The following is a 72,089-nucleotide window of genomic DNA, read 5'->3' as shown; positions in this document are numbered from 1 at the left end:
ATGATTGCAATTCACATTGCAACATTTTACGTGACAAGTTTTCTTGTTGCCATTAAGCTACCACTACTTAATCCCATCAACAACATTAGTTATACATATGCATCATTTAACAAGTATTCACTTCCCAAATCATTTTAGTTTGAGGCACAATACTATCATGCATAAAAGTATATGCAAATATTCATTACTGTGTAAATGCCAATGATAGTTGAGGTAACAATCTAAACATTTCCAATTTCCCACAATGTATTGCCATCAACAAACCGATACATGAAGTAACTACCATAATCACTTGTTTACAAATTGTGATAAGTTTAAATCAAATTCAATTCACGAATATAAGTGCTATTAGTTAGTCATACAATACTAACCAATCACAATTACCAATCATCTTAATGAAGCCATGGCAAAAATTAATAAAAAATTACTTATTATGATTAAGTCTCACTACTTGACTCATTATATAGTTTCAATATCTAAAGGGGTTCTTACAATGTCTTTTTAAAACACTATATCGTCATATTCAATGACATTCCCCGCATTTTACATTCATGCATTGACTCATTAAAGTTAGTTCATTGTAACTTCAATCTTGTTCATTAAATGCATCATTGTTATTGCCATATTTTCAAATCAAAAGTTGGTAGTTGATTGTCACTTTCCTCAATGAGTGTTCAATATTGTTCGTAAGTGTGACAAAAGTTTTAATGTCTTTTATTCTCATCAAGAATCCAATGTCATGAACATAGTTTTGCAGCAAACTTTATTACTTACTACTCAAAGCAGTTATAAACATGAATCACACATATCATGTCAAAAGTAGTGTACTACATAAATCAATATGTAGATTGTTAAATCCATACCTGAGTTAATGTCCATTGATGACATACTTCAATTTTTTTTCCGCTTACCAATTCCCAAAGGCACCAGTGCTGCAACCTTTAGCTCTGATACCACTTGTAACATACCCCGGTAACCTCACATGTAAAAGCAGGAAGTTAGAATTTTTTACACAAATTATCCACAAGTAATTATCCAAATCACAACTCCACATTCCTCATTAACCATTACATATGATGTTCTTAGAACATAAAGTAAATCTCAATAGAGGATAGTAAGTAGCATAACCATTATCAACCAATGTGGTAGTACAATAACATAAATTGTCTGATGAACCTTGCATCTATTTCCTATTTTCCTTAACCATATTAATTAATCACATAATTAACATTATGATTATCACATCAAATAAGGAATCAACATCATCAAGGATTAAACATCATCAAACTAACACAATAAGAAATCACACCATTGAACAACGATATACCTTGGAAACCCTGTAGGGTGAAAACCAGCAAACATTTAATCTTATTATTAAATGCTCGTGAGGGTTTTCACCTCTCACTCAATGGCTTATAAGGGATTCCATCCCTTATCCATTGTTGTAAAATGTTACAATGAAATATCATTAAAATGTCACATAACTAGCCAAAAGCTATTACATTTTAGATGAAACCCTTTACACACATATCGCCACTTGCTACATCCTTGTGGCATGATTGTTCTATCAATGTACGATCTCGCAACTCGTACTCATCTGCATGGACCATTAATTCTTTACCTGCCACAATGTTAAATATAATCTATACTTTGCATAAGTAATCCAACTTTTCCTGCCAATGTTGTCATTAACAACATTGATATCATGATTACATTTATAAATAATCATATTAACTAATATTCCCTTCACATAAGCACATATTCTTAGAGGAAAAAACACTAAGGCATTCCTTTGAAGGGACTAACTAAAACATCAGTTATAATCTTCTTACATGAAAATTTACATAAACTTTATCAAAAGAACTAGTCCTTTAGCTATTACTTTTGATGCATGCAAATATGTAAAGCAATCTAACACAACTTGTTGTCTCTTCCCGCATGCAAATGTATATCCTTTCTAATGAAAGCTAACACAAATCTCGTGTGCATACACATCTCATTCAACAAGAAACTAAGATAATAGTTATGTTAGCATAAAAGTAATCACATATCATTTTCCTAAAGAAATATGGCTCAATAGTTCTTCTATCCATACAAAGAACATATCTCTATAACACAATGACTATTCTTTGTGCATCCAATAGCTTATCATAATAGCCCTTCTTTAATGTATGCAACACATATTCCCTTCTCTAGAATTCTACCATCATTTCATGTAAACATTTACATACTTCTTTCTTAAAAGGAAGTCATTATAACCTCATTTCTCTATCTCCCTATATGTAGGTTTCTCATGCTTCCCTTTCAAGAAATTATTATAGATACCCATATTTATGCATAAAAATCAAGAAACAATAACAAGGTTAACTTAACCTTTTATGCACCAAAATCAAGAAATCGACACAACTCCTCTAGCAAGACAATCATTTCAAGAAATTATTATTTTCAAGAAAGTTAACATAATCTCTTTCTCTACATACACACAAAATCATATTTCCAATGTCACAATGGCTACCCTTTTGTGCATGCAACATGTGTTTTTCCTACCACAATTACTTTGACTTCATTGCACACAATATTTTCATGAAAAAAGTATGGATTCTGGTTCTTGTATAAACACTATTCATATGTGTCTTTTAAGAAAAGAATCTCTATTTTTGTTTCAAGAGATCTCTCATATAGCCATTAATTTTCATACATAAAGTATGCACACTTTTTCTAAAAAGAAATTATCTTAATTACTATTATTTATGTGTATATAAAGCATACGTTTTCTCCAAGAAATTTAGTAATGATTATCTGTGTGCCTAGAAGCACCTGCTCCCTTCAAGAAACTAAAATGAAGTGAATCTAGCTCATTAGCTATTTCTATCATGTATGCAATGAATGATTATTTCACAAGAAACTTCGAAAATTAGCTATTATCACAATGCATTTAAACATATATCCCTTTTCAAGAAACTTTTATTAAATAAAAAAAATTGTATTTTATTCAAAGAAAACTTGGCCATTTTTCACATTATGTCCTCAAGAAGTTTACATGTCTCACCATCTTTTCTCAAGAAGATATTTTGGTTACTTAACAAGAATTTTCGTTAATTTATTCCAAGAAAATGACAAAGTGACACAACATTTAACTCACAAGATTCACATGTAAAACTACATATTTACTTAGCTTTTATGTCCACACATTGTTTTTCACATTCTTCATTGCATACTGCTATGTATATATTATCTATATTTGGTAAGAAATCTTTCAAAAAGATACCCAAATAAACATACATATATTTTTCCTTCGAGAAGGTGAGTAAGTTACTTATCTTATCCATGGCAGCCTCACTACCTCCATCACCTTCAACACGGAGAAAGAACTTCCTTTCAATAATAATGTGTGAAAAATTTTGATCCTTGCACTACAAACATGAGACAGAGGAGCATTTGATGGAGTTAACACATGTTGGAACCACCGCACTCATCGTGCATGGCATAGCTAATCTCTATTCTGGAAGCCGAACTCGACAGAGACACCGGAATCATTTTGGAGTAGCCAAGAGAAGAACCCAACACGGGTTTGAGTAGCAGCAGCAATTAAACATAAAAACTCCCCTCAGCGGATTCTGTTGAGTGAAATAAAAGACGAACAATGCTGAGAGGGTAAAGACAAATAAAGTAAATCGAAGTCTGTAAACGAGTAACACAATGCATAGCCCAATGAAGAAACTCAATGAAGAAAGGAGCACTGATCTCAATTCCACCCAATAGAGGATCACCGTATCTGCCTGCCATATTGAGATACCTTTTTCCCTTTGTAAGAGATATCCGGTGAATAAAGAATGTTAAGGGCAGTTATCAAGAAATCAACTCTAACTAAAATGGTTAAAGATAAACTTCATTATTTATGAATATTTTATTTTACTTAAGTTTCTACATGAGTATTTATGATAGGGATATTACAGTTAACCTAACAACCTTTACAAAATCAAATTTACGTAATAACCTGCTTAAAGATTTTCAACTTCTAAATCTAAAGAAAGTTATTATCTTCCCATGACTTGTTCAATTTCAACATCGCTAGATACATAAATATCCAACTTTTTAAATTGAACAAAATCATTTTTTTTGGGTGGACATGTATATGTATCTCGGTAGGATTTCAAATCCCATCAATATTTCAGTGGAGCAAACTGGAGCCAACATCACCAATGCTAGTGAATATACCAAAATCACCAAGTCATGTTGTCTTTAATCTGTCACATTTCTCCTTATGTTGTTTTCATGAACACATGGCATCACATGGCATCGAAGGACCATTCTAAAGTTGATGTCATTCAGTCTCTCCACTCAATAATGACTCCTACCATATCGCCTGTTTGACCCCGTGGCAAAAATGTAGGCCTGCCAAATCAATGGCAGTGTGAAGGCGCACTCGGAGGTATTCACATCTTTTAACCAAAAAATTGTATAAGAGAAAGTACTCACATAGTTCAGTCTGTACATCTTTTAATGAAAAAAATTCATAAGAGAAAGTATCCACATGGAACTTAATCTGATTTCATAAACCACAAAAGGATTTTGTGCTCTCATATCATATATATTCATGACTGGATCATGAAACATAATATGACTTACACTAAAAAAGTACAAGTAAATGTCGCACAAATATATAGGTAACTAAGATTAAGAACTAAAATAAGGACTGAACACTTCTAAAGGTTTCATCAACAAGCAAGCTATCCATATATGGTTTGTGATTATACTAAAAATGATCATTACTCTGCGTCTCACTCATTACCCACAAGTCTCGATCCAATGCTAAGCCCTCTTTAGAGAGTTTGTTTGCTTCTTGATTTCTTTCCCTATAAACATGTGAGTTGTAACCACCTCCTCCCACATTTGCCTACTTTTGTCGGTTTACTGAGGGTAAACATGAGTTGAGGGTCACTATGATAAGACTCAACATCCTATATGACCTTAAGGAAATGGAGATGACAACTTGAGACCTTACTAACTTCCTCTCAGGTGCTACAACACCTCTAGGAGCAACCCAACCCCTTCAGGGGTCTAACCCCTGAGATAACTCTCTTTTTCACTAACCTAAAACCCCAATCGCTCCCTTACCAAGGCATGCCAACGACTATGGCCCTCCAGTCACTCCCATAGGCATTCCTTTCAAAGATTGTGGAATTTTTTTCGCAGTTCTATACCAACGACCTCGAATTCTGAGCCACATTTTCAGAGCTAGGACTCAGGCTTCTGCGCATAACTCAGTGAAACTTCAGTAGATGATAGATGACATAGAAACAATGCCTTTAAACCAAAATAGAAGCCAGGACTTGATGTGACCTTCCCCACCCAGGACTGACATTCCGTCAAACACTTGGTAGACATTCAACCTACACGTCATGGATGCAAGTCTGAACATAAAGAGCTGAAAACTTAGCTAAGGTTTAACAAGAATGATAATTGTGTTCTCACATTAGCTTTCATAATATCAATTAGGTCTTTCCTTCATTATTCATTTAGTGACAAGTAAAAACATGGAAAGAGACATGACTAAGAACTGTCAAATAACCATGCTTATAACCAACATATAACGAGATAAATAACAATTGTTGGCATTATGAGACAAGTGTTGTCCTTGATGGCAAATCACACTGATGACAAATCATAGTGCAGAAGGATAGCAGCAAGGAATTGATGATCAGTCTACAAGTATGAAGAAAAATATATACACGCTAATTCGCTATATACCAAGTCGCGTGTACACGCTGGTTGGCTTCAGTAAAAGCGCATGTATGTGGAAAAATTATCTTTGGTCCACGGCGGTTATTCCTTGGAAGTTGTGCCTATGGCTTTGGAACTTGGTGTCTCGACGGACGTGTTGATCCCTAGCTTTTGAAGTTGATGGTATTGGATTTCTATGGTTTTGGCTCTTGGTATTGAACAAGGCCTAAGGCTATATAAGGAGAAGGAAATCATTAGGAAAGTGTATTATATATGTCTTGAAACATCTGAGGAAGTATTAGATCCAGTATGCAGGTTATGGGTTGATGATGCATTGCTTGATCTGAGCTAAGGAGAGATCTCACCGATTGATGAAGAACAAGATCTAAGGAGAGATCGGGATCAAATGGTTTGAAAAGCTCTATTATGATATGGTTGATTATGCGTATTTCTAGATCTACATACTGACGCAATGTTATGTTATGGGTCTAACTGATGTCTTGTACAGCTACAAGTTAAGAGAATTTCTTTTTAGATCTGTATGCAGGCTGTCTTCGGTAAAAGCGCGTGTATACGCGGGTTGCTCTCATTGAAGTAGCGTATATCTTTTGAAGCATGATTTTTGGGTTTGCAGTTGGGTCTGACTGATATTACAGAGTTCTGTAGTCTGCTCTGTGTTCTAGTGACAGGTGTTGACAGGGTTTCAGTGGTTCAGTGATTCAAAGATTGATGATTCTAGTATTGGTTGTTTTATACTTCAATGATTTGTGAATGAATCATAGTCTTCAGATTGTAATGTTGTGCTTCAGGAATATCCAGTCTGAAAATTGATGAAAAGTGGTACCTGAAGGAAAGAAGATTGTAGGCCAGCACCTACGTACTAGTATCTTAGCTAGTACAAGAGCAAAGGGGGTTGGAGCTCCCTTCCAAGGAAGTTTGGAGAACGAGAGAAGGTTGAAGCCTTCAGCAGGTTGTAGCCTGCGTAGTGGTATAAGGCTGCACCAGTACAAAAGATTGTAAACTGAAGTTCTTATTAAAGAAAGATAGAGACGACTTGCAGCAGGTGGTTTTCACCCACATTGGTTTTCCACCTTATATCATGGTGTTCATGTGTGTGGCTTTTGTGTGATGATCTGTTCTGTTATACTGCATCTGTTTACTCTTAATATGGTGAATAATGACCTGATGCACTTAACTGAAGATAAACTAAATGAATTATAAGTTTTCTGGTTATACGTTGTTTTCTTTAGACACAGTAGCGTGTACACGCTGGTTCACTTAACTGAAGTAGCGTATATGTTTCTGAGCATTGAAAAAGTTTTATTGATCTGATAATACTGATTCACCCCCCCTCTCAGTATTATTTCCAACAATTGGTATCAGAGCAGGTCCTTCAGAGGAGCTTGATCGCTTGAAGGTAGATCGTTCATCATGAGCAACTACGAGAGAGAAGCATCAATCAGGCCACCGGTTTTCGATGGGACAAACTTCAATTATTGGAAGGTAAGAGTTACTGCCTATCTTCAATCTCTTGGTACAGAAGTTTGGGACATCGTAGAAACAGGCTACGCTTTTCCTTCAGCTACTCCTACAGATGCAGCTGAGAAAAAGAAGTATGAAACAAATGCGAAAGCAGTCAGTACCCTATTAGGATGTATATCCCAAATGGAATTCATGAAGGTAATGCACTACAAATCCGCAAAAGAGATATGGGACAAAATTGTCACGAGCTATGAAGGAGATGAACAGGTAAAGCGTGCTAAACTTCAAACTCTCAGGATTCAGTATGAGACTCTCAAGATGTATAATGATGAAAGTGTGCCTAACTATTTTCTTCGGGTAGATGAGATTGTTAATTGTATGAAAAATTTGGGTGAAGAAATAAAAGAGGCTATAGTGGTTGAAAAGGTTCTAAGATCATTGTCCCCCAAGTTTGAATCTAAAGTATCAGCAATAGAAGAAAAGGAAAATCTACGAATTCTTACTATGTCTCAGCTACATGGAATTCTAACTGCTTATGAAATGAGAAAGGGAGGTCCATCAGACAGAAGAGAAGCTGCTTTCAAGGCATCAGGCAAAGAAGATTATTATGAAGCAAGCCACGTCCCAGAAGAAGAGGAAGAAGAATCAAATTTTGTCAGAAATCTTCAAAGGGGTTCTGGAAGGTTCAGAGGTAAGTTACCTTTTAAATGCTTTGCTTGTGGAAGAGTAGGTCATTATGCTGCAAAATGTCCTTATAAGGATAAAGGAAAGGAACCTGCTAGATGGAACAAGAAACAGAGTGCAAATAAGAAAAGCTACTACACTCATGAAGATAGTGATGGTCTATCGAATAGTGATGAAGATGAACGAGGTAATGAATATAAGTTGTTAATGGCATTTGAAGATGATGATTATATGGATGCTATAGATGTGGATAACCTTTATGATGAAATTACTAGACTCAAGAGATGTATAGAAGAAAAGAATATGATCATTGATACTCTACAATTTCAAATTGATGAAAAGGAAAAACATCTTGAAAAACTAGAAGGTGAAATTGTTGGTCTTAGAAAAGAGATTGAGAAAACAAAAGCTATTAATCTTAAATTTGTTAAAGGATCTGAAACCTTGGATGAGATTATCAATGTGCAGCGATCTCCTCTGATCAAGACAGGTCTTGGATATAATGGAGAAACATCTCAAGCCTCTACCTCTAAAAGTTATCTTGATGCAGCAAGGAGAAGCGAGCAAAGGCCAAATAAAAGTAATCAGGTGAATCAGGGACAGTTTACCTCAAGAACAAATAAAGACCATCAAGAAATTTGGGGACAAACTGCCTTGAGGACAAACAGAAGCTACAATCAGCAGGTAAAATCTTCCCAATTTTCTCCAAGAATAAATAGAAGCTACAATCGGTTGGATGATAGATCTGATTATCGCAGAAGTTCCTTTAATGGCCAATGCTTTCCTTGCCATAACTTCGGTCACAAAGCAGCTCAATGTGTTGCCTACAAGACAATCATGACTAGAGAAGCTCAAAAGCAAGGGAGAATGACTGAAACCATGAAAAGGACTTATAACAACTTTTCGGTTCTTGAAAATGAAGTTGAATGCTCTATTTGTAATAACTTTGGTCATGAAGACTCTGAATGCAGGAGCAGGTTCCGGAAGACAATTCAGAAGGAGAAAAACTCAAATGTCAGAACATGGAGAATAAAGGAACCACAACCAGAAAGATGTGGGATAGCCTTTTATGCAGAAGGTCAAGAAAGTCTATGGTACATTGACAGCGGATGTTCGAAGCATATGACAGGGGACAAAGAAAAGCTTGAGTCATATACCGCATTAGAAAAGGGGAAGAAAGTTTCTTTTGGAAACGATATCTCTGCAGCCATAAAAGGAAAAGTGTTGCTCCATTGAAAGAGAAGGTCAAAGCTGGAAATGTTTTGTATGTTGATGGATTGAAGCATAATCTTCTGAGTGTCAGTCAGATGTGCGATCAAGGAACAGAGGTAATATTTAGATCAAATGGATGTTGTGTTCGTGATCTTGATACAGGCAAAACAGTGATCAAAGGAAGAAGGACTCCAAATAATCTATACATATTTGAAGAAAGACCACAACAATGCTATTTGAGCAAGGATGATGAACACTGGCTATGGCATAGGAGGTTGGGGCATCTAAGTTTTTCACAAATAAGGAAAGCATGCAAATATCAGGCAGTTCGCGGTCTTCCAGATATCAAAATTCCAGACAACACTATATGAAAATCTTGTCAGTTTGGAAAGCAAACCAGAACTAACTTTCCAGAGAAGGAAGGATCAGCCAGCATACCTCTTGAGCTAGTCCATACAGATGTATGTGGTCCATTTAGGAAAAGGACACCTCGAGGAGAAGAATATTTGATATTATTCATTGACGATTTCTCCAGGTTTGTCTGGTTAGGACTTATGAAGCACAAAGATGAAGCATTTGAAAAATTCAAATCCTTCAAAGCCTTGGCAGAAAATGAATCAGGACACAAAATTAAGTGCCTCAGATCTGACAGAGGTGGGGAGTTTACTTCAAATGAATTCTTCGATTTCTGTGAAGAACATGGGATAAGAAGAGAATTCTCTACAGCTAGAACTCCTCAGCAAAATGGAGTTGTGGAAAGAATGAACAGAACAATCCAACAAATGGCTCGTGCTATGCTTGATGAGTCAGGTACTCCCGCAACTTTCTGGGGTGAAGCTGCACATGCTACGGTTATTATTCTCAACAAAACAAATGTCCGAGTAAATAGCACTCAAACTCCTCATGAGCTCTGGTGTGGTAAGACTCCTTCGGTGAACCACTTCAAAATCTTTGGGAGCAAATGTTATATTAAGAATACTGATGAGCAACTTGGCAAACTTGAACCAAGAGCAGATGAAGGCATTCTTCTTGGTTATTCTCCACATAGCAAAGCATACAAGTGCTACAATAAAAGACTTGGCAGAATTGTTGGCAACATTGATGTAGTGGTTGATGAGAAGGGATATATTCCTAGGCAAGTTCATCATGAAGACATTGAAGAAGATGAAGGCTATTCTCAAAGGCAGAATGATGAAGAAGAAGAACCTCAAGAAAGAAGAACCTCAAGAAGAACCAGAGGAGCAGACAAGAATAGAAGAAAAGACTCCATCCAGATATGTTCAAAAGAATCATCCAGAATCTCAGATTGTGGGGCAGAAAGAAGCAGGAATACAAACAAGAAGAAGAATTGCAGAAGCTTCAAGCTATTTGGCATTACTCTCTTCCACTGAACCACAAAATGTGAAAGAGGCATGCAAAGATGAATGCTGGGTCAAAGCAATGGATGAAGAACTTGAACAGATCGAAAAGAACAATACTTGGGAATTGGTTCCTAGACCAAAAGATAAAAATGTCATAGGGACTAAATGGGTCTTCAAAAATAAATTGAATGAAAATGGAGAAGTAATTAGAAACAAGGCCAGACTTGTTTGTAAATGGTATGCGCAGCAAGAAGGAATAGATTTTGAAGAGACCTTTGCTCCTGTTGCAAGACTTGAGGCCATCCGAATGTTCCTTGCTCTCTCAAGCTTTCAAAACTTCAAGGTATTCCAAATGGACGTAAAATCAGCCTTTCTGAATGGAGACTTAGAAGAAGAAGTATATATTGAGCAGCCAGATGGTTTCATTCTTGGGAATGATCCAAACCTTGTATGCAGATTGAAAAAGGCTCTCTATGGTCTCAAACAAGCTCCAAGGGCTTTGTACTATCGATTGGACAAATATCTTCACCAACAAGGTTTTTCAAAAGGATCAGCAGATAGCAATCTCTATATAAAAGTTGAAAATAACAAATTGCTAATACTTGTTGTGTATGTAGATGATATTATCTTTGGCAGCAATGAAGAGTCTATGAGTCAGAACTTTGCCTTGGTTATGTAGAAAGAATTTTAAATGTCATTGCTTGGAGAATTGACATACTTTCTTGGATTGCAAATTCAACAACATGAAGGAGGTATTTTCTTGTCTCAAACCAAGTACCTCAAGCAGATCTTGAAGAAGTATGGCATGGAAGATTCAAAGCCAGTATGTACACCCATGGTTACAGGATGCAGCCTCAGTGCAAATGATGAATCAGCAGCAGTTCATCAACCAACGTATAGATCCATGATTGGGAGTTTGCTTTATTTGACAGGTACCCGACCAGATATTATGCATGCAGTAGGAATTGTTGGAAGATTTCAAGCCAACCCAAAGGAAACTCATCTTTAGGCAGCCAAAAGAATATTCAAGTATCTTCAAGGGACCCAAAACTATGGCTTATGGTATCCTAGAGATACAGATCTCACTCTTCATGCTTACACAGATGCAGATTGGGCCGGAAGTGTGGATGATAGGAAAAGCACAAGTGGTGGTGCTTTCTTCATGGGTTCTAGATTAGTATCTTGGTTCAGCAAGAAACAGAGTTTGATTGCCTTATCTACAGCTGAAGCAGAATATGTGGCTGCGGCATCTTGTTGCACACAACTTCTTTGGATGATGCAGACCTTGCAGGATGTTCAAATCACTTGCACTCCACCAGTCTCTATCTTATGTGATAATACAAGTGCAATCAGCATTTCAAAGAATCCAGTCATGCACTCAAAGACCAAGCACATACCAATCAAGTACCATTTTCTTCGGGAACAAGTGCTTGAGCAGAAGGTCAAGCTGGAGTATGTTCCTTCTAAGGAACAAGTTGCTGATATTCTCACAAAACCACTACCCTGGGAAACTTTTGAATATCTCAGACAAAAGCTGGGAGTAGTTGATGCTTCATCCTGCTGTTGAAGCTTGTCTGTTCTACAGAAAAGTTGGTATACGCGAGTTGCATAAGGGATATCCGCGTATATACGCCGATTTATGCAGGGAAAGTCGCGTGTATGGTGCACGTGTGTTGCAGAAATTATATCCGCGTACATACGCCGTTTTATGCAGGAGAAGTCGCGTATATGGAGTTCTGAACAGCAAGGGCAGACTCTAGTTGGAGAAGGTCTGAGATGGGTATGCCAGAATTCTTCAGGCACAGTTTCAGGGGGTGTAGCAGGCACAGGTTCAGGGGGAGCAGCTTAAAGTCTCATAAAGCATTGTTGGCATTTAGATGCTTTTGGTCCTGTTTCACAACTGTTGTTAGTTTCAGGAGAAGGAGCTCAGAAGGAAATCTTAGCTGCTGATATAAAAGATGTTTATCGGATGCTACTGGTGTCTTTCATAAGTCTTGGTCTAGATTCTTTTTTTCGTCTCTATGTCATGTACCTCTTTTGTGATATCTCTTTATGGTGTCAAGGTCATGTAACGGGATGAATATTGGTTATTATATGTAAATTTCTGATGTATCCCCTCTTGGTTGGGAGTATGGATGTATGTATTGAGTCTTTTGGTGATAGGAAGGTCCTTTATGATGTACTCAGGGGGAGCACACCCCTTTGCCCTTGATGACAAAGGGGGAGAGTGATTTGATTTGGTGTTGTTGCCATCAAGTCCAAAGGGGGAGATTGTTGGCATTATGAGACAAGTGTTGTCCTTGATGGCAAATCACACTGATGACAAATCATAGTGCAGAAGGATAGCAGCAAGGAATTGATGATCAGTCTACAAGTATGAAGAAAAATATATACACGCTGGTTCGCTATATACCAAGTCGCGTGTACACACTGGTTGGCTTCAGTAAAAGCGCGTGTATGTGGAAAACTTATCTTTGGTCCACGGTGGTTATTCCTTGGAAGTTGTGCCTATGGTTCTGGACCTTGGTGTCTCGACAGACGTGTTGATCCCTAGCTTTTGAAGTTGATGGTATCGGATTTCTATGGTTTTGGCTCTTGGTATTGAACAAGGCCTAAGGCTATATAAGGAGAAGGAAATCATTAGGCAAGTGTATTATATATGTCTTGAAACATCTGAGGAAGTATTAGATCCAGTATGCAGGTTATGGGTTGATGATGCATTGCTTGATCTGAGCTAAGGAGAGATCTCACCGGTTGATGAAGAACAAGATCTAAGGAGAGATCGGGATCAAATGGTTTGAAAAGCTCTATTATGATATGGTTGATTATGCGTATTTCTAGATCTACATACTGACGCAATGTTATGTTCTGGGTCTAACTGATGTCTGGTACAGCTGCAAGTTAAGAGAATTTATTTTTAGATCTGTACGCAGGTTGTCTTCGGTAAAAGCGCGTGTATACGCGGGTTGCTCTCATTGAAGTAGCGTATATCTTTTGAAGCATGATTTTTGGGTTTGCAGTTGGGTCTGACTAATATTACAGAGTTCTGTAGTCTGCTCTGTGTTCTGGTGACAGGTGTTGACAGGGTTTCAGTGGTTCAGTGATTCAAAGATTGATGATGCTAGTATTGGTTGTTTTATACTTCAATGATTTGTGAATGAATCATAGTCTTCAGATTGTAATGTTGTGCTTCAGGAATATCCAGTCTGAAAATTGATGAAAAGTGGTACTTGAAGGAAAGAAGATTGTAGGCCAGCACCTACGTACTAGTATCTTAGCTAGTACAAGAGCAAAGGGGGTTGGAGCTCCCTTCCAAGGAAGTTTGGAGAACGAGAGAAGGTTGAAGCCTTCAGCAGGTTGTAGGCTGCGTACTGGTATAAGGCTGCACCAGTACAAAAGATTGTAAACTGAAGTTCTTATTAAAGAAAGATAGAGACGACTTGCAGCAGGTGGTTTTCACCCACATTGGGTTTTCACCTTATATCATGGTGTTCATGTGTGTGGCTTTTGTGTGATGATCTGTTCTGTTATACTGCATCTGTTTACTCTTAATATGGTGAATAATGACCTGATGCACTTAACTGAAGATAAACTAATTGAATTATAAGTTTTCTAGTTATACGATGTTTTCTTTAGACACAGTAGCGTGTACACGCTGGTTCACTTAACTGAAGTAGCGTATATGTTTCTGAGCATTGAAAAAGTTTTATTGATCTGATAATACTGATTCACCCCCCCCCTCTCAGTATTATTTCCAACAACAATGAGATAATAGCCATGAAAGTGACATATAAGGAGTAAATTTACTCATCAAAAGAAAGAGAAACTTAACTTTTACTAAACATAGGAAAAAGCCAACCAGGTTCAGGATTTTCATGTACGACCCAACCATAGATTGGATGAACCGAATAATTATTTCAGCTAATCACCCCCATTCCATATTCCAAGCATGAATGTGGGATCTCATGGGATAAACCAATCCATAAACAAGGGAATCTAGAGGTTAAACCACCTCCACCCTCACCATACCATGATCTCACCTAAACTGGTGCCAAGATAAAAAAACTAAACCGAGCTTAGACACCTCATAATTTGTTCTCCAATACCTTGAGGAATTTTCTCGTTTCCACCCTCAGGCTTTACCATATATCCCACCATTACTGGTCAAGGGATTCCTAGGCCCTTGGGAATTTTCCTGAGACAACCTCACCTAGATCCAAAATCTTCTAGAAATCCAAATCTCAAAGCGAGAATAGTCCCATCACATAATGGCTATCCGGAAATGGAGATGCAAGGCTAAAATACACAATCTAAATGCAAAAAAATCCATGCCAATGATAACAAAAGAACCGAATACCAACATGTAAATACCATGCATGTCCAAACCAACTAGAAAATAAATCATGCAACCTATTACCAATAAGTATTCCCACTAAAACTGCTTGATCGAATTTTTTCTTCCTTGATCCTTGCTTTCCTTTTCTTTCATTGTCCTTCCTTTCCTTTCCTTGTCCTTCCTTTGCTTGCTTTCTTTCATTCTCCTCTTGGTTCTCTTCTCTTCTCTGAGAATAATTCCAAAAATGAACTGAAAAAAGTTTATGAACGGATCCTCAAAATCCTTTTTATCAATGAGACCTCTATTTTCTTGAATTTCCTCTATTTTTCATTCATTTTACTCCTCACATGCAACCTGTGACCTTTGTGTAACACCCTCATCCAACATATGCCCAAGTAACCGGCCAATCGAGGTAAACATGTGACGCAAGGTCACTATGATTGCATTCAACCTCCTAGATGACCTTAACGATGTGGAATCGATGAGAACACATTATACATACGTTCCACATCAACAACAGGACTCCCATGAACCATCCCAACCTATCAGGTAACCATCCACTAGGTCCCACTAAGTTTTTTGACCAATTAACCCCCTGAATCTCCCATGCTATTGGCATGCTAGTGTCAAGAGGGCTTTGGATGCTCCCACAACATGGAATGTCAGCGTCCAAGGACTAGTTTTTCTTAGTGTCGTGCCAGCATCCCCAGAATTTGAGCCACTTTTTCGGGCCTAGAGCCCATGTCACTACCCATAAGTCAATGACACTTCTAGAATCTGTGATTTACATAATAACAAGTCTTGCAAATCAAAAAATAACTCTAGGACTAGGCCTCACCATCCCCAACCAGGACTGACATTTTGTCAAACACTTGGAATCAATGCAATCTATAGGAAAATGAATACAAGACAAAACATAAATGACTAATAACACATATGAGACTTGACAAGAAGGATCATCATCATCTTCCCCTATTTTTTTTACATCAATTACGTCTTGCATACATTATCCTTTCAGTTACATGTAAATTCTTGAAATAACCATGACAATAACCTGTGAAATAAGCATGCTTATAACCAACATTAAACCATGAAAATAACAGTGTATAACAACAATTAAATCCACATATTAATAAGTCCAAAAGTAAGAGAAATTAGCTTTTATTAAACATAGGAAAATCTGACCAGGTTCGGGACTTCCATGTACCACCGGACCGTAGACATGGCTGAAGAAAATATTTCTTTCAGCTAGTCACCCTCATGCCATATTCCAAGAATGATTGTGAGATATCATGGATAAATCAATCCAAAAAACAACCAAGGGAATCCAGAGTTTAAACCACCTCGACCCTCACCAAACTGTGACCTAACCAAAACCGACATTGAGATCAAAAAACCAAACTGAGCTAGGAATGCCTCTGGACTCCATCACTATCCTTGAGTAATTTTTTGGTCTCCTTGCCTTTCAAGCTTTACCAAAATCCACACTGGATCACTAAGCCCTAAACCAAGACACCAGTCTATTAGGCTTTACCACAATCCACACCAGATGACTAGGCCCTATACTGAGACTCGTCCTTCAAGGTTTACCGTGCATCCTGCCAAAAACCAGTCGAGGGATTCCTAGGCTTTTGGGATTTTCCTAAGACCACCTCCACCCCGGATTCCAAAACCATCCGAAAATTAGAAATCTCAACACCAAGAAAACAATCCTATGACACCATGGCTATTTCGAAAAAGGAAAGGCTAAACTGAGAACCATTGTCATAACTCGGAAAAACCATGCCACCGTAACAAGAGAACCATACACAAACATGGAAATCCATGCATATGAAAACCAACTAGGAAATCACACATGAAATATGTTACCTACAAGTATTCCTGTTGAAGTTGCTTAATCCTTCTCTTCCTTGCTTGAACCTTGCTTTCCTTCCTTTCCTTTGCTTGCTTTTCCTTCCTTGTTCCAAGGTTAGAGTGCTCCAAGAAAACTCTAAGTGTCCAAGAGGGAGAGAGAGAGACAGAGAATAATGAGAGAGCTCCAAAAATGAACTGATAAAAGGTTACAAACTCATCCTCAGAAGCCTTTTTATCAATTAGGCCTCTATTTTCTTCATTTTCCATTATTTTCCTTCAATTTCTTCCTCACATGCAACATGTGACATTTTACCTTCCTTTTATCCTATATTCCTTTATTTTCATAAATGAATGTGCCAAAATACCTTTTTTCCTTTTTAATAACTTTTCAATTGCCTTTTCTAATTTCCATAGCCAGAATAAACCAAATGAACACCCACACTAGGATTTCTTGCCTAATATTTAGCTTGGAATACATGTCCCTTAACTGTGGTTTTATTTTATGTTTATTAAATTTTACATGGAATTTTGACCTAGGCTATTACAAACCCCCCCCCCCCCTTGTGGAACATCGTCCTCAGTGTTAAACCACATAAAGACCTTAGAAAAATTTCTAAAAAGAAAACATACTACCCATGGAGATATATAACTTATCTTGTTGCAATATTTACAATGAATGACCTTCTCAAAAGAAAAAAAATCATGAAAACATGACAAACATACCATTTACTGGAGTTTTATAACACAACTCATTATGGTATTTATAATAAACACATATATACATATGCACATTCTCTAAACTAGCAAATAAAAAGATACAATGTCTGTATCAATCAACAATGGAATTTAGACGCTCATAGCTCCACCCTCAGAGTAATACCAAGATTCACCTCCTTCCGAGGAAGTCTAGAATCCAATACAAAGTCAAAGTTGCATCCAATGTCCAGTGCTATAATCCTACACCACTTGTCCTCTCAATGAATAGTTACTGACTCATTGTTTCAGGTGCACCCCTAATGTGCATCTAATTCCATATGGAAAGGCTAACGAAAAAAACAAATCCATCACCAACCTTCCCTTCTCTGGTACACAGTCCCCTGTACAATCTAATCACCCCTTTCGTGTAGTCAGTGACATGTTCTAAGTTCCCTGACATCCCCCATCTCGGGCGATCCATCCCTTGGAAAGGATTCCTCACATCGGAAGGTCAAACAACCAAGGCATATACCTGCCTCAAAAATATCATACCCGTCATAGCACGCTCATGGAAATCAATGGACACTATTGGGTACCAGTTTCCCACAATGGCTTTACACTCCTAAAGTTCTTTACCAACATACTGCTGGTTGTCTGAATTCCCTTTTCTGCTATTGGAAATCTTGCAGTCGATTTCAACTACCCAACCGAGAATTTTTGTGCTTCCTATACCAAGCATATAACTTCCATTAGATTTAAAATAAATTGAAATAAATTCACATCATATCTCATTTGTGGCCCATCCATAAGGTACACTTACAGTTTTGTTCAAGTTTCTTGTCACAAAAATTCCAAATAGCATCTTTGACCAAATCATCATGTATAAACATATCAAATCATGTTAGCTCAAAACAAAAACATCATAGATTAAAATCATAAATCGCATGTAACCATCATAAACAAGAATAATAGATCACATATGATCATCATAGACCATAATCATAAATCACATGTATAATAAAACTGAAATAAAATACTGATACATATCATTTAATCAACCCCTAGCTTCTACCTTTGTCCTTATTCTTTAGGCACGCCAGATTGGTTTCCAAACTCGAGAAACACCCAATGCCTTCTCCTCAACCATGTGCTCATACACATAGTGTGCATCGCGCACAAAACCACACACAAAATACAACACCATGCAATACATGCACGTACACCTGACATACCACACATACAACTACATCTAGTGTACAATGAAGCACAATACATACTCCTACATTCGGTGTACACCACAACACAATACATACAACTACACCTGACATACAACACAATACATATACATACACAAAGTAAAACACAACAAATACCATGTCATGATACCATGACTACATAATTCACATACATAGTACCAGATGCCCGCAACACAACATGTATGACATGCAAAAAATACTACATGTACACTAGTAGCATAGGTACAACATGTACATAGGGTGAGTTGTACCTAGCACTACCTACACAACGTGTGCACAACATCACATGTACATGGCACCACCTGCACAAGATGTACACAATTTCATATTTACATTGTACCATATGTACATCGCATCACCTGCACAATGTGTACACAGTGCCAGGCGTACACATCACCACATGCACATTTACACGACACCACATGTACACAACACCACATGCACAACATGTAAACAACACCCCCTGCACACAAGACCACATGCACACAACACCATATATGCATCGTACCACTTGTACAACATGCACACAACACCATATGTACATAACATTGCATATAAAAGATGTACATAGCATCATATGTACACAAAACTGCATATCCAACATGCTTACAGCACCATATGCACACAATGTCGCATATCCATCATGCGCATAGTGCAATACCTACACAACATTGCATATCCAACATGTAGATAACACCATCTATACTGAACACTGCATATGCAATATTCACACAACACTATATGTACTACCCTTTACATAACATTGCATAAATAATTTTTACGCACACTATATATACACAATGTCACATGCGCACAACATCATAGATGCAACATGTACAACATATACAACATATGCACAACAGCTGCACTGCCCATCCAAAACCACACTGTCTCTACCAAACAACCTTGCTTACATTATCTTATCCATTCCTGTCCCAACATGCCACAAACCACATTTCTTTCATTTCACTGATGTATCTCTCAAAGTTACCTGTTGTAACATAAACATATGCATAATACAAGCATACAACGTCAATTCATATCCACACGATACTGACCTCGTACTTTTGTAATCACTAGTGTCCCCACTTGATTCCCCATAAGACTAGGAACCTTTTCATGCCATTCAACTGCATAAGAAATCATTCGTCCTCAAGAATTACCCCTAACAACCCTGTTAGACAATGACATAGATACATACATACATGTATATAACATTAGCATAAAACAATCATGATCATGTCACACAATGACATACATACACACATATATACAGTTATACATATATAAACATTAGCATAATCATGATCATAACATAATTACCACATAGCATAAGGTTAAGGTTAAGAGAAGTTTCTTTATCTTTGCATGCCATGCACAACATTGAGAACAATTGTTCCCAACATAGCCAAGGCATATTATGCCTCTAATATATTTACTTTACCTTTCCTGATTACGTTTCTCGTGACTATCCTATCATTGTCCATTTACCCCAATGGACCCAACCAATGCAACTATTTGTCATACTCTTGCCTTCAACTACCCTTGTACATGTAATGAGCTTCATCCAGGTCTTACCTTACCTGTCGGGTACCACACAACTCTCCCCAAACTCCATTAACTTTCCTCTTTCCCAACCAATTCCCAAGACTCAAAACTTAAAACGCAATACAAGAAACAAACAAGAGAAAACCATAGAAAACCAACAACCATACAACACCACAAAAAAAGAGGCATGACCATGGATAAAACACAAAAAAAATCGCAATCAAGCACAAAAAATCACCAAAATACCAAAAGCACAAGACTGGCAATAGACACCATGACTCAGTCCTTATGGTTCCTAGTGCTTCCAAGGAAAATCTCAACCTGAGCCTTCTTTGATATTTCAAGGCAACCTCTTTTCCATGCAATCTCTTGCATCACGCTTCCATCAACACATAACTATCAATGCATAAATAAACATAACAATACATTGGTTACCTTACCTTCTTGTGCCAAGTATGTTGTCTTGCAACTGAACACATCCATGGCATCCCTCAAGGTACTCCAATTCCCTTGACAGATCTAGCTATAACTAGACACTAACTTTTATACCTATCAAATACAGTCCATGAACGTAGCACATATCCACATAATGTCAAACAAAATCAAGGTTAAGAAAAATTCATGTATGCAAAGAACTCATCCTTTTAGAATTACATTTTCCTAGCATAGCCAAAGGAATTTTCACCTAATTCCTTTCTTTTACCTTTTCCTTGCTACAGTTGAGTCTTACTATGCACTGTCAAATCACCCAAATGTTAGTCATATAAACACATCAACTATTGCCTTTTCAAGCTAGTACCAAGCATGATCCCCTCCAACTGCTCACACATGTCAGTCTCACATTACAAAGATCAATATATCATGATACTTAATTTGAAATCAACCTTCACCAATTCTAACCATGATGTCATACTCGAGCATCAAGTCACATTCATTATTCATAATACATAATGCTACAACTATCTCCTACTTACACTCAAGTACATATCTGTTTTCTCAAGATGTATGTGTTAATACGACCATCTTAAAACAAGTTCATTTCTTCATGAAATCTTACTCAAACACATACTCATATCATGCAATTAATCAAACATTCAACTAAATTATAAATGTACCATGTTAGATAAATCAACTAGATGATATAATAGACACCAAACACTGAAACACCAAATAGACGACATAAGCACCAAATATACGTCATAAGAAAACTCTTACCTTAATGCATATCAAGGGAGGCTATCTTGTGTGCACTCTCAATCCAGATTAGCATGATATAACTTTAGGACATATCAATTCAAACATAAATAAGGTCAGACAAATTGTCCCTGGATCCCACCGCCATTCTGGACCTCTGAGGCCATAGTCTCTCTCCTGCTATGGGAAAGGGAGCAATCAAAGAACTAACGTCGCTCTCATAGGCCTGCATGCCAGCGATTGTGGACCGAAATTGCCAGTTCTATGCCAGCAACTTTAGGATTTAAGCCACTTTTTTAGGTCGAGAGCATAGACCACTGCCCAAAATGGAATGAAAGCTTGAAATCAATAAAATTATAGGGAAACAATGATACAAAAGAAATAAGCTCAACAAGACCTTAACCAAATCCCTACTAGCCATGACAAGAATTTCATCAAAAATATTATCTATATGTAACCTACAAGTGTAAACAATAGAATTAACTGTAGGGATCTCATACTTATTTGAGAATCCCTATAAACCATTTTTCCCCCATGTTATTTGCTACATATTCATCTATTAGGTCATAGACACATTTTCCGTTCATATACAAGTAAAAACATGCTGAGATCCATACATAGCTACTCTCATAAAATGTGCATATAACCAGTATAATAGGACAAAAATACAATAAACATATCAACCATCAAAATCCATATATACACAGGTAAATTCACACATGAAAATCAATGGAATGAATTTCTCATTAATCAATGCAACGAACCAACCATGGAAAATTTTAAGGATGGAATTTTATCTTAAAGTTAAGAAACTTTGGCAAATCTTACTACTCTCTAGTAGATAAATAATAGAAAGTTTGATTATATTTTCTAAAAATATCAGTGTTTTTAATTATTTTATATCAGTTTCCCCGGATGCGGGTGACACGACGGTAAGCTACGAGGAGCCACATGCTAGAAATGTGCTACCTCAAGTGTAAGGTTGGCATTCAATGCCCGAACGCCGCCAAGGAATATATGGTAAGGTTTACCGCAGGTTTGCATTCATTGCTCCTTTCAAGCTGTGGGCTCGACTGCAAGGAGTAGTTATGGTGTTCGAGGATCGAGGTTACGATGCAACAGTTAAAAAAGGTGATGGGGGGGCTCAGCATAAGCTACTTCATGCTCAGCGTTCGGCATTCACCGTTCAGGCCCTCGCCTGGTCTTCGGCTCTCCGGGAGATAATACCTGCTGTCGCGCTGTTTACTGTATGCAATCTCAAGTTTGAAGGGCTTCTGTGTCAATCCCGCCTCTGTGTCAATACCTGCCGCCCGCTCGCCTCTTTATCAATTCCGCCTCCCCACCCCGCTCTGCTCATCTCCCTCGGCGCTCCTGCAAAAATGGTCAGGCCTCGATAGCAATTGCTCAGCCGTCGAGGCTCTGCACGCGGAGGGTCCTCTCAGCCTCCTGTTGACGATCCCCACTCCCAATGTTGTTGCTGCCGATGCCATCGCTTTACTGCAGCAAATCCTATCCAATCCAGACAATTCATGGACTCTAGCAGCCCAGACCCTGACTCAGCTCCTTCGCCAGCCTTTGGTTCAGCCATTTTTACCTTCAGCAACTCAATGGACAGACCTCGTATCAATGCCCATGTTTCGGTACTTTTTCTGGAGGAAGCACAATCTGACAGCGAAGAGCTCCGCAGCAAAGGGACGCAACAGGCCGAAAGGTCAGAATTTGTCCAGGCCATGCCTGGGAAGGATGCAGAATAGGCCCCCATCCTTCCCCAGCCTCAGGAAGCACCCACGTCCAAGAAGGACGACATCATCCTAGACCCCTTCCCTTCTGTGGAGGAAATGGAACAATTTGGGTGGTGCCCGATCGTCGAAGAGAAGCCGGAGGAATAGCTGGCCTTCCGAGCAGCATTATCCACTCCAGCAACACTCAGGTTTTGCTTCGGCTTTTGGTTTATGTTATTTGGTCTTAATGCTTGTTCGTGTCATGTTTTTTGGGGCCCCTGCCTGGGAAAATGTTGTTGGCTATCTGCTGCCCTTGAGCGGGCTATCTAGTTCGAACTGGTTGCTCTTTTTTGAAGGACAAGGAACCCCTGCGTGGGATGTTTTGGTTAGTTATGGCACCTCTGCGAAGGTGGCTCTTTTGATCTCTTACAGTCCAGAGTGCCAAGGTTTGGCCTCTGGGGATGAAACTCGATGATTGTAATGTCTTTCCTGTTACTGTATATAATAGATTAGTTTTTTAGCTAGAAAAAAAAAATTATTTTATATCAGTTTATATAATATCTTGGTGATTTTTAAGGTAAAATAATTTTATACTATAAAACTTGGGCGAATCATTTTTATAAAATATGGAAATTGGCAAATATTTTTTTTGGAAAAAATATGGAAAATTAGCCCACCTTCGAATACTAGCCCCGAAAAAATTCCCTAGGAACAACTGGTGATGGGACTACCACATTCCACCCGACCATAGATTGGATGAGCGAAGTCTCTCTTCAGCTAATCACCCTTGTGCCATATTCCAAACATGAATGTGGGACTCATAGAACACATCAAAAACACTAATCAATATGGATGATGTTATCACTCCAATATTTCTCAAGAGTTGATTAGAAAGAAATTATTATAGGTAACCACAAACCTACTTTTGAGATTAGGATCTAGTCTTCCTAATTCTCAGAGAGGGCTCTCTCTTTATGATTTAACTTTTCTTGGTTATTTTATTTTAGGCTAGTTATGATTTTACTTGGGTTTTGATTTGGATTTGGTGGTGGGATCACTTAATTAGATCAGCCAAACAGGACTGGATCAAGTTCTAAAAGTAGTGTCTACAAGGAAAGATAGCAGAGTTACTTCAAATCTGAAGGCTGGATGGTGAGGTGGTTTTCAATCAGATCCAAAGAGCAATTAGGGGTTCCTTAGGCTGGATTATGAAGAAAGTGAAAGAAGTAAACCAAGATGGGAGAGCAATTAAGGATGCTCAGATCCGGATATCAGAAGAAAACATGTAAATGATCAACTGTTCAAAATAGAGTGTACTTAAACAAATTCTAAGATAAATTTCTAGTTAATTCATTCAAATTTAGATAGCATTCAAGTTTGTGAAAAACATAAGAAAATTACAAATTTGAGAAAGAAAATACTTCACTGTAATAGCTCAACACATGAATCCTGTAATGCAATCTCTTTATTACTTGGTCCAGTCCACTAACTTGAAAAATCGGTACAATAACCCTTAGGTTTATGATCAAAATAACTCTACAAAAGTATAGTAATCCACCCACAATACTTCAAATTATGAAGTATTTATACAAAAATAATTTACAAAATATCCCAAACTGTCTTGGGAATTAATCTAGGAGAAAGAAATATCTTCATGCAAGAAGATAGAGACAAATATTGAACTTTTGTTTGTTGTCCGTGTTTATTAGGTTGTGATGTCTTTAATATTTGATATTTTTCCTTTTAATCTCTACTTTGTTGTTTGTTCTTCATGATGAATGCCCTTCTTACTCTGACCTTTCAATTGATACACTTTCACCTAATACTCTTTTATCTGGCTGGCCTGTCATTATCCTCTTATTGTGCTTTTTTACTCTTACTATACATTTTTATATTTTGACTGTGAGTTTCTACAGTAAGTCATTCAATTTCTCCAATGTTTCTGCATCTGGTAATTGGATATTTATCATTTTCCTATAAATCTCATCTACCTCTGCATATTTGGTAAAAGTAGGGTTATTCACAAAATGGTGTTTTACCTCGTGCTGGAGGTAAAACAAGTTCTCAAAAGTTTGGAATAGTACCTTGCCAATTGGGATTCCCTTCATATATGAAGTGTTTACTTGATCCCTGGCCACTTCTCCTATCTTTTTGTTGTAGTCCTCCTGTAACATTAACTTGTCATTTATTACCAAGGGATTGGGCATACCTTTTTGCCTCAAAATTTCAAACTTAACCATGAATCTATCTATAGCCAGTTTCATGGTTTGGCACTTACCTTCAAGGTTTAGTATTAAATTCCTCTTGGCGAGGACCCTTTTTGCTTCCAGTATTGTACCTATCCTATCAGGTATCTCTAATTCCTGCAATTCATACTTATTTTTGGAGTTAAGGAAGTGAATGATCCTTGTTGCTTCCTCTGGCATGTCTCCCAGTTCTGCTTTTACTCTCTGTATGGCTTTTGTACCCTGCTTCACTAAGTCAATCTGTTCAAAAATTACTTGAATGGATGGCCAAATATCATTGACAGAGTCAACGATATTGGCCCATAACTGTTCCTTAGCTTGTCCAAGGGGTTCCTTCAAAGTCAATTCCTTCTCCAAGCTTTTTATCCTTTCATTCATCCTGGTTGATTTCTTCACTTCTTCTTTGTGCATAATTTGTGCAAGCTTATAGTCAAAGTCTAGACTGGTCTCCTTTTCCTTGAGCTTGTTCATTTTTGTGGTCTGAATGGACATGTCTTCCATTACCTTGACCAACTTACTTTCCTCATCACCTGTTGACCCTGTTGCTGATGTAGACGCCATAGAAGCTAGCTGTGTTATAGCCATTGGAGCACTAGGAGCTAATGATGTTGCCAAAGTGGAAGGTAATGCAGTAGTAACTGTTGGGATAACAATGGCAGAGGCAGTCTCCAGACTAGCTTGTTTTAACTGCATCAAGTTGTCCAACTCCTTTTCCATTGCCTTCAGTTGATCATTCAATTGTAGAACGAGGTCCATCATCTCCTCCTAATTTGTTTGGCGTTGTAGGACCTCTTTTGTTTGCAGGTGATCTGAATGAGGAAGTTTTAATTGTTTTTTAAGAGCTGTAATGTCCTCATTCTTCTTCTTGATCAACTTCTCAGCAGCTTTGATGTCATTGGGATCATGTCCCAACTCAATTACCAAGTCCTCCAATGACTTGATCCTGTTGTCCTTGGCCTGTGAAGAGGCCTTTTCCAATTTATATTGGGTTTTAATGTTATCTAATGAATTTTGCAGCTTATGTGCAACCATGGCCTTCCCTATCAAGGTGGATTAGATCATCTCTCCAGCCTTCTTGTGGAATTCTATCTGGTCAATGGGATGAACATCCTTGGCCAACACCTCAAAATCCATTTTTTTGTAGTCAGCTAATGTCTTTTGCTGCTAGATAGTTGGCTACATGAAGGACACTTGCATTTTCCCTGCTTTGATGTCAAAAGCCAACATTAGCCTGCTCTGATTAGCTAGTATTTTCTTCAAGTATTGGGCATATGTTTCAGCCTTCAACTTCTCATTTCTCAACTTGATCTCCTTGTACCTATCCTTGATATCTTTTTCCTTATCTGTCGGCCCGGTGAAAGAAGAAAGCTCAACACTGAGATATCTCTCAATCAGTTGAGTTTTATATGTTGATAGTTGTTATGTTTCTCCTGAAGAAGACATGCCTTTACTTATTTCCACCATTGTATCAGTGTCAGTGATTTCCACTGATTCAATGGTTTATTCCTATTCAGTTACAGGATTTAGCTTGGGTCTTTTCCTGAGCTCAAAATTCTCATCTGTGGTCTCCATAGCAGAACTGGAACCCTCCTCCCTATTTCTCTTTGGGTTTCTCTCCTCATTTTTTGGGGTCTATAAAGCAAGAGGAATATTCATGGCTTCCCCTAGTTTTGGAACCTGCAGGAAAGAACTTTCATCAATTCGTTTCTCTGCATCAATCAATATATTTTCTACATCCACTATTGTGTTATCCATGTCAATTAATGTGTTTTCCAACCATTTTGATTGCTTGGCAAACCTCTCAATATCTGGTCTAGAATTGTGGATGAAAGGTCCCAATTTGACCTTTATTTTTAACTTATTTATAACCCCATGAGGGTCATACTGCCAAATAAAGTTGTTCCTAAATTTCATTTCCTGCAACATCTTGTCGGCCTTTGGTCCAACCTCTCTATTATTACAAATGAAGGGGCCCAATTGATTTTTCATTTTAAATTGGGTTTTCTTCCTAGCTGCTAGGAAGTTTACTTCATCAGAATTGATGACCTGCCTAAAATATTCCAGTGCAAATATCCTCATAGGGAGCTATTTTGGTAGTTTGTAATGGGCAAGTTGGCATCCATAAATTCTAATCTCTGTGTGGTTCTAATACAGATACTGGTCTCCCATCTTGCTATTCTTGGCCAACTGTAACACACTTTTGATTTCTTGGTTGATTCTGGGCTGAGGGCTACTGGTCAGCATGTTCATGACTAGATAGACAAATGAATCAATGAAATCCTTATAGGTGATTGTAGTGGAGTATTTATCGATCAAGGGTGTCCAATAAATAACTAACCTTGAACTCCCTTTGGTATCCAACTTCTGGATGCTGACAGGGAATTTGTCTGATTGATAATATAAAAACATATGAAATAACATAGACAAGTACTTCAAGACTCTCTTAGTTGGTAGTCTAGTGAGCCGTTCATACATCCTATATGCAATGAACTTAGCATAGTTGTAAATCATAGCAGGAGGCTTGCCTGGGCTAAAAATCGAAAGAAAGCCCAGGACAACCTCATCCACATGCTCATCTGAGGTATATCATAGGATGCAAGAGAGCATAGTAATAATTTGTCTGGCTCTCTCTGAAAAAATGGTGGCAACATAAGGGGGACTATTTGTGGGAGTATGGAAACTTTGTGCTATTTTGGCCAGGTCTAACTTGAAATATAGGTCCAACAAGTCGCCAATAGACAATGGGGTCTCATTTGGGCTTGGTTGCACCTCTAGTGTTTGGTTAATAGACTCTGCAGTGATGGTAAATAACAGTTGTTGGTTAGGGGTGATAATATCCCTTTGGCTAGGAATGTAATAGACATGATAGAAGTGGATGATGTCTGGGAAAGGGTGTACTTCTGGAAACAAATATTTGGGTAAATTAGATTCCCAAAGGTGGATGTCATCGTTCTGTTTTAGGAAATTTGTCCTTACTCCAGCAGTGGAGCTTTAAAAGGTAAGATGGGGAAGCAATATCCTTTATTTGAAAATCTTTGTCTAATAATGCTAGGTGGTCGATGTCCAGGTGAGGGGTTGACAGAGGTCTTACGTCTAGAGAGGTCTGGAAATCCATGACTGAGTTTATGGATACGAATTAGGCCTATAGTGGTTGTAGAAGTGAGATTTGGAAGCCCTGGAACAGTGGGATGGTAGTTATAGTCTGTAAAAGAATGGTTTGGGGTATATAAGTAAATTTCTCTTCAATTTAGGTAGGTTTATTAATTAATTTCAATTAATTAAGCTTTCAATTAGACTGTACATTTTCAAATTGAGAGGGTCATTTTGGTTTCTCCCAAGAATACCTGGAATTTGGCGGTCTGGCTTGCAAACTGGGTCCAATGGTGAATGTAGAGGGTATGGTAGCTTGAACTATCAAATAGTTGCTTGAATTAGGTGTCCAGAGCTTCTTCAGGCAACAGACAGTGGTCAATTTGGTCACAGAGGTTCAGGATGTTACAAAATGGCTTGAGCAATAGTTACAGTGAAAATGAGCGAAAGGAATGAATTAGGGCTTTTCCGGCCTTTTAATGGGTAATGGTCACATTTTGGGTGGAAAATATAAATGAATAGTGGGCAGTTTTCGGCTTGGGTGAGGAGGTTGTTTTACGAGCCATCGCATGGCTTTTGGAGGGCAGGCAGTATTTCTCACGAGCATGCGATCTACCTTGGGGCTGCCACGTAGCAGAAAAGAGCCCAAGAAAAATAATGATTCTCGCATGCTCTTGGGATGTTATCGGTCGAACAGTGAACCTGCGCGATATGGATATGCACCGTCAGATCTGGGGGTGGGAGATCGGATGGCTGTCATGCGGTTAAGATGCACGGAGGGAATTGGGAAAGGGATTTGTGGGGCCCGTGTTTTAATCACAAATAATTGTAATTAATTTAGTAAATAAGGTAGGGATTAGATATAAGTAGCAGGTTTAATAAAGTGGGACCATGGGTTAACTTGCAGGGTTTTTTAACTGCACTAAGGGTTGGTGGGTTAAAAGGGTTTTTCGGACAAATATGAGGCGGGGAGTTAACTAAATAATACGGTGGGATAAAACTTAGGATAAGGGGGTTTTATGGGTTTTTGAAGGGAAATAAGGAAATTAATAAGGGGGGAAGTTAATATTCGCAATGGGGAATGGGTTTCACACTAGGGAAAGGGGGTTGTGGGTAGGGAAATGATTTTTGAAAGGTAATTAATAGGAAACATGTGAAACCAAGGGGTAAGGGTCAAAATGAGGGGAAAAGGGGACTTATAAATGATAAAGGGATAATGGGGAAATTAGCAAATAAACATGTGGGGGCATAGTGAAATGAGGGGAAATTAGTTAAACCAGCTTGTGAACATCTTTCCTTTATCATAAATGCTCATGCACATGAAACATAGGATTAATCATAATAAATGTGCTTTTGACTCAGCAACCTTGTACATTTGCAACATTTCTTCTACCTACCCTTTATTTATCCTAACATTTTTTCTTCATTTTATTTGGTGCATTTGAGCTTGCTAGCCCTTTATTTTCTTTTATTTTGACAAGAAAACTATCTAGTTCTAACCACATAACTTCCAATGGATTGGATTAAGCTGATGAGCTCATTTTATTCTCTACCTAACTACTGATCTGCCAAGGTTAAACAGTTTCGCTAGATCTTTATTCTCTATCTATCAACATAAAATATAAAGCATGAATATGTCAAGATTAAGCTATTTGACCATCATGGATTGTGGCATTTCTAACAAGTTGCACACAACCTTATTTTGCATAAAAAAGTAAAAAGAAGTGGCATTTGAATTTGCACACTTTCATGATCTGTTTTAATTCTTTTTGGGGTTCATATTTTTCACTTTTTTTATCTTTTCTCTTTCTTTTTGTCCTTTGATTATTCTTTTAGGACATGTCCTCTTTACATTTTTTGATTTTTAATATGGAAAACATTTTGAAAAAAGCAAAAGTATGTACAATATTACAAGACTAATGATAGCCAATTCAAAATTATGAATCCTATTATTATAGGACCCTAACAGTGGCTCCACTTGGGGATGGCATTTCCTAGTGAAATGTCAAGAACTTTAAGATTAGTAGCCTTTGAAACTGTGACTAAAATTAACTTGTAAACTTCTCTTCTTTGATTCTGCTTTATTCATACTTATGATGGTGAACCCTTCAAAGCTCAGGGCCTTCTCTCCGAGCTTCAACTTCAAAACATTACCATCCAATCCAATCTAAAGTCTGCAATGTTATAGTCCAATCTAATCTATGGAAAAGTAATGTTTCAGCATTCTACCATTGACAGGTCCTCCTGGTAGATCCGTTCCATCTAATTCTCTCAAGAAAAATGCATTGTTATCTCTGTAACCATAAATGGCATAAGGGCCTTGCCATAGGAAATCAAATTTGCCATGTTTTCCCTTGTCTTATCTTCTAGAATCCCATTTAAGTACTTTGCCACCTATGTAAAAATCATCAGCTTTAGTCTTTTTGTCAAAAATATTTTTGATTTTATCCTAGATTACTTGTGATTTGACATAGACTTCTTTTCTGGTTTGCTACAAGTGTATTTTTTGATTTATCCTCCTCTGGATATCATTCAGTTCTACTTGAAACTCTTGGATGATATTCATCACTGACACTCCAAAAGAGGATGGAAAAACAACATCCATTCCATATACTAACTGATAAGGAGATGTACCAATGGCCTTTTTGGTAGTTAGTATGTCTGGCCATAAGGCATTGACAAAGTTTCTATTCCATGTCTTCTTGTTGTCTTCCAGTAGTTTCTTAATGATATTGACAAGGCTTTTGTTAGAGGATTTTGCAAGTCCATTACCTTGATGGTAATAGGCAGTGGAATGGCCAAGGGTAATGTGATATTTGTTACAAAAGTATACCATTTTCTTGGATTTAAAAGCAACTACATTATCAGTAATGAGCTTTTGGGGGCATCCAAATATTGACAGGATATTTCTTTCAAGGAATGAGATAATGAGAGATTCTGTTGCTTGTCTAGAAGGGATGGCTTCTATCCATTTGCGGAAGTAATCAGTGGTTGTCAAAATCCATTTATGCTGCGCTGGGGAGGCTGGGTGAATTTTTCCAATGAAGTCTAAACCCCATTGTTGAAATGGCACTTTTGTAGATATGGGTGTGGGAGGTAAAGGTAAAAGCTTCCTCTTTCCCTCAAATATCTGGCACTTATGACAGGAGGTCACCTATTTCTTGACATCTACAAAAAGAGTGGGCCAATAAAAACCAGCCCTTAGAATCTTCTCAGCAGTTGTTTTCCAATGCAAGTGTCCTCCACAATCTCCTGCATGAAATTCTTGCATAATTTTATCAACTTCATTTTTCAGCAAACAATTTAATAGAATGCCACCATTATCTTTCCAAAATAAAGCATTATCTATGATACAATATCTCATTGATTTCATTTTCAAAAATTTAGCTTTAGTTCTAGACAAACCAAGAGGATCTTGTAAGTTTAGTAAGACAAATATGATATCTACATACCAAGATGACTTTGTAAAAGGTTCAGTGATCTGTGGAGTCGCCATCTCTTCCTGATCATCTAGGGCATCAATGAAATTTATATCTAAGGCCTGGCAGTTTGATTCAACCATGAGTTTGGATAAACCTTGGCCTTTGATAAGTTTTGTCGGCTTTATTTCTATGTCATATTCCAAAATAGTGGCAATCCATTTGCCTCTCTTTCCTTCAGGCCCATTTTGTGTCAAAATGTCCTTTACTACTAAATTTGGAACATAAGAAATGATGTGTGAATACAAGATGTACACTCTAAAATATTTAATAGCTTTCAGTAAAGCTAATGCCTATTTTTCCATTATGTTGTACTTTAGTGTTGCATCTCTTAAATATTTACTAAAAAATGCAATGGGATGTTCATATCCTTGATCATTCTTTTGCAACAAGACTGCTACAATAGTATGTTCTGCAGCAAAAGAAAAAATTATAAAAAAAAATTGAAAGTTAGGACTTATGAGGACTGGAGTTTTGGTAAGGGCTTGTTTGATGGCCTCAAAAGACTGTTTATCTTCCACTGTCCATTTAATTTCTGAATCTTTTTTTAACATGTTATTTAGTTCTCTAATTAATTCTGCTAAATTTGAAATGAATCTCCTAAGAAAAATTATTTTGCCTAAAAATAACTCTAATTCTTTGATGTTTCTAGGATGGGTGATGGTCACGATAGCATCTATTCTAGTTGGATCTATTCTAATTCCATCTTTGGATATTATGTGTCCCAAGATTTTACCTTCTTCTAGACCAAAGAGTGTCTTTTTGGGATTTAAGGAAATACCAAATCTTCTGCATTTAATGAAAACTCTTCTCAAGTGATCTAGATGTTCATTATCAGATTTGGAAAAGACTGTGATGTCATCTTCGTAAACAACTAGGAAGTCATGGATTTCTTTGGAAAACGCTATATCCATAGCTCTTTGAAATGTTGCTCCTGCATTCATTAATCCAAAAAGTATTTTCAAATACATGAAAGTACCTTGAGGACTAGTAAATGTAGTTTTTGCTTGGTCCTCTAGTTGAACTAAGATTTGGTTGTATCCAGAAAATCGATCAAGCAATGAAATTCTGGATGAACCTACTACCCTCTGAAGAATATGGTCCATTTTTGGGCGAGGATAGTTATATTTCAATGAGACTTTGTTCAGATTTCTGAAATCAACACAATGTTCGATTTCTCCTGTTTTCTTCCTAGTAGTGACTAAGTTTGAGACCCAATCTGAATATCTAATAGGAGCTATAATTTGGGCATCATACATCCTTTTGACTTCCTTTTCAATTGATGGCATAAGAACTGTATTAATTCTCCTATGTTTCTATTTAAAAGGTTTATGATATTCTTTGATAGGTATCTTGTGTTGCATTATGTTGGTCTCATAATACTTTAGGTCTTCATAACTCCAAGAAAAGACATCTTGAAACTCTTTGAACATACTTATATATTTAACCTTTTCATCTGGAGGCAAGGCTTTTGATATTTTAATGAACTTAGGTCTTTCTTCAGTTCCTATGTTACATTCTTCTATATCTGCTCTTAAAGGCTCCATTTTTGGTTTCCTAGCTACATCATTTGAATCAAACAAATCTTCTAAGGGGACTAATCCCTTAGGCAAAAAATTATTTTTAAGGTTTAGAATTTCAGGATCATCATTCATTATTTCTTCTATTTCTACATTTTCTAAGTTATCTATTTCTAGTTTAGTGAAATTAGTGGGTTTACCTATATCTAAAATATTTACATCTATGTCACTATCTATGTTATTTTCTACTGTACAATCTGTATCTATATTACAATTTTGAAACTCACCTTCAACATTCATGAAATGATAAATTTGAAAATCTTGTGAGAAAATATGCCAATATTTCAAATTGTCAGGTATGACAAGCCTATGTCTCACTTCTGCAGTGTACTGGTGGTTGGGCTGAAAAGGCAATTTGTAGGTACTAGCAAAAGTGGCGAGATTGTGGGCTTGCATATTCTGTTTCCTAGGAATGGTAGCAAAATCGGTTTCAAGAAGGTCTTTGATCAAATATATGACAATCCCTCTATATTGGCTCAGTCTGGGATTATTTACAGAGTATTCACATATGATTTGTTTAATAATCAATTCTGAGTCTCCCATTATAGAAACTCTCTTGGCTCCAAGTTTTCTAACCATTTGTAGTCCTAATATTAGAGCTTCATATTCTGCCATGTTATTTGTGCATTTAAAGTTTAATCTAAATGCATGACCCTCAGAATGATTGCTTTCCATGTTGTGAATCCATACTCCTACACCTGCTCCTAGTCTATTCACAGATCGATCAAAATCCAAATGCCATAGAGACTCATGAAAAATGTTTTCACTATAAGGTGTTTTGTATTTTTCTTCTACAACTGTGATTTCCCTTTTGTCATGTTCTGAATTGTACAAGATAAAAGATTCCATATCAAAATGCATGGAGTATATAGGGAAATTCTATGGTTTTTCTGCACTACTCACCATGTATTTCATCAAGGTCTCTCTATAAAGTTTTCTTTGTTGACCAAAAACATAGATGGTGGCATATGACATATCTAATTGCAAAGATCCCTGTCATTTTTCTCCCCATGAGTGAGATAACAGCATTCCATATTTGGGTGGGATGTCAACAACTACTATGTCCATCACAATACTCTTTGCTAGGCACTGGACTAGATTTACACACAAATCCTTGATTAGGCCGAGGCGTTTAACTTGGCTAGAGTCAAAGGGCAAGAGATCCTTGTATGTTCTCGTGATATCTAAGTTTATTCTCTCCATGATTGCCTTTGGCATTAAGTTATGGGATGCCCTTGAGTCTAGCATAACATTGTGTAATATTTTGTCATGAATGTTCAAGCTAATGTAGAAACGAGGAATGCACCCTTGTTGATGGGTTCCATTTACTTCAGGACCAAACAATAACTCAGGTTGATCATCATTCAAATTCACACCATCCTCCCCTTCACCTATATTCAATGTTTCAGTGATCAGTGATCTATATGATTAATTTTTCACTAGCTCAGTCAAACGGACTGATATTTTCAATTTTTCTATCTCAATTTTAATGTTGAAAGGTAATTGAGTTTTGTTTGATTGGATGAGATCTTCCTTAGCGAATGTGGTGTGTGTATTTTTATCTTCTTTTTCAGTGTTAGGCACATCAGTCTTTGTTTCAATTTTTTTTTTAATCCTCTTATTTGGAATGATTTGAGTAACAGTTTCATTTTGAGTTTCAGATGAAGTTATATCCACAATTTTTGGGCTAGAAGTCTCTTGAGTTTCCCTAGGGAGGATTTGCAAGAATTTGGTTACATGAGCTTATGTTATCGTTTTAGTTTGGGTCTGGATTGATCTCTTAGTGGGAGTTTCATTGTTCTTTTTACTTCTCAGGCTATTCTGTTTATGAACTTCATAGATGGCAAACTCTTAGCCCTATTTAAAGTCGAAGGACTCTCCAAATTCTAATTGCAATTGTTGAAAAATGTACAATTCCTGTTCTTCTTGAGTAAGAAAAACAACATCTTCATTTTCTATCCCTAATAGATTTATTTGGGTGTCATCCTCTCCCTCATGGTTTTGTGAACCCTCAACTTAGTTTTCCTAGAAGGGTGGTCTAATTTGTTGATCTCGCATTGCATTCTTTCCAGTGTTAGAATTCTTCCTAAAGTTGGGGTTTCTTATTGGGGGTGGTTTTTTATTCTCCCACTAAGTTTTTCTTTTCAGTTTTTCTAATCTATCCATTATTCTTTCTACACTCTTTTCTAAACTATCTATTTTACCATCAGAAGTTGAACCTTCCTCTTTAATGACAACTCTTTTTTCATTTCTCATTCTAGCTTTCTTAGCTAATAGATTGGATTATACACTAACAACATTAAGTTGCATTTGTTCCAATGTTTCAAGGTTTCTTTCTGTTAGCTGGTATGACATATTAGTGTCAAAACCGTCAGGGAAATTGATCAATGCTAGGCCTGGTGGAGGCTTAATATTAGCAGGGATTGCATTGTAGATGCTATTGAACCTAGTACAATAATCCTAAACTGACTCATTAGGAGTTCTTCTAATGTTATCATATTCAGAAAGTATTTTCGTAGGGTTTTTCTTTCTCTCCCGTCTACCAATGAATAATCTATGAAAAGCATCTATGTCTGCAATATCATCAACAGGTAGCTTTGAACCATTTCTTGGTATCCCCAATTAATGTTTGGGAAAACAACCTCATTTGGACATCAGATTCATCAATCTCATGCAACTCAAAATAGTTAGTCATCTTTTTCACATGTTGTCGGGAAGTATACTGACCAATAACATCAAACAAAAAGATTTTGCTTTGACAATTTTGGGGCATGGCATGGAGCTGTGCTGGTAAAACCAAAGGTGCATATCTATCTTCCATGGCTAAGATTATGGCTTGAATAGGGGATAAACTGTTGGTGCTTGAAGAAGGGCTTGAAATTGATGGAGATGAATTAGATGAGGTTGAGGTGTTTTGTTGGATAGGAAGCTAATGAAAAATTGGTTTAGGGGAATGAACTATGGTGGATATTATAGGTGAGGTGGTAGTAAATGAAGGTGTATTTACAGTATTTGAAGATTGTGAAGAAATTTCAAAGGTAGCAGCAGTGAGGGTAGCTAATTCAACTGATTGTTGAAGGTAAGCATCATCTATATGGCTTATCAATGTGGAGGTTATAGCTTCTAACTTGTCAAAAGTATCCAACACAAGTTTATCTAAATCTAGATGTATAAGCATGTTTTTTGAATCAATGAATTGAATAAAATTAGGGTTTAGCACAATTTCATGAATTGCATAATTGCATTCTTTGATTTGGCTCTAGACAATGAGAGGTCAAATGACAAATCAAATGGAATTTCCTCTATAGTTGATAATTTCTCGGGGAGTGAATTTTCTTTAACTAACTAGCTACTACTTGCTTGAGTTTCTACCCTTTTTGGTTTTCTTAAAATTCTGTCAAGGTCATCAACTATTGTAGCGGGGTTTGGATCTGGATTTGCCCTGGTATAGTGAGTCTTTTTGGGAGCCAAAATTTTAATTTTTTAATTGTTTTTTGAAACTTTTTAACATCAACTCCTTAAAATGACCTTAAGGGGCAAAAGATAAAATTTAGGGTTTCCTTAAAGTTTTATTGCACTGAGGATCGAACTCCCTAGTATGCTCACCAATATGTTATCATTCCAATATTTCTCAGGAGTTGATTAGAATGAAATGATTAGAGGTAACCACAAGCCTACTTTGGAGATTAGGATCTAGCCTTCCTAATTCTCAAAGAGGGCTCTCTATTTATGATTTAACTTTGTTTAGTTATTTGATTTTAGGCTAGTTATGATTGTACTTGGGTTTTGATTTGGATTTGGTGGTGGGATCACTTACTTAGATGAAAAGAGGGGTGTATTTTACCATTGGGTGATGGGGCCAAATATCAGGCAAACAGGACTGGATCAAGATCTAAAAATAGTGTCTATAGGGCAAGATAATAAAGTTACTTCAAATCTCATGGTTGGATGATGAAGTGGTTTTCAATCAGATCCAAAGAGAAATTAAGGGTTCCTTAGGCCAGATTATGAAGAAAGTGAAAGAGGTCAACGGGTATGGGAGAGCAATTAAGGATTCTCAGATCCAGATATCAGAAGAAAACATGTAAATGATCAATTGTTCAAAACATAGTGTACTTAAACAAATTTTGAGATAAATTTCTAGTTAATTCATTCAACTTTATATAACATTCAAGTTTGTGAAAAACATAAGAAAATAACAAATTTGAAAAATAAAATACTTCACTGTAATATCTCAATACATGAATCCTGTAATGCAATCTCTTTATTACATGGTCCAGTCTGCTGACTTGAAAAAATGGTACAATAACCCTTAGGTTACGATCAAAATAACTCTACAAATGTATAGTAATCCACCCACAATACTTCGAATTATGAAGTATTTATACAAAAATAATTTACAAAATATCCTAAACTGTCTTGGGAATTAATCTAGGAGAAAGAAATATCTTCATGCAAGAAGATAGAGATAGATATTGAACTATTGTTTGTTGTCCCCGTTTATTAGGTTGTGCTGGCTTTAATCTTTGATATTTTTCCTTTTAATCTATGCTTTGTTGTTTGGTCTTCATGCTGAATGCTCTTCTTACTCTGACCTTTCAACTGATACACTTTCACCTGATACTCTTTTATCTATCTAGCCTATCATTATCCTTTTACTGTGCTTTTTTACTCTTACTGTACATTTTTATATTTTGACTGTGAGTTTGTATAGTAAGTCATTTAATTTCTCCCATGTTTCTGCATATGGTAATTAGATATTTATCATTTTCCTATAAATCTCATCTGCCCTTGTGTACTTGGTAAAAGTAGGCTTGTTCACAAAAAGGTGTTTTATCTCATGCTGGAGGTAAACAAGTTCTCAAAAGTTTGGTAAAGGACCTTGCCAATTGGGATTCCCTTCATAGATGAAGTGTTTACTTGATCCCTAGCCACTTCTCTTATCTTTCTATTGTAGTCCTCCTGTGACATTAACTTGTCTTTTATTACAAAGGGATTGGGTAGACCTTTTTGCCTCAAAATTTCAAACTTAACCATGAATCTATCTATAGCCAATTGCATGGTTTGGCACTTAATTTCAAGTTTTAGCATTAAATTCCTCTTGGTGAGGACCCTTTTCACTTCCAGTATTGTACCTTTCCTGTCAGGTATCTCTAATTCCTGCAATTCATACTTATTTTTGGAGTTAAGGAATTGAATGGTCCTTGTGCTTCCTTTGGCATGTCTCTCAGTTCTACTTTTACTCTCTGTATGGCTTTTGTAGCCTACTTCACTAAGTCAATCTGTTCAAAAATTACTTGAATGGATGGCCAAATATCATGTACAGAGTTAATGATATTGGCCCATAATTGTTCCTTAGCCTGTCCGAGGGGTTCCTTCAAAGTCAATTCCTTCTCCAAGCTTTTTATTATTTCATTCATCCTGGTTGATTTCTGCACTTCTTGTTCGTGCATAATCTATGCAAGCTTATAGTCAGTCTCTAGGCTAGTCACCTTTTCCTTAATCTTGTTCATTTCTATGGTCTGAATGGACATGTCTTCCATTTCCTTGACCAACATACTTGCCTCATCACCTATTGACCCTGTTGTTGGTTACCCTGTTGCTAATGTAGACATTGTAGAAGCTATAGCCATTGGAGCAGTGGGAGCTAATGATGCTTCCAAAGTGGAATGTATTGCAGTAGTAACTGTTGGGATAACAGTGGCAGGGGTAGTCTCCAAACTATCTTGTTTTAATTCCATCAAGTTGTCCAACTCCTTTTCCATTTCCTTCAACTAATCATTCAATTGTAGAACCAAGTCCATCATCTCCTCCTGATTTGTTTGGCTTTCCAGGACCTTTTTTGTTTGCAGGTGCTCTAAATGAGGAAGTTTTAATTGTTTTTTAAGAGCTGCAATGTCCTCATTCTTCTTCTTGATCAACTTCTCAACAGCTTTGATGTCATTGGGATCATGTCCCAACTCAATTACCAAGTCCTCCAATGACTTGATCCTGTTGTCCTTGGCCTATGAGGAGGCCTTTTCCAATTCATATTGGGATGTAATGTTATTGAATGAATTTTGCAACTTATGTGCAGCGATGGCCTTCCCTGTTAAGGTGGAGTAGATCATCTCTCCAGCCTGCTTGTGGAATTATATCTGGTCAATGGGATGAACATCCTTGGCCAACACCTCAAAGTCCATTTTTATGTATTCAACTAATGTCTTTGGCTGCTGGACAGTTGCCTGCATGAAGGAAACTTGCATTTTCCCTGCTCCGATTTCAAAAGCTAACATCAACCTACTCTGATTAGCTGGTGTGTGCTTGAAGTATTGGGCATATGTTTCAACCTTCAACTTCTCATTTCTCAACTTGATCTCCTTGTACCTGTCCTTTATATCTTTTTTCCTTATCTGTTGGCCTGGTGAAAGAAGAAACCTCAACACTGATCTATCTCTTAATCAGTTGAGTGTTAGATGTTGATGGTTGTTGTATTTCTCCTAAAGCAATTGTGCCTTTACTTCTTTCCACCATTGTATTAGTGTCAGTGATTTCCACTGATTCAATGGTTTCTTGCTGTTAAATTACAGGATACAGCTTGGGCCTTTTCCTAAGCTCAAAATGCTCATCTATGATCTCCATAGTAGAATTGGAACCCTCCTCCCTGTTTCTCTTTGGGTTTCTCTCCTCATTTGCTAGGGTCTGTAAAACAGGAGGAATATTCATGTGCTCCCCTAGTTTTGGAACATGCAGGAAAGAACTTTGATCAATTTGTTTCTCTACATCAATCAGTGTATTTGCTACATCCACTATTGTGCTATCCATGTCAATTAATGTGTTTTCCAACCATTCTGATTGGTTGGAAAACCTTTGAATATTCGGTCTAGGATGGTGGATGAAAGGTCCCAATTTGACCTTGATTCTTAACTTATTTATGACCCCATCAGGGTCATACTATTGACACCTAATCTTCATGATTGGGGAATTTGTAAAATAGATAAATCAGGAATGTGAACAGTCATCGGAAGATGAACTGAACAATCACTCCTAATGTATAAATCAATAACATACCTATGGAATAAACACACCAATCAGTTTTTCTGCCCTTGGAGAGTTACTGCCTGCCTGACATGGTATCAGAGCCAGTCCTAAGAATAGTCGTAACTCCCTTCATCTCTGCCACTGCCTCTGTCCAGAAATGATGATGCACTACACTGCTCTGCCTCTGTCGCTGCTCAGAAATGATGATGCACTGCACTGCTCTGCCTCTGTCGCTGCCAAGAGATGTGTTGGACCCAATGCTCATTGAGGCACATTGTAACGTCCTCCCACCGTCGATGCACCAAGCTGGATCGGATTTTGCATCACACAACAATTCATAGCACACCCCGCATGCTGCCCCTTCCTTGAACATAACGCTGCTCACTGTCGTGTTGCTACCCCATACCCAGCTGCATAGATATCATCATATCCGCATGCTCCTCCTGCAATATCTTCCAACATGAACCAAATTATTAAAATTAGAAGGACTGTACATGGACGCACTAGCTTGTCTCTATCAACCCAAATCAAGAAAATAATATAAGAGATTCGGTCTTAATCAGATGATGTTGACATAGCTTACCCATTGTTGATATTCCATTAGTGTCTCCATAACTTGTTGCTTGAACTTTAATTACATTTTTTTTGAGCCGCATTTTCATTTCCATTTGTGGACTCCTCCCTTCGGCTCGGTGCTTGTTACGTTGAGCGTTGGCTTGTGAGACGGTAGCTGGTTACTGCCTGGACTTTAGCACTCGACAAGGCAGAGACTCCGCATGAAAAGGCTTCGCATTTGTCTTCTGCGAGGAGGTATAATGTGTCCCTTAAGCTTGAGAATGCCGATAAATGACAAGAGTGTTGATTTTAATTCCAGTGTATATTTATGATGGCGGTTCTGGTATAGTGTTGCGCAGTTGATTTTAATTCCAGTGTATATTTATGATGGCGGTTCTGGTATAGTGTTGCGCAGTTGATTTTAATTCCAGTGTATATTTATGATGGCGGTTCTGGTATAGTGTTGCGCAGTTGATTTTAATTCCAGTGTATATTTATGATGGCGGTTTTGGTATAGTGTTGAGCAGTTAAGTCAAAGTGTATATCATTCAAAACGTTTGTTGAATTCATGGTATTACGCAGTTTATATCATTCAAAGCGTTTATATATCATTCAAAGTATTGCATTGTTTTCAAAGTGGTTTATATATCAAAGCATTTGTGGTATTGTGCGTTTTGTATATCATTCAAAACATAGTAGTATTGCATAGTTTCTTTTTATCATTTGAATGGTAAAAAAAGGCATTAAAGTGATATATTGAAGTGATATGTACAATGAAATGCTGATGCTTCTATCAAACATTAGAGGGATTCGAAGAAAATATAGTGCATAAGGCTATAACGTAAGGAATTTTTTTTCAGCAGAAGTATTTTTTACAGAACGCATTCAGTCATCTCTATGGTAGGAATAGTTCTCACTGGCAAGGAGAACTATCCTGAATGGTCCCGAATGATAAAACACACCCTCATCTTCAATGAGTTGTGGAAGGGAGTGTGTGTCGGAGAAGGAGACAATGACCGAGTACAGCCTACATCAGGCAAAGAGCTCGTCATTTGGGATAACAGGAACAACAAAGCATATGCATTAATCGCAGCATCTGTAAATGAAGAAGTAAGTTGCCATATTTCATCATATTCAACTGTCTTTGAAGCTTTACAAAATCTCAAAGAACTCTATGACTCACATTCTGCACTTGAAGTTGTTCTGTTGGGTCCCTATAATACTAGTGATTACCCCATTACTATTGTAGTTATACCCATTATTTATATTGTTGTGCCCCTATTACCCCCATATTGTTATTTCTGTGCCCCATAGAATCCCTCTATTGTTATTTTTGTGGCTTTATATTATTATTGTTAGGTCGGCTGGATTATATTGTGACTCCTTAGACTCCTATATATAGAAAGGAGGTTTTGTCATTTGTATCATCCAAGAATTGTTCATTTATGTAATGTAAAGGAGGTTGCCCCCTCGAAGAGGCTGAATTCTAAGGCGTGGATCTCTCTTTTCTATCTTTTTGTAAGCTGGTTTCATAACATTTGGTATCAGAGCTTTGGATTCTAGGGTTTCGCTGCTCAAAACAGGTCATCGTGGCATTTTCGCTATAACTTTTTTTTGTGACGTTTCAGAAGTCGCAAAAAAAATCCATTTGATAAGAATTGGTGCTAAACCTTGGGTCCAAATTTCAGAGCTTTTTGCGCGATATTTTCGGCGATATGATCTAAGGAAGTTGGCCTTTTTGCAGACTCCTGAATTACATTCAAAACAGGTGACCTGGGGAAAATCGTCATAACTCTCTCTCTGAGGATCGGATTGAAATTTCGTAAAAATGTACAGAAAGAGGACGGACTGTAGTTTCTTGTGTGTATGTTTCAGATTCAAAGGTTGAAACCGTGACTCGTGGCACGTCATGCAAGTTCGCTCTACTGAACTAGTCTAAAAGCAAGTCACTGTGGGAGATTTCACATAACTCTTCCTTGGAGAATCCAATTTGGCTCAGACTTGTGGCATTGGAAAGAGGACACAGAAGGATAATACAGGTAGAAATTTCAGAATTGAATGATCCGAAATTACAGAGATACATCAGATTCAATATCAGGCTTCTATAAAGTGAAAAAAGGTGTGTAGTTTTTTTTTTGTTTTTTTTTTTGTAAGCTTGGTTTAACGGAATTCAAAGGGCATAGTAAAGCATTATTATTGGTAACTGATGCCCCGAGGAAAGAAAATGAAAACACCTAGTAAGGAACCTGAAAGCTCTACCATGACTCATGAAGAAGAAGAAGAAATGCTACATGATATATCAAAATTACAAGAACAAGTGCAACAAATGTCACGCTCACAAAAGCTAACAGAAGCTAAGATAAGTGGCGTGGAATCTAAGATAAAGGGCATGGAAGTTAAGATGGATGATTCAAAGACAGATTTGAAGAGAGACATGGCAGATTTGAAGACAGATATGGAAGAATTGAAGAAGTTGCTACAAGAAATGGTCACTAATGGTGAAAAGGTAGTAAAGGAAACTCATGATGAGAACAAAAGAAATGTTAATCATGATACCATATGTTATCACAAAATCAGTACTAAGGGCTGCAACCAAGCAAGATTTCATGTAACTCTTTCAACCAGACTTTAGACTAAGGATTAGCCTCCTTAGTCAGAGAGGGCTCTCTCACAAACTTTTGATAAAAATCATTCACGACAACAGATGGCTAACTCTTAACACATTCATGAAAACAAAGCTGGTTGGACACATATCAAATTGGTCTTCATTGGGCTATGGAGTCTCACACATTTAGTAAAAAAAATCACAGTCATTTCATGGAAGTCAAGGCTCTTTGCATCAGATGTTCAAACATATTTCACATAAACCACAGCTTGCCAAACATACAGGAAGTCAGAGCATTAAAAATGAATTCTGAGTGATTATGCTATAACAAGGCTGTAAAAGAACATTAAGAGAATAAACCACCATCATATTTGAACAATATAATCCATTGAGAATCTTGAGAAGAAACAACCACTGCTTTACTATTACTGTAATAAGTCTTTACATTGGCCCAAATAAACTCTGTTTTTGTATAAAATCTCCAACCCCTATTACATCCTAGTTTTCACCATATATAGGAAAACCCCCAAAACTATCACTATCTTGAGTCTCCTCAACAAGCATGAAGGGAGAACTCGATGATCTACCATTAATTACCCTTATCTATTTCTAAACCAACTCATTAAATACATGAAGTGTTGGGCTGTAAATACATAGAAATATTTCAAATCCAACTCCATCTCCTCGTATGCATGATTCTCCTTGGATCCTTGACAGCTGTACAATTTCTGTTGTGGCTGAGACATGTTGAGGAACATTCACTGAACGAGCTGACCCTTGGGTGCTAGCTGTATAGATAACTCATAAATTGGCAAACCTGAACACCCTATTTTCATGGTCCCTGTCTTCCATTTTTCTTTACCATTTAAAGAGCACACTCCAAGTTCTTTAATACCTTTAATAACCACGCATAACACCATATGCTTTATGATCTGGATGCTTTGTGAACTGAACAGGTGTCTGCAGTTGCTTGTTGGCCCTTAATATAACATGTTTTCCATCACCCTGAAATATAGGAAACTGTTCCTGTTTGTCGGTCTTTGATTTGCCTCACCATATTCGAATCCAAAGGAGCTTGCCCTTTATCCTTAATTGACCAAAATAGAGCGGACTGCCACATCTTGGATGTGCTGTAGGCTATACTGATAGACAGGTGTCTCTCTTTCAAGTTTCTTGATCATCTCACCAACATAGCTGCTCTGCGTTTAAAATCGCCACCTACAGCAGTTTCGTAGCGCGCTACGAAACTGCTGTGTGATTTAAAAAACACAGTCTTCCTTTCATTCAAACTGCACTCCTAATTGTTTGCATCGAAGCAGATATGTTTTCAGTGTGATTCTCACTAATGCAAGTAACAGCAATGAACCTGACATCTTTGTCTTTGTACCTTAGAAAACAAGCGATCATCATGCAAAAAATCGTATGTTCTGAGGTAAATACTGAATGACTTACACCAGTCCTAATATATACCAAACAGACCACGCTCATAGGTGACTGTAAATGTGTTTGAAATATTGATTGGCGCAACATACATAACCCAAACTGGCTGTGATACTAGAACCGCTGCAAATCCTCCATAAACTGCTTACATGTCTATAACATTCCGAACAACAGATCAATCAACTCCCATTCCCACACGGTATGACTTGCTTACAACTCCTTTCCAATGCTCTGTAATCTGAGATGAAAGAATCATGCACCACTTCGAAATATATTTATCTGATCCAGTTTCCTTGAATCGAATTCATTTAATATTTGGCAAAAGATAAAGGCATTTAAAAATTACAGTGTTTCTCACTAAAGAGCCTGATACAATCATCGGATGCTCCACTAGCAATAAGACCGCTCTTTGACCAGTGAACTGAGAATATTGTTCGATCATGATATCCAGAAATGGTGCAAAGATGTTTCCAGGGCCCATTTTTTCCACTTCTCTCCACTGGGTTTATGCTTGTATCCCAAACCATCAACGTTAAGTCATCGCTGCAGGAGACCATTCTGTCTCCGGAAGAATTAAAGATACCGCCCACAATGTTGATGTAGCTAAAGAGGCAACGGTATATTCACCAAGTGGCTGGAAAATAGCAGTCATGTACATTCAACCGGAGCTACACATTTAGCTCAAAAACCAATCAATCACAATGAAATATTCTGTCAACCACTCCTGCTCAAAACCAAGCCTCTGTACTGCAAAGCCAAATGCCCTTTGAATAGAATTATAACATATGCAAAAATTACATTAATCTGACCTGTTAAGTCCATTATAACGGCCATGTTAGGAGAAAAGCAACATTAAAACCAGCCTCAATTTTCATATTATTCTTGATTTCCGATGAGCAGGCCAGAGAAACATTGCCTCATGGATGAGCAGGCTACCACAGAAAGCATAAAACAACGTTCCTTGCTATATTTTGTTCTTCAAGATGGTGGACTCATAAAGCGATGAAGTAATTTCCAATACATAGCTTTTCTTTCATCAAGAGATTACAGTAATCTGACTTTAGAGTATTGTGCCACTCCTTTAAAATCCAGCTGTGGTTTAAAGTCAGCATTTAGCTTCGCCGCCTCCTTCTTTTCTTAGTATAGCTGCAAAAATTTCTACATTTAATGATAGCATACCGTTCTGTGACTTAGTCTGGCATCTTAAAGCATTTGCGCAGAACTTCACACAAAATATGCAGAGGTTCTATTAAGCTCGATTCAATCCTGTGCTGATGATATGAACATAACCCATGAATGATATTCGACCAGAGTTCACCATTACATCTCCTCAATTAATCAAGCGTAAACTGCGGGTATCCCGGGATTAGTCCTCGGCCTTAATTCAATTAGCTATATCTATTGAGAGTTGGATCCGTCGACATCACCGTCAAGCATCCTCAATAAGACCTTTAATCACCAAAGAGTGTTTAGAGGTGGCCCCAATGTATATTTTAATGGATCCCAGGTGTCACCAATAACGGCGGCCTTGTGGCAATCAGAACCAAGTGATCAATTGTCTGTTGTTGACGTATGCATGCCAGGTATAAACTTATTCGCTCAGCTACTGAAAAGTAGGTTTCGAAAGCATCAAAAATTTCACCGAATCTCTCACTCCATCATATTATCCTTTCCTTTCTTGAGCGACCGCCTATGACAGAGAAATCGACATCCCCAGATTGAAACGCTGAAGTGTCCTTCTCTTTATCCTTGAACATGGTGTGAACATAAACTTTATCATAAATACTCTTCGTTCATTCCCTGTCAAGTTTCTTGCAATCGGAACAAAGATGCGGTCATATACAGGCAACAGTGGAATAATAGATAGGTCAATAATACTCTGTAAGCTTGCAGGAGGGATCTCAAAATGTTTTCCAATCTTTCTATCCATTGTGGCGCCCTGTTTTATGAAAAAGGTTGCAGATTGTGAAAAGACAATCCCAAATGTCAAACATAACACCCAGATCGGTGACGGCCCAGGAATAGCTTTCACCTCTTCAACGTCTTGGACTGTATATATAGGTGTAGATGAGGTAACGCAACTATAAATGCCTATATATATATAAGAGAATAAGAAAGAGCCATCCCCAGTTCAAATATAGAGCAAATTTCTAATAACCTAAACATTAACTTCACCCCGACCTTATTTGAACTCTTTCGGTTGAGGAATATTTTTGAATGAAATTTGACTGGCTATGTCTTAATCTTTAGGCCGAGACTAATACTTTCAACTCAAGAACTTGAAGTTGAATGACAACAGGATTTACCAGCCTTTACCTATTAGCCATAGCCAACCAACAGCAGATCCTCCAAATAGTCCTAATATCAAAAATAGTACTAATAGATTTCCCAGTGCGTTCTGTTCAGGTCCCTTATATCCTTTCGGTGCAGCAGTGAATATACAAACTGTAAGGTATCCATTGGAAACACCGAGCACAATACATAGGAACAACATCCAACCTTGGGTACCATATTTTGCAGTAAAATAGAAACAAGGAATTCAAGAATTCCAAAGCTTTAGATGCATTTCCTTCTTTCAAGTAACCAGCAATTAGGATACTGTAAGTAGTTCGATCAGGAGATAATCCCTTTTCCTGCATTTCATTTAAAAACTTCTTATTGCCTCCCAATTGTATTGCCTTTTGTAGCCTGCCTTTTAGTCAATAATCAACTTCTATTTTTTGAGAGGAATTCACACTTATACAAGCATTTTTATCCTGAGAAACGTTCTTTTCATTATAAAGAGCCTGAAGAGCCTCAGGCAACGGTGGAGCTGACATCATCGCCTTGATATCTTCAATCTTATCTGAAAGATCTGACATATACCTTTAAGCACATCAACCTCATCTACAGCAGTTGTAGCCAGTGTACAATAGGCATGCTAGGATTTGGGCCTCCACTGAAAACTCGAACAAATCCCCAATTTCGTAGCACGCTGCGGAATCACCTAAACAGGTAGCGCTGTGAAATTGCTAAAAAAGAATTCATGCGCTACGGAAACACCCTGCCTTTAGGCTAGGCTAAAAATTTTAAGCAACAGAATTTTCAGTGATAACAGTGGCTCCACTTGGGATAGTGTGCCCTTGCGGTACACTAAGAACCTGCAGTTCCAGTGCCTTATCCATTTTGACAAACTGAAATTTGCTCGACAATCATCCCCTTCAAGCTTCTGGGGCCTTCACCTCAGGCTTAAGCTTGATGATGACTGAAGGAGAAAGAAAACTACATCTACTGAAAAATAAATGCTCAGTCAACCTTGAGCTTATTTGCAATTTCCTACCTACCTACCCTAACAATTCAAACTTCCCTCAGCTCAATCAATATGAAATTTCCAATACAGCCAATCATTTGTCTTATCTGACATTTGAGTCCTTTGACCGCATCGGAGTTCAGAGCTAATATGATAGTCTGATGACCGCTGCCACTGAATTTGCCTCTGATCTTCTTTGAAAAACTGAAATACTGAAGAGTAAAACTCTTCCATGTAATCAGCTACAGGATCCCAGAATACATGATCAGCTTTATTTTCGTTGTAACTTTCCAGCTTTGCAAACTGATCTTCAACCACAGTGTTCAGTTCCTCCATCGTGAAAGAGAAAGGAACCAGCATAGTCTCCTTGCGTTCTGCCATAGAAAACTTCTGAGAATAATGATCATGATCATGAAAACTATATGCCTGAATTTGTCCTTCTAAACCTTCAATTTCTTTTTCAAGGTCCTCAGCAAATTCATCCAAAAATCTCATCCTATCCTCTACCTTGTAGTCAAAAGATTTTATATATGAGGATAATGACAAAGAAAAAGATTCATTTGTTTCTTCTTTACTATGATCATCATTCCATTGTTTGAAACCTTCAACTGAGGGAGAGTCTGCCACCAACTCTGACCTATCTATCCATTCCTCCAAAAACATGAGCCAAAGGTCTTGAAATGACTTAATGGACTTGGCAGGAAAGCATTCAACCCACTGTTTGCATTTCCCTTGAAGTGAATCATAGAATAACCTTATACAAACATCCTCATGTTTAACTCTCAGAAGCTCTAAAAATTCACAAAAATCTGATATATGATTCAAGGTTAAACTCAAATCTTCTCCGTTGTATTTGGGACCATTCCTTAAAAAATATGCATCCTTGGGAAAATGATTTGGGAAACCATGAATTCCTGAGAAATCTATGCATGTATACCTTGAACAAAGAATGGCAGCTTCTGGGTCCTTCATAACTCCAGTGGAATCACCATGAATGTATAAACCTTGAATTCTTCAACAATGGAGTCGCCAAGGTAGTTTTGCAGCCTCGAAAATCATTTTGAACTCCTGCTACCTTCAGAAATCCAATCTTCAAATTTCGGGAGAGAATAAGCTTCAGGCTCCCGGCAGACGCACCAAAATGTTATCACAAAATCAGTACTAAGGGCTGCAACCAAGCAAGATTTCATGTAACTCTTTCAACCAGACTTTAGACTAAGGATTAGCCTCCTTAGTCAGAGAGGGCTCTCTCACAAAATTTTGATAAAAATCATTCACAACAACAGATGGCTAACTCTTCACACATTCATGAAAACAAAGCTGGTTGGACACATATCAAATTGGTGTTCATTGGGCTATGGAGTCTCACACATTTAGTAAACAAAATCACAGTCATTTCATGGAAGTCAAGGCTCTTTGCATCAAATGTTCAAACATATTTCACATAAACCACAGCTTGCCAAACATACAGGAAGTCAGAGCATTAAAAATGAATTCTGAGTGATTATGCTATAACAAGGCTGTAAAAGAACATTAAGAGAATAAACCACCATCATATTTGAACAATATAATCCATTGAGAATCTTGAGAAGAAACAACCACTGCTTTACTATTACTGTAATAAGTCTTTACATTGGCCCAAATAAACTCTGTTTTTGTATAAAATCTGCAACCCCTATTACATCCTAGTTTTCACCATATATAGGAAAAGCCCCAAAACTATCACTATCTTGAGTCTCCTCAACAAGCATGAAGGGAGAACTCGATGATCTACCATTAATTACCCTTATCTATTTCTAAACCAACTCATTAAATACATGAAGTGTTGGGCTGTAAATACATAGAAATATTTCAAATCCAACTCCATCTCCTCGTATGCATGATTCTCCTTGGATCCTTGACAGTTGTACAATTTCTGTTGTGGCTGATACATGTTGAGGAACATTCACTGAACGAGTTGACCCTCGGGTGCTAGCTGTATAGATAACTCATAAATTGGCAAACCTGAACACCCTATTTTCATGGTCCCTGTCTTCCATTTTTCTTTACCATTTAAAGAGCACACTCCAAGTTCTTTAATACCTTTAATAACCACGCATAACACCATATGCTTTATGATCTGGATGCTTTGTGAACTGAACAGGTGTCTGCAGTTGCTTGTTGGCCCTTAATATAACATGTTTTCCATCACCCTGAAATATAGGAAACTGTTCCTGTTTGTCGGTCTTTGATTTGCCTCACCATATTCGAATCCAAAGGAGCTTGCCCTTTATCCTTAATTGACCAAAATAGAGCGGACTGCCACATCTTGGATGTGCTGTAGGCTATACTGATAGACAGGTGTCTCTCTTTCAAGTTTCTTGATCATCTCACCAACATAGCTGCTCTGCGTTTAAAATCGCCACCTACAGCAGTTTCGTAGCGCGCTACGAAACTGCTGTGTGATTTAAAAAACACAGTCTTCCTTTCATTCAAACTGCACTCCTAATTGTTTGCATCGAAGCAGATATGTTTTCAGTGTGATTCTCACTAATGCAAGTAACAGCAATGAACCTGACATCTTTGTCTTTGTACCTTAGAAAACAAGCGATCATCATGCAAAAAATCGTATGTTCTGAGGTAAATACTGAATGACTTACACCAGTCCTGATATATACCAAACAGACCACGCTCATAGGTGACTGTAAATGTGTTTGAAATATTGATTGGCGCAACATACATAACCCAAACTGGCTGTGATACTAGAACCGCTGCAAATCCTCCATAAACTGCTTACATGTCTATAACATTCCGAACAACAGATCAATCAACTCCCATTCCCACACGGTATGACTTGCTTACAACTCCTTTCCAATGCTCTGTAATCTGAGATGAAAGAATCATGCACCACTTCGAAATATATTTATCTGATCCAGTTTCCTTGAATCGAATTCATTTAATATTTGGCAAAAGATAAAGGCATTTAAAAATTACAGTGTTTCTCACTAAAGAGCCTGATACAATCATCGGATGCTCCACTAGCAATAAGACCGCTCTTTGACCAGTGAACTGAGAATATTGTTCGATCATGATATCCAGAAATGGTGCAAAGATGTTTCCAGGGCCCATTTTTTCCACTTCTCTCCACTGGGTTTATGCTTGTATCCCAAACCATCAACGTTAAGTCATCGCTGCAGGAGACCATTCTGTCTCCGGAAGAATTAAAGATACCGCCCACAATGTTGATGTAGCTAAAGAGGCAACGGTATATTCACCAAGTGGCTGGAAAATAGCAGTCATGTACATTCAACCGGAGCTACACATTTCGCTCAAAAACCAATCAATCACAATGAAATATTCTGTCAACCACTCCTACTCAAAACCAAGCCTCTGTACTGCAAAGCCAAATGCCCTTTGAATAGAATTATAACATATGCAAAAATTACATTAATCTGACCTGTTAAGTCCATTATAACGGCCATGTTAGGAGAAAAGCATCATTAAAACCAGCCTCAATTTTCATATTATTCTTGATTTCCGATGAGCAGGCCAGAGAAACATTGCCTCATGGATGAGCAGGCTACCACAGAAAGCATAAAACAACGTTCCTTGCTATATTTTGTTCTTCAAGATGGTGGACTCATAAAGCGATGAAGTAATTTCCAATACATAGCTTTTCTTTCATCAAGAGATTACAGTAATCTGACTTTAGAGTACTGTGCCACTCCTTTAAAATCCAGCTGTGGTTTAAAGTCAGCATTTAGCTTCGCCGCCTCCTTCTTTTCTTAGTATAGCTGCAAAAATTTCTACATTTAATGATAGCATACCGTTCTGTGACTTAGTCTGGCATCTTAAAGCATTTGCGCAGAACTTCACACAAAATATGCAGAGGTTCTATTAAGCTCGATTCAATCCTATGCTGATGATATGAACATAACCCATGAATGATATTCGACCAGAGTTCACCATTACATCTCCTCAATTAATCAAGCGTAAACTGCGGGTATCCCGGGATTAGTCCTCGGCCTTAATTCAATTAGCTATATCTATTGAGAGCTGGATCCGTCGACATCACCGTCAAGCATCCTCAATAAGACCTTTAATCACCAAAGAGTGTTTAGAGGTGGCCCCAATGTATATTTTAATGGATCCCAGGTGTCACCAATAACGGCGGCCTTGTGGCAATTAGAACCAAGTGATCAATTGTCTGTTGTTGACGTATGCGTGCCAGGTATAAACCTATTCGCTCAGCTACTGAAAAGTAGGTTTCGAAAGCATCACAAATTTCACCGAATCTCTCACTCCATCATATTATCCTTTCCTTTCTTGAGCGACCGCCTATGACAGAGAAATCGACATCCCCAGATTGAAACGCCGAAGTGTCCTTCTCTTTATCCTTGAACATGGTGTGAACATAAACTTTATCATAAATACTCCTCGTTCATTCCCTGTCAAGTTTCTTGCAATCGGAACAAAGATGCGGTCATATACAGGCAACAGTGGAATAATAGATAGGTCAATAATACTCTGTAAGCTTGCAGGAGGGATCTCAAAATGTTTTCCAATCTTTCTATCCATTGTGGCGCCCTGTTTTGTGAAAAAGGTTGCAGATTGTGAAAAGACAATCCCAAATGTCAAACATAACACCCAGATCGGTGACGGCCCAGGAATAGCTTTCACCTCTTCAACGTCTTGGACTGTATATATAGGTGTAGATGAGGTAACGCAACTATAAATGCCTATATATATATAAGAGAATAAGAACGAGCCATCCCCAGTTCAAATATAGAGCAAATTTCTAATAACCTAAACATTAACTTCACCCCGACCTTATTTGAACTCTTTCGGTTGAGGAATATTTTTGAATGAAATTTGACTGGCTATGTCTTGATCTTTAGGCCGAGACTAATACTTTCAACTCAAGAACTTGAAGTTGAATGACAACAGGATTTACCAGCCTTTACCTATTAGCCATAGCCAACCAGCAGCAGATCCTCCAAATAGTCCTAATATCAAAAATAGTACTAATAGATTTCCCAGTGCGTTCTGTTCAGGTCCCTTATATTCTTTCGGTGCAGCAGTGAATATACAAACTGTAAGGTATCCATTGGAAACACCGAGCACAATACATAGGAACAACATCCAACCTTGGGTACCATATTTTGCAGTAAAATAGAAACAAGGAATTCAAGAATTCCAAAGCTTTAGATGCATTTCCTTCTTTCAAGTAACCAGCAATTAGGATACTGTAAGTAGTTCGATCAGGAGATAATCCCTTTTCCTGCATTTCATTTAAAAACTTCTTATTGCCTCCCAATTGTATTGCCTTTTGTAGCCTGGCTTTTAGTCAATAATCAACTTCTATTTTTTGAGAGGAATTCACACTTATACAAGCATTTTTATCCTGAGAAACGTTCTTTTCATTATAAAGAGCCTGAAGAGCCTCAGGCAACGGTGGAGCTGACATCATCGCCTTGATATCTTCAATCTTATCTGAAAGATCTGACATATACCTTTAAGCACATCAACCTCATCCACAGCAGTTGTAGCCAGTGTACAATAGGCATGCTAGGATTTGGGCCTCCACTGAAAACTCGAACAAATCCCCAATTTCGTAGCACGCTGCGGAATCACCTAAACAGGTAGCGCTGCGAAACTGCTAAAAAAGAATTCATGCGCTACGGAAACACCCTGCCTTTAGGCTAGGCTAAAAATTTTAAGCAACAGAATTTTCAGTGATAACACCATAGACGCTAATGTTGGATTGAAGAATCACCATATTCCAAAAATCGATATGAGGAAGTTTGATGGCAAGGATCCCGCTACATGGATATTACAGATGGAGCAATTCTTCGATCTCAATAATGTGCAAAATGCACAAAAGGTACGTATGGCAACTGTATATTTGGAACCAAATCAGTTTGTATGGTATCAATGGCTTTGCTCTCGTAAACAATTTATCACTTGGGCAATTTTTACGGAAGAATTGATAGCACATTATGAAAATACAAAAAGCAAGACTTTTTTTAGCCAATTGATAAGTCTCAAACAAAAGGGTTCAGTAATGGAGCACATTGAGGAGTTCCAAAAATTGAACATAAGGGTAAAAGATATTCCAGAGGAGCATAGGATTGATGTGTTCATAGGGTCTTTAAAGGATAATATCCAACATGATGTTCGCCTTTGGGAACCGGATTCATTAGAGAAGGCATTCAGGTTAGCAAGAAAAATGGAAAGCAAAATTATGGCAACCAGGAAGCATACCACTCACAACTATAAAGACGGAGGTGTTGTTGCCCCTAGTCTTCTGTGGGGTCGTTAATATGCCATGATTATTGTCACTTGTGAACGTTTATTCCACCCATTTCCACCATTCTTCATCATGACATTTATTATAATTTATCATTTAAATCCATTTTATAAATGATTTATGCTCTCATGGATGAATATTATTTATTCTCTTTTATTTTTAATAAATTGATTATTATGCATTAATTTATCAATGATAGTTATAATAAGTTGGTTGTAACATCATTCGCCATTCTTAGCCTCCAAAGTAACTTCCAGATTGAAGATTTGATTTTTAAATCAGCCAACTCAGAAATTCGCTGGTTTAAGGAGTGACAGTTTTGCGGTTAAGATTCTGAGCAAATGAAGACGAATTTGGAAAATCCGGAACATGGGTTTTGTCCAGAACGGGCCCAATTATCTTCAAAGAGAACAGATTGCCCAAATTCGGCTTGTACAGGGAGAAACGCAGGGTTCTTTGAGCACGATTTTCTGGGATTTGCTGTTGCGGCCGCCCTCCAAATCTTAGCTGCAAACCCAAATCCGCCTTGTTCTTGTTGATCAATGGGTTAGAATCAACCTAAATTTGTAAGAGAAATCATGTTGTACTTATCTATGCTCTGATCTTCTCTATTTAAATGAAACCCAAGATCAGAGACGGGGGCAGATTGGAGAGAGACGTGATGATGGAAGAATGATAGAGAAATGATGGACAACGGTGGTGGATTATTCATGCTGTAGCTTTTGCTGTTGTAATGATTCCAATTGGCTGATTAATAAATGAATTGGGAATTGCTGTTCATTCTTCTCATTCTGAAGTGACCCCGCAGCATCCGCTGGCGGCTAAGGGCCCAGCCTATGGCGGAATACGCTGCTGCTACTGTATAGTATATTCTTGTGTTTTATGCGTGGTTTGCTCATCAGCGTGATTCGGTAATCTGATTTGTTTTATTATTTTACAACGCAGCTCTGTTACGTTTGATATGCTAAGTGATATCGTTTCTGAGATAGGAATATCATATTGACTTTGCAGCGCATTGCTGTTTCTTTAATTGCTGGCATAAAATGGTTTTTACCGGATACCATTGTGATTTAATTATGGAGTGCCTGTGTTGTAACATTCGACCATTGGTATTATTTTCATCTTAGAAATCATATTTCCTTGCGATTGTGAATCTATGAACGTTGCTGTTCCATTACAAAATACAGTCGTATTCTTTATAACTAAGACTGATAATTGGGTTACCATATCAGATTACTATTAAGGCGTGCCGTGTGTGTTTATATTTGACTTTCCAGCATTGTTTCATATTCCATCATTATTCAATGCTGTTCTATTTCCTTGTGCTGTTCGATTTATTCTTAGGGTAAAGATTGCTATTGATTTGGCTTGGTTGTTGTTCATTTCCATTAGTTAAAGTTTGCTGTTCAGATTCCTTTAATTCCAGTTGCTATTCCATTTACGGCCGTTCCATTTTAGACTTGCTATTTCATTTTCTGAATTGCCATTCCATTCTGCTTTCTTGCTGTTCCATTTCCTTTTTCTTGCATTTATTGCTTTGGTGTGGGAGGAGGATCAAGGCTGTCGTGAGACACAGCAGACGCTATTATGCTCCCAGATCCATGATCCATACTCTAATTCCTTTTGCATCAATTTCTAGAGGAATGAGCTATTGCTACTATATCCTCGATTGATGGTTGTTTGAATGAATGATTTAGTTTAAGACATTTTAGTTTCTTGCTGTTTCAATTAGATTTCATTTCAAACATTCATTTACTTTTGGGTTTTAAGCACTATACTGCGAAACATTACTCTTAAGTAAATAGCCGCCTCAGACAGAGTACACTCTTGAAATAAAAAGTCGTCCCTGGGTTGATAATTAATGTGAGGTAATTAGGAGTTCACAAGACACCTTTTTATCGCTCCACATTTTGGCGCCGTTGCCGGGGAAGAGTGTAGCCATTTCTAAAGAGTAGTGTGAATTTGATGACTGCCTGCTAGGGAAGAGTTGGATCTTAAAAATGGAAGGTAAGAACCTGCGTACGGAGCATGTAAAAGCCCTGCTCCCCCGTCCGCTTTCCAGCAGGACTGTTAAAGAACCTAGGGTAGAAATAGATGTTTGAATTTTTGTGTGAATTATTAGGAAAAAGATAGAAATTTTAAAAAAATGAATCACATGATCTCACACAAGTGGTGATGTAAGCACCACGCATTTCACTAACCGATTGACAGGAACATTTGAAGAAGGAGCCTCGAAGAAACACATGAAGAACATCTTAAACTATGGTAAGAAATGGCTCACGTTTCTACTTTTGATTTTCCTATCAAAGATCTAGGAGGAGTGACACAAATGCACATAATTCCCCTATCTTTACCAAATTTTCATGGTTTAGCAAATGAAGATCCACATACATTTTTGTTTGAATTTGAAATACTTTGTAGAGGATATGATTATTGTACTAATGATCAAAGATTGAAAGTGTTTCCTCTTACTCTAAAAGGAGCAGCTCTCCGATGGTTCATGAGCCTAGGTGGGAATTGCATCCAATTATGGGAGGACATGAAGAACATATTCTTGAAGAAGTACCAAGATTATTGCAAAGCCAATGAAGATATTTTCGATATGATACAAGGGGAAGATGAAAGTTTGGAGGACTATGTAGATCGATTTCATTATAACCTTCAAAAATCAAAATATAAGCATTTGGAAAAAGAGATCTTAAAAACACGCCTTCTTAAAGGAATCAAAGATAAATGTTTAGAAACCCTAAATCTGATAGGAAAAGGTGATGTTTTTCAGTTATCATATGATGATGTTTGTGAGTTGTGCATAAGGTATTCAAGAGGAATCTCCAAGGCTGGTAAGAATTTTAGAGATGTTTGTTTTTCCTTTTCCAAATCTGCTACAAGAATAGGAGACATAAGAGCTGAAATCAATGCTTTATTTGAAAATTTTAAATTTGATTTTATTAGCTCTCTAAAAGAAAAATTGGATGTTTTGCAGGTTCATAAAAATGAAGAATTTGATGAAGTGTTTTGTTCTCATGACCGAAAGGAGCATCTCATAGATACTCACTCTTCCTTATCTACGATGGAAGTAGCATATCAAAGAGATGAGGAAGCTGCAACAAGGTCAAAACCACGGAAATCAAGGCCTATAGGTATGGTTCAAAACATTTTTTCTCCATTATCATACTTGCATAATACATTATGGAATGCTAATGTGTTAGGGCAGCTATGTCAATTTCAATATAACCACCTATCTTGTTTACAATTTGGGCATGGTTCATCTTATGATGGCATGACTACTCTCCCTCATCTTGTAGCACAAGCACATCCTCCATATTCTCCACCAGCTCTTTCACAACACCTTGCTTGCCCATTCACACAACCCAATCAGCCACATCATCAAAATGCTCCTGCTCAACTAATTTCACACCCCCACCACAATAAACCAGTACAACATGCTTACAATGTTGAGCTGGCAAATTTACCCACCCTTCCCACCCATTCTATCTCACATGTGTTATTAGAGAAAACCTACAATGAGATTCAGAATGTTTCAAATGCAAAAATTGTAGAAGCTATGGAAGAAAATGAGGTTTCTTGTAGGATGCATCAACAAGTTATTTTAAAAGCTCAAGAACTTCATGATATGATGGCTATGCGAAATCAAAAAAGTAAAGGATATATTGAAGATTGGTTTCACTCCATCATTTGTTTGCAACATCACTCCATGCTTCAACAATTTTTGATATCATTTTTTCAAGGGAAGCCACCTTCTCATACCCTAATATCCATTAACATGCATTTTTCAAATTTGGGCATGTGCATACATGAAGCCTTATTTCGAAAATGGCTTCACTGAAAGTACTCATATACGTAACTATATTCATTTTTCAAACCAAAATAGGTTAGGGTAGAAAATAAAATAAATAAGGGAATAAATAAATGCATTTTGTTTTTCCATGTAAAACTAGGGTTTTTGTTGCAACATGCTATGCAAATCAACATCGGTGATAATTTTTTTTATAATTTGTGTATGTAGATGAATCATAATGGAAATAATAAGTTCTACAAACACTCATTTTCATTTTTATCACCAATTTGAAAAAATGCTTGAATTTCATTTTTTTTGGCTTGCGGGCTTGATGAACTTTCTGGAAAAATAGTCGGGACAGTCATGTTTTGAGGGACCAAAAATGAATATTTTTAAAACCTGTTTCTACCCTAAGTAGCCCTTGATGTCTACTTTCTAATCCAATTTGAATCACTCAATTTGGATTTGAAACGAAAAAGTTAGAGCCAAAACATTGACCGGATGTCTAGCGGGCAGCTCAGGAATAGAGTTGGGACAGTCAGGTTTTGGAGGCCTAAATGAATGAATTTTTAAAACCTGTTTCTATGGTAGATTTCCCTATGAATCTAGTTTACAATGCAATTGGAATCACTCATTTTCGATATCGTATGGGGAAGTTATGATCAAAATACTGACTGTCTATCGTAAATCAGCACTCTTAAAACTCTGTTTTTCCGGCTGTTCCTTACAATATTTGACCTATCAATTCTTCTTGTCCTCAAAACCTGTTTCTATTGGAGATCAATAAATGAATCTATTTTCATTTCCAATTTGAATCATTCGAATCCGACATCAAACGAAAAAGTTATGCTTGAAATATCAACTGTTGGTCTAAGCCGGGTAATCGAAAATGACTCTATTATGCAGGTTGTTCTAAACAAATTTGACATATCATATCATTGAGTTTTTAAAACCTGTTTCTATTGGCGATACACCTTTGAATTAGCTCTCATTTGGCTTTGGAATCACTCAATTTCGACGAAAAACAAAGAAGTTGTGATTAAAACACTGCAGGTTAGTATGAATGGCCACTGCTCTCCCGCAGGTAACAAATAAATTTTACTTTGTTATTTTCTCTATGGATTTGTTATACAGAATAACTACTTGCTATTTTTTGCATAATTCTTGGATTAGGGGAGCCCGATCACCTCTCTTTATCCATGATTTAATGTTTTATTGCAGGTAGATACTCGTTTTTTGCAGGTCCTGGGAAAATAAAGAAGGTCAACTTATGGACGAGTGATTTTTCAAAGAAGTTTTTATAAAACAAAGGAATTTTATCCAAATCATTACCCAATGGATTCATAATAGAACAAATAAAGAATTGATTTCAATTTCAAGATTCATGTCTTGTCACTGCTGCCAAAACATTTTTCAAATAAATCATTTTTTTTGACATAACATCATATCTGTTGCAACTCAATTTATTTATTTACATACTGCTTTTTGTTGTTTCTTTTCTAATTTCTCTTATATTTTGTGTTTCAGGTGTTGCTTCATTCAAAGTGCAACTCATCCTCAGCATCACTGCAGTGAACAACTAATTCATTCTTTGCGTGTTTGCATTTTATGGTTGTGTATTTTGCTGTTCCTTTTCTGAAGGGACAACATTTGTGTGCATTTTTGTCGTTCCTGCTGTTCCTTTTTCAAAGGGACATCATTTTCGTTTTGTTATTTATTTTCTAAAGGAATAGCACTTTTTGGTTCAGCCATTCATCTTGTTGTTCCTTTTTCACAGTTCATTTTGCTGTTCCTTTTCGAAATGGAACAGCTGCTGTTTCGTCGAAATTGAGTGATTCCAAAGCCAAATGAGAGCTAATTCAAAGGTGTATCGCCAATAGAAACAGGTTTTAAAAACTCAATGATATGATATGTCAAATTTGTTTAGAACAACCTGCATAATAGAGTCATTTTCGATTACCCGAAATGGAACAGCACTTTTGCACTTTCACATTTTGCTGTTCCTTTTCGAAATGGAACAGCACTTTTGCACTTTCACATTTTACTGTTCCTTTTCGAAATGGAACAGCACTTTTGCACTTTCACATTTTGCTGTTCCTTTTCGAAATGGAACAGCACTTTTTGCACTTTCACATTTTGCTGTTCCTTTTCGAAATGGAACAGCACTTTTTGCACTTTTACATTTTGCTGTTCCTTTTCGAAATGGAATAGCACTTCTGCACTTTCACGTTGGGTGTGTTTTTGCTGTTCCTTTTTCAAAAGGAACAGCATTTGGTGTGTTTTTGCTGTTCCTTTTTCAAAAGGAACAGCAATTTGAGTTTTTGCTGTTCCTTTTTCAAAAGGAACAGCAGTGCGTGTTTTTGCTGTTCCTTTTTCAAAAGGAACAACATTTGGTGTGTTTTTGCTGTTCCTTTTGAAAAAGGAACAGCAGTTTGAGTTTTTGCTGTTCCTTTTTCAAAAGAAACAACAGTGCGTGTTTTTGCTGTTCCTTTTTCAAAAGGAACAACATTTGGTGTGTTTTTGCTGTTCCTTTTTCAAAAGGAACAACAGTTTGAGTTTTTACTGTTCCTTTTTCAAAAGGAACAGCAGTTTGAGTTTTTGCTGTTCCTTTTTCAAAAGGAACAGCAGTTTGAGTTTTTTGCTGTTCCTTTTTCAAAAGGAACAGCAGTTTGACAGTTTGAGTTTTTTGCTGTTTCTTTTTCAAAAGGAACAGCAGTTTGAGTTTTTGCTGTTCCTTTTTCAAAAGGAATAGCAGTTTGAGTTTTTGCTGTTCCTTTTTCAAAAGGAACATCAGTTTGAGTTTTTTGCTGTTCCTTTTTCAAAAGGAACAGCAGTTTGAGTTTTTGCTGTTCGAGTTTTTGCTTGCATGGATTCTTCTCTTTCAAAAGGAACGACATTTGCATTTTCACGTTTTCTGTGTGTATTTTTGTTTTTTTGGTGTGCATTTTCTTTGATGTTCCCTACACGGAACACCACTTTTTGAGTGTTTTTGCTGTTCATTCAAAAGAGCAACACTTTGGGAATATTTTTGAGGGCAACCCTTTCCTTTCTCTTGTGAGATTATTCATAGTTCAGCTCAACCACATTCTCCTGATTCTCTTTCATGACATGAAGTACACTACTTTTATGAGGACAAGAATTATGGATTCTTTTGAAGCAAAGTTAATATTATCCACGTTATGATCTTTAAAAGGACAGCTCCTTGATGATAGATTCTTTTTAAAAGGGACACAATTATTTATATATTCCTTTACTGCATTGTTTTCTGCTGTACATGATATTGATTGATCATCTTAATACCATGTTGGTTCCACCCTTCCTGGTTATAATCTTCTCTGTCTGTAATAAATGAGATTATGGGTATATTTTTTATATTGACATGTTCAACTTCTTCCGCCATCCCTGCTCTTAAGGAATACTGAGCCTCCCTCTTTTTATCATAAAAATGTGTAATAATAACAAAATTTTGTTCGCAGATGGAGGATAGGGGGTCTCATTACGAGCCAACCTACCATGTTCATAAGGTTGTAACAAAGTGACATTCCCATTATGGCCACCACACCAGGGTTATGATCCATTGGATAGCCAAATTATCCTTGGAACAGGAGGTCTCATCACGAGCCGGCCTGATCACTTTTGCTACCTCCTAGTGAATGGCAGTGTGGTTGTCTGGTTACCACGCCAGCACACTGATCTCTTCTGTAGAACAGCACTAAAACTCTCCATTTATAAATTGAGGATCCTGGCTCATATGGGTTAAAAAGCAACCCTGCCAAGGCTATGGACGCCTGCTGGCAGCAGCGGCTCTGCTTATGGTATTGAAGTTATATCTTTTCGTCAATTATTATTATAATACCATTTTCTTATTTTCTTTTTATCAGAGAAGTTATTTCCTTAACTTTTTCCCTGTTTGAACCTTTATGCATGAGAAATTGTTTTATGATCAACCGCATCATTTTCAGCTAGAATACTATCAGCAAAGCATCTTTTTAGCATATTGTTGTCCTTTTTCGTTTTGCATAAACTATCATCACTCCAAAGCGTCCTATCTCTTATTCATAACTATCTTTACACACTTTGCTCTCAACATAACCATAATTTTCACCGTCCTATCATTGATAAGTGTACTCTGCTTTACTTACTGATATATTGTTCATTCCATTGCCTTGCCGTCCGCACCACCCCTCTCATATGCTTTATGGTTATGGAACCCATTTTCCAATTGGAGGGGGGGAATGTATGCATTATGGGATTGATATGATTACTACACTTTGCCATACCTTGTTGATTTGACAACATATTAGTATTGCATGTATACATAAGTTTTTCTAATTGCAATTTTGCATGCATTTTATCTGTTGCTATTCAAAGCTAACACTATGGATTCAAGCACATTGTATGCAAAATAGTGTTTTGTTTACAGGAGAACACCAAGTATGGGCAGAATTCTATTCGTAGCATGACCACACTATTGCACTTCACAGTAGAGGCTCGTGAACGTGAACAATTCTTCAGACATGATGTGCTTCCCTGGATTCTACCTTTTTGCATCGCTTTCAGCACCAACTTTGCCTACATCAGCTTCAACAACTGCCAGTCCATATATGTCATTCCACATTTTTGGAGGTAAAACTTGAGGTAAAATTGCATAGTTTTCTAATTTATTATAAATTTAGGAGAATCTAATGAAAATCCATTTTGAGCATTATTTGTCATCCTTCATTTCACATCTTTACCACTTTCCCTTTTTCAGCAGCATATCATTTTCGAGTATGGGGGAGTGTTCCTCTCATTCATTTTTTTCTTATGACCATGTCATTCATATTCTTTATCATCCATTGCTCTTCTTATTCATTCTCAACACCTCCCTTATTTCATGTTGTTTTACACCAAGCGTACAATTCAACAGCTGGTAGCAACCACCTCTCTTTGTTTTCTAGCATCGCATGAGGACATGCTAATTTTTCAGAGAGGGGGAGGAATTGCTACGCTTGATGGATATTTTCTATTTTCTTTTAAGGCATACAATTTCAGTATAGAAATTGATTTCCCTAATATTTTTAAAAACTATGAACTCAATTCTTGTGATCTCTAGGAAACACAGACATACTATTGAAATACACATACCTAGATAAATTCAAGAAATATTGGTTCATAAAATTTCGGAAATCATGCACTCTCACCTACAGCCATTTTGTTTATATCTCATGATCCGTGCATCAAAACAATCTGATTTTTGGATCATAAAGGCATTCATATATTCTAAATTTACTTGCCAAATTTCGACAAAAGCTGGCTTGTAGTTTTTAGGGAAAATGGTTAATGAAGTTTGTTGCTATCTATGTCATATTTTGCTGCAACCTCATACATATAATTGAATGTCAATGTAAAAATTGTTATGCCTTCATCAAGATTACTAAAAGTGAATATTCATTAGTTAAGGAAGAATTCATTTGTTCTATCCATTTCATGAGCTGAGATGAACATATTTTTTTATCGCTTGGTTAACACATGGGTTTTCGTCTTTGGGTTGCATGAAGACATGCAATATATTCAGTTTTCGTTGCATGAGGACATGCAACATATTGAGTGTGGGGGTGTGTGGGGTCGTTAATATGCCATGATTATTGTCACTTGTGAACGTTTATTCCACCCATTTCCACCATTTTTCATCATGACATTTATTATAATTTATAATTTAAATCCATTTTATAAATGATTTATGCTCTCATGGATGAATATTATTTATTCTCTTTTATTTTTAATAAATTGATTATTATGCATTAATTTATCAATGATAGTTATAATAAGTTGGTTGTAACATCATTCGCCATTCTTAGCCTCCAAAGTAACTTCCAGATTGAAGATTTGATTTTTAAATCAGCCAACTCAGAAATTCGCTGGTTTAAGGAGTGACAGTTTTGCGGTTAAGATTCTGAGCAAATGAAGACGAATTTGGAAAATCCGGAACATGGGTTTTGTCCAGAACGGGCCCAATTATCTTCAAAGAGAACAGATTGCCCAAATTCGGCTTGTACAGGGAGAAACGCAGGGTTCTTTGAGCACGATTTTCTGGGATTTGCTGTTGCGGCCGCCCTCCAAATCTTAGCTGCAAACCCAAATCCGCCTTGTTCTTGTTGATAAATGGGTTAGAATCAACCTAAATTTGTAAGAGAAATCATGATTGTAATTATCCATGCTCTGATCTTTCTCTATTTAAATAAAACCCAAGATCAGAGAAGGGGGCAGATTGGAGAGAGACGTGATGATGGAAGAATGATAGAGAAATGATGGACAACGGTGGTAGATTATTCATGCTGTAGCTTTTGCTGTTGTAATGATTCCAATTGGCTGATTAATAAATGAATTGGGAATCGCTGTTCATTCTTCTTATTCTGAAGTGACCCCGCGCCCAGCCTATGGCGGAATACGCTGTTGCTACTGTATAGTATATTCTTGTGTTTTATGCGTGGTTTGCTCATCAGCGTGATTCGGTAATCTGATTTGTTTTATTATTTTACAACGCAGCTCTGTTACGTTTGATATGCTAAGTGATATTGTTTCTGAGATAGGAATATCATATTGACTTTGCAGCGCATTGCTGTTTCTTTAATTGCTGGCATAAAATGGTTTTTACCGGATACCATTGTGATTTAATTATGGAGTGCCTGTGTTGTAACATTCGACCATTGGTATTATTTTCATCTTAGAAATCATATTTCCTTGCGATTGTGAATCTATGAACGTTGCTGTTCCATTACAAAATACAGTCGTATTCTTTATAACTAAGACTGATAATTGGGTTACCATATCAGATTACTATTAAGGCGTGCCGTGTGTGTTTATATTTGACTTTACAGCATTGTTTCATATTCCATCATTATTCAATGCTGTTCTATTTCCTTGTGCTGTTCGATTTATTCTTAGGGTAAAGATTGCTATTGATTTGGCTTGGTTGTTGTTTGCTTCCATTAAATTAGAGTTTGCCATTCAGTTCTTTTAATTCCAGTTGCTATTCCATTTACGGCCGTTCCATTTTAGACTTGCTATTTCATTTTCTGAATTGCCATTCCATTCTGCTTTCTTGTTGTTCCATTTCCTTTTTCTGGCATTTATTGTTTTAGTGTGGGAGGAGGATCAAGGCTGTCGTGAGACACATCAGACGCTATTATGCTCCCAGATCCATGATCCATACTCTAATTCCTTTTGCATCAATTTCTAGAGGAATGAGCTATTGCTACTATATCCTCGATTGATGGTTGTTTGAATGAATGATTTAGTTTAAGACATTTTAGTTTCTTGCTGTTTCAATTAGATTTCGTTTCAAGCATTCATTTACTTTTGGGTTTTAAGCACTATACTGCGAAACATTACTCTTAAGTAAATAGCCGCCTCAGACAGAGTACACTCTTGAAATAAAAAGTCGTCCCTAGGTTGATAATTAATGTGAGGTAATTAGGAGTTCACAAGACACCTTTTTATCGCTCCACATCTTCCACAACCTATAAGGTGACACCACAACAATTGGAAAAAAAAAGAGCAAAAGGGCTTTGTTACAGTTGCGATAGCAAATACACTAAAGGTCATAAGTGTGCTGAGAAGAAATTATTCTACATAGATTGTGAAGAGGAAGAAGAAAAGGAGCAAAAAAAGGTCAAAAGAAGAAGATATACTCCAGGAACAAAGCCTAGATGAAGAACAAATAAATTCGACCATATCTTGTAATGCATTGGCGGGAATTACCACTCCTCAAACCATCAAGATAGAAGGACAAATCAAGAAGAAAAAGGTAATAGTGTTGATTGATTCAGGAAGCACCCACAATTTTATTAATTGTAGGGTAGCAAAAGAATTGAATTGCTTCCTATATCCAGCACCAGAGTGTCAAGTGATGATTGCAAATGGAGGAACAATAAATTGCTCTGGAAAGTGCCATAATATCAAGCTATCCATGGGAGAATATGTATTGACTAGCAGAATGCTTTCCATTCCAATGGGAGGTGCGGATGTTGTACTAGGAGTCCAATGGCTACAATCCTTGGGTACAATTGCTTTTAATTTTCAAGAACTTTTCATCAAATTTTCTTCGGAAGGAAAGGAAGTTGAATTAAGGGGTATTGCAGGGAAACCAGGAAAGATAATCAGCTCTCATGGTATGACAAAGCTTCTAAGAAAGGAGCAAAGAGGTGTAATTGCACAATTATGCTCGCTAGATGTTTCCACATTGGAATCATCTATTTCTCCAGATCTCCAAAAAGTCTTGGACAATCATTCCAAGGTATTTGAAACTCCCAAGGGTCTCCCACCTATGCGTGATCATGATCATGCTATTCATCTGATTCCAGGAAGTGTTCCTCCAAACATCAGGCCGTACAGATATCCCTATGTCCAAAAAAGTGAAATTGAACGTATGGTTGCAGAAATGCTAGAGGCTGGTATAATTCAACCGAGTCAAAGTTCTTTCTCAGCTCCAGTAGTATTGGTGCACAAGAAGGATGGATCATGGCGCATGTGTCCAGATTATAGGGAGCTCAACAAGCTCACTATTAAAGATAAGTTCCCCATTCCTGTTATTGATGAATTACTGGATGAATTGCATGGATCAATTTACTTCACCAAGTTGGATCTTCGTTCGGGATATCATCAAATCAGAATGAAGATTGAAGACATTCCAAAAACGGCATTTAGAACTCATGAGGGTCATTATGAATTTTTGGTCATGCCTTTTGGCCTTACCAATGCACCTTCAACATTTCAAGGTTTGATGAATTCAATTTTCAAACCATTCCTTAGAAAATTTGTGTTAGTATTTTTTGATGATATACTAATCTACAGCAAGTCTTGGAAGGATCATGTTGAACATGTTGACAAGGTGCTACAACTATTGGAGGAAAACAATTATATGCAAAAAGATCCAAATGTTTCTTTGGAGTCCAGGAGGTGGAATATTTGGGTCATATTGTATCTCATGAAGGAGTTAAGGTAGACCCTAGCAAAATTAAAGCCATTAAGGAATGGAAAATCCCCACATCCATAAAGCATCTGCGAGGATTTCTTGGGTTGACAGGGTATTATCGCAAGTTTGTTAAGAATTATCGGAGAATAGCAGCACCTCTAACAACATTATTGAAAAAGATTCATTTTCATGGACCCCGGAAGCAACAAAGGCCTTTGAACATCTTAAAGAGGCAATGTGCCAAGCACCGGTCTTAGCTACACCGGACTTCACAAAAACCTTTATTGTGGAATGTGATGCTTCAGGAAATGGAATTGGTGCTGTTCTAATGCAAGATGAAAGACCCATTGCTTTTGAAAGTCGTCCAATCAAGGGAAAGTTTTTAAGAAAGCTATTTATGAGAAGGAAATGTTGGCAATACTCCATGCACTTAAGAAATGGCGACCCTACCTAATGGGAAGACACTTCAAGGTAAAAACGGATCATGATAGCCTTAAATACTTTTTAGAACAAAGATTATCCTCTGAAGAGCAACAAAAGTGGGTCACAAAGATGTTGGGTTATGACTTTGAAATCATCTACAAAAAAGGGAAGCAAAATGTGGTGGCAGATGCACTCTCAAGAAAGGATGAGGATGTGGAAGCATTGTTGTGTGCCATTTCTATTATCCAACCAGATTGGATAAACGAAGCAAGGGAGGAATGGAAGAATGACGAAGAAGTGTGGGCACTTATTCGAAAGCTACAACAAGATTCCAGTACTTCTGATACATTTAGCTGGCAAAATGATTCGTTATGGTACAAAGATCGCTTATACCTCTGTAAGAATTCCCAGCTAAAACAAAAGATTCTTATGGAATTGCACACTTCTCCCTTAGGAGGGCACTCAGGATTTTTAAAAACTTACCACAGGGTTAAGAAGGAATTTTTTTGGGATGGCCTTAAATCAGATATTCAAAAGTTTGTGGCGGAATGTTTGGTTTGCCAGCAAAATAAAGTTGAAACAATTAAGACACCAGGTCTATTACAACCTTTATCCATTCCAAGCCAACGTTGGGAGGAGGTTTCAATGGATTTTATCACAGGTTTACCCAAGTCTGAGGGAAAGAGTGTCATCATGGTGGTAGTTGACAGACTTACCAAGTATGCACACTTTTGTGCATTATCACATCCATTTAAAGCCAATACAGTTTCTACTGCATTTATGGAAACAGTTCAAAAGCTACATGGAAACCCAAAGATTATTGTAAGTGACAGAGATCCCATTTTCACTGGAAATTTTTGGACAGAATTATTTTCTTGTCTTGGTACTCAGTTAGCTCATAGCTCATCTTATCATCCTCAATCTGATGGGCAAACTGAGATAGTAAACAAATGTTTGGAAGGATATCTTCGTTGCTTTGTATCTGATAAACAGACACAATGGGTCAAATGGTTGCCTCTGGCTGAATGGTGGTATAACACTTCCTTCCATACAGCAACAAAAATGACCCCATTTATGGCACTTTATGGGTATCAACCACCATCCATCACATCATATTTAAGAGAAAATTCTAAGGTTCAGGCAGTGGAACATCACATCGAACATCAACAACAAGTCCTCCAACTCTTAAAGGATAACCTCGTGTTGGCACAAAATAGAATGAAACAACAGGCAAATCAACATCACAGTGAAAGAAGTTTTGATGTAGGTGATTGGGTATTCCTACGGCTACAACCATATAAGCAAATGTCCCTAAAGCAAGCTAAGAAGGATAATAAATTATCACCAAAGTATTATGGTCCATACAAGGTGTTGCAAAAGATTGGTACTATGGCATACAAATTGGAGCTTCCTGCAGCTTCTCGATTGCACCCAGTCTTCCATGTTTCATGTTTAAAGAAGGTTATAGGTGACAAGCTCCCAATTCAAACAATATTGCCAGAACTTGATGAGGAAGGAAAAATTATATTGGAACCGGAAGCAGTCACAGAAACAAGAACTCGACAGCTACGAAATTGATCAATTTCAGAGTATCTTATCAAGTGGAAGAACTTATCCGCTGAAGATTCCACATGGGAGGATGAGAATTTTATGCAGAAGTATCCAGAACTACTCAAGCATTGAGGACAACACTTTTTTGAAGGAGAGGGGCATGTTGGGTCCCTATAATACTAGTGATTACCCCATTACTATTGTAGTTATACCCCTTATTTATATTGTTGTGCCCCTATTACCCCCATATTGTTATTTCTGTGCCCCACAGAATCCCTCTATTGTTATTTTTGTGGCTTTATATTATTATTGTTAGGTCGGCTGGATTATATTGTGACTCCTTAGACTCCTATATATAGAAAGGAGGTTTTGTCATTTGTATCATCCAAGAATTGTTCATTTATGTAATGTAAAGGAGGTTGCCCCCTCGAAGAGGCTGAATTCTAAGGCGTGGATCTCTCTTTTCTATCTTTTTGTGAGCTGGTTTCATAACATGTTCAGCTCATGATTAAACTCTTCACTCTTGAAATGAAAAATAATGATCCTCTTGCTCTTGCATCTGAAGTAAAATCCATAATGCATGGTATCAAATCCACTAAGGTTGAGCTGGATATCCCTCTTATTTCTTTTCTCAAGGCACTCTATCCTACTTACTCCAATTATCTTGAGTCTTTACAAGCAAATGGAAATATTAAAGATATAACCTTTGACTCTCTTGTGAAAAAGTTTGCTGAAAGAGAGAAAGCCTTTGGAAAGAAAACAGTCCCTGAATCTTCTGAAGAGATTGTTTTCCTTGCTCATAAAGAAAAGCATCCTGCTCAAGATTCTACAAGAGGAAGAGGTGGACGAAGAGGAAGAGGAAGATACTTCAGAGGCAGGGGGGGCAGACATTCTCAAGGAGAAAAAGCAGATCTGCATTTCATTCGCTGCAAACAAAATGGATCACATGATGCTTCTACATGCAAGCTACCATGGGACAAAATTGAGCAGAAAAGAAACCAGCAGAAAGGTAAAACTGATGATACAGACAAAGGTAAAGCACCTGAATCCGCTCACTATATTGAGGTACAATGTAACATTGGAGTAAATGAAGATTTGTTTAATGCTTCACTTGCTTCTTCGAAAAATGATTGGTTGCTTGATTCAGGAGAAACCTGTCATATGACTCATAGGAAAGATTTTTTTGAAGATTTCACTGACAATGTTGATGGAGCAGTATACTTTGCAGGTCAGTCAAAAATCAAGCCATCAGGGCTTGGCACAATCAGGCTTAAACTGCCTGGTCTTCCAGACTTTCTTCTGGATCATGTTCTATATCTCCCACAGCTCAAGAGAAACTTGTTGTCCTTGGTCCACATCCGCCAGCAAGGTCACTCCATTCATATATTTGATGGCAAGCTTGAGGTAAGAAAATCATCTGACCACTCACTTGTCATGAGGGGAATAGAAGAAGAAAGACTCCTCAAACTGCAAGGAACCTCTGCTCATGCACAACATTTCTCATATATTTCTCATCATGAAGAAGGTACACTTCCATCAAGTTTATTATGGCATGCTAGATTTGGACATTTAAACTATGACAGTCTCCACTTATTGAAGAAAAATTGTGTTGCTGGTTTGCCTACAATTCCTAGGAAACATAAGCAATGTGATGCTTGCATTCTAGGAAAGCATAGCAAACAGTCTTTTCATGATTCACATTCAAGAGCACATAGGAAGCTTGAACTCATTCATTCAGATTTATGTAGTCCAATGCCTGTTCCTTCTGCAAATGGAAATAAATATATCATGACATTTATTGATGATTACACCAGAATGTGTTGGGTTTATTTATTGAAGAACAAATCTGATGCTTTTCAAACATTCAAGAATTTTCATAAATGGATTGAAAATGATGCAAAATCTCATATTGGGTCTATTCACACTGATAATGAAAAGAATATACATCAAATGAATTTGAAAACTATCTTCGCCAACATGGGATCAAACATCAAACAACTGTACCTTATAATCCCTAACAGAATGGTGCAGTAGAAAGAATGAATAGAACAATTTTGAATATGGTACGATCCATGCTTTTCTTCAAAAATGTAAAGATAATGTTTTGGGTTGATGCTGTTCTATGTGCTTCATATATAAAGAATAGATTTCCATCTAATGCTATAAGAAACAAGACTCCTTATGAATTGTGGTATGGACATGTTCCTTCGGTAAAACATCTCAGGATCTTTGGTTCCACCTGTTATGCTTTGATACCAAAGGTACATAGAAACAAACTTGGTGCTAGAAGTTGTAAGTGTATCTTCCTGGGGTATTCAAACACCTCTAAAGCATACTGCCTCTATGATGAAGTAAATAAAAAGTTTGTTGTATCTAGAGATGTCATTTTTCTGGAATCATCCAAATCTGACAATGTTTTTGAGCGGCAACTTGATCGCTTGGATAGATTCGAAAAAACAAAATCATTTCAAGAATTTGATAATCAGATTCCACATCTTGAAGGGGGGGTTCCTATAATAGATCAACATGTGGAATCTTCTTCTGAAGAACAATCTCCCCTGCATGAAACTCCAACAACGGATGATGCTTTAAGTGATGTAATTGATAGAATTGGGAGACTCAATCTTGATTCAGTTCCAACTCAATCAACAGAGCAGTCTGGACCATCTCAGAAAGGTTACCCAAAGTGGCTGACAAAG

Source organism: Pinus tabuliformis, chromosome 3_1 (assembly GCF_031772625.1).
Source record: "Pinus tabuliformis cultivar Carrire ecotype Pingquan chromosome 3_1, CPIR1, whole genome shotgun sequence".
Classification (NCBI taxonomy): domain Eukaryota; kingdom Viridiplantae; phylum Streptophyta; class Pinopsida; order Pinales; family Pinaceae; genus Pinus; species Pinus tabuliformis.
Note: the sequence above shows the minus strand (reverse complement) of the source record.